Below are 71,608 nucleotides of genomic sequence, written 5' to 3'. Positions count from 1 at the left end.
AAACATCTCAGGCAATTCATAATAGCATGATATGGTATAGCCCTTTCTGACGGAGAAGTATTTCATTTCTTCGTCTTCGGCATTCGCGTCGGTGTTCACCTTCGCGAAGATTGCCACCACCTTGTCGATGCACCAGATAATATTGCTATCTCTATAGCTAACAAAATAATGCATTACAACAAGGTTAACACGCAGGTCATTAAAGTGCAATCATATGGCTCCAGCCATCATGCCGAATCATGACACACAGGTCATGTTAATCAAATTACATCATATAGTCATCTCATACATAATCGAATTAGTATGAGCACTGCTATACCACATCACATGCACATCCCGCAAAACCAAGTTAGACGCCTTTAATAGGTTTATGCAAAATTTTATTTTACGTGGCTTGTAAGGTTTTGACTTAAACCGCAGCTACCAACATTTTATCATCAAGTATGATTATTCAAGTTGCTACATTAACATCTCGGGGTGTATGAAACACGAGATAAATCTCGAGCCCCATACTAAACTTCGTCATACGCATGACCCCCGTGCAGATAATATCTGCAATGCCCTTTCATCTGCGAATTTCATCTTTCTTTTGACTACGGCAGAACCCAAAGAACTGATAGCACTTCCATGATCAATCAGGATCACGGATTGCCAGAACTTTGTCAAATTCCACCATGCTGTCTCGAGATTGAGCAAACGCAAATTCTAGGGAAGCAACAAGAACGTCGGGTAACAGATTTCATCTGTCACCCGCATAAATAATTTTCAGCAATAGATCTCATCTACTACCTAATTATATTATGCAATACACATACATCTCCATGTATTCTAGATCGAAACCTGCATCTACGCATAGCACGACTCCTGATGCCACTGAAGGGGAACGCAGCAGAAAACAAAAAATTTCCGACCTACGCACCAGCCCAGGACCACTATGGAGACTGCATACATGGTTTGATCTTTTTCGTTACCGAATCGTAGCGCAGGCAATAATAAAGTTATTATTTATTTCCTTATTTCATGATAAATGTTTCTTATTCATGCTAGAATTGTATTAACCGGAAACTTAGTACATGTGTGAATACATAGACAAACAGAGTGTCACTAGTATGCCTCTACTTGACTAGCTCGTTGAATCAAAGATGGTTAAGTTTCCTAGCCATAGACATGATTTGTCATTTGATTAACGGGATCACATCATTAGAGAATGATGTGATTGACTTGACCCATTTCGTTAGCTTAGCACTTGGTCGTTTAGTATGTTGCTATTGCTTTCTTCATGACTTATACATGTTCCTATGACTATCAGATTGTGCAACTCCCGAATACCGGAGGAGCACTTTGTGTGCTACCAAACGTCACAACGTAACTGGGTGATTAGAAAGGTGCTCTACAGGTGTCTCCGATGGTACTTGTTGAGTTGGCGTAGATCAAGATTAGGATTTGTCACTTCGATTGTCGGAGTGGTATCTCTGGGCCCTCTCAGTAATGCACATCACTATAAGCCTTGCAAGCAATGTAACTAATGAGTTAGTTGCGGGATGATGCATTACGAAACGAGTAAAGAGACTTGCCGGTAACGAGATTGAACTAGGTATTGAGATATCGACGATCGAATCTCGGGCAAGTAACATACCGATGACAAAGGGAACAACGTGTATTGTTATGCGGTTTGACCGATAAAGATCTTCGTAGAATATGTAGGAACCAATGTGAGCATCCGGGTTCCGCTATTGGTTATTGACCGGAAACATGTCTCGGTCATGTCTGCATAGTTCTCGAACCCGTAGGGTCTGCACGCTTAAAGTTCTGTGACGATCGGTATTACGAGTTTTTGTGTTTTGATGTACCGAAGGTAGTTCGGAGTCCCGGATATGATCACGGACATGACCAGGAGTCTCTAAATGGTCGAGACGTAAAGATCGATATATTGGACGACTATGTTTGGACACCGGAAGTGTTTCGGACATTTACCGGAGTACCGGGGGGTTACCAAAACCCCCCGGGAAGTGTAATGGGCCTATTGGGCCTTAGTGGAGAAGAGGAGGGGTGGCCAGGGCAGGCCGCGCGCCCCCTCCCCCTCTAGTCCGAATTGGACAAGGAGGGGGGGCGGCGCCCCCCCTTTCCTTCCCCTCTCTCTCCTCCTTCCCCCTTCTCCTACTCCTACTAGGAAAGGAGGAGTCCTACTCCCGGTGGGAGTAGGACTCCCCCCCTTGGCACGCCCTCCTCCTTGGCTGGCTGCCTCCCCCTTAGCTCCTTTATATACGGGGGCAGGGGGGCACCTCAAGACACACAAGTTGATCATTGATCTCTCTTAGCCGTGTGCGGTGCCCCCTCCACCATAATCCACCTCGGTCATATCGTAGCGGTGCTTAGGCGAAGCCCTGCGTCGGTAGCTTCATCAACACCGTCACCACGCCGTCGTGCTGACGGAACTCTCCCGTAAAGCTCTACTGGATCGTGAGTTCGTGGGACGTCACCGAGCTGAACGTGTGCAGTCCGCGGAGGTGCCGTAACTTCGGTGCTGGGATTGGTCGATCGTGAAGACGTACGACTACATCAACCGCGTTGTCATAATGCTTCCGCTTACGGTACGAGGGTACGTAGACGACATTCTCCCCTCTCGTTGCTATGCATCACCATGATCTTGCGTGTGCGTAGGAATTATTTTGAAATTACTACGTTCCCCAACACCGGGGTCGGGGCCGGGGCCGGATCCGGCGCCGGGGTCGGTCGGGGTCGGGGTCGGGGGCGAGCGCAGAGGCGCGGCGAGGGCAGGGCTCCGGCGGCGCGACGGGGGAAGAGAGAGTGTGGGGATTTGGGCGAAAAGAGGCGGGATGAAGGGAGGAGTGGGGATTTTGGGGGTTAAGTGGGCATAGCAGTAGCGCGTTTAGGAAAAACGCGCTATAGCTACTCCAGGTAGCTATAGCGGTTTCGTGTAGAAACCGCTACTGCTATCTTGACTAGCTGTAGCTCTTTTCTCACAAAAGCGTTGCTGCTATAACCAGTACCTATATAACAGTTTTCCTGTTTGTTTCCTTCTATTTTCTTTTCCTTTATTTTCTCTCACTTTTCTTTTCTTTTTTTCCGAGAGCAGTGAACGAAGGGAAGGCGATATATATTGCATCATTTAACGGTTAAATATGTATACAAAATAGGAACATATATATTACATCATTGGACCCATGCATAATAATGGCTAAGTGTGTATACAAAATAGGAATATATATATTACATCACTTGACCGATAACATACGGTTCCTCAGCGTTGACATTTTCGTTTTTGAGTCAGCTACTTGCCCTTCTTGTTCGTTGAAGAATAATTGAGCCCCTCATTGTGACTTTGCCTTTTCCATGGAGTACGATTTTTCTTACGTAATGTAGTATTGATTCTTCTTTTGACGTATACTTCATCATCATCGTCATCTTCCCTCATTGGGTTGCCGTACTGATCGTAGTCTTCCTCGTTGGCGATCGACTCCATCCATTCCAATGATGTTCCTTTTGCCTCTCCTCATGACAACACGGCTAGGATTGCGCGGGTCGGTTATGAAGAAGCATTGTGTCACGTGCTTAGCGTGTACCCATGGCTCATTTTTTGCGATAGCGTTCACGGTAGCGCTCTTGGCGTCGGGTATAGTCATGGTAGTGAAATTCCGGTTTTCTCTTTCGGCATTCTTAGCCCATCTGACATGGAACAGTGTCGTGTTGTGCAGTCCAGAGTAGTCAAGCTCCTAGATCTCCTCGACCCTTCCGTAAAATCTTTCAGTTGGGCCGTTGTCGCTGCCGGTCATGCATTCCATCGTCACCCCTGAGTTCTGATCATCACTGTCCATATCTTTGGCCTCCATGTAGAACGTGTATCCATTGATATCGTATGCCTGATAGGTTACGAGGTTGGGCGAGGGGCCATGTGCTAAGGCGTATATGAGCAATCCGTCCTTAGAGCCCTCCTCCGGGGGATTAGCAATAATATGCTCTTTGAACCAATGCAGGAAAGTGGAGTTGTGCTCTCTAGTAACTTCGGCGTCCGTCCTGCATACCCCCTGGTCATGATACTTCTTTGCAATAATTTCTTTGTGCAGTGCCACGAAAGGATCTACCTCGTCTAGGTGTTGTAGCACTACCAAGTTTGCTCTGTCAAAGTCGCTGCATCGATCTGAGTATGCCACGTGCAATTCCCTGCGACCGTTGGAGTGACCTTCTCCTTCGAGCCTCCCATCGTGCTTGTTAACGGGCAAACGACCACTAACACCAGGCGGCTGGTCTGCGCCATACAGAAAATTCTCGCAGAAAGAGATGCACTCTTGTGTCAGATAGCCCTGGACGATGCTTCCATCCGGACGGGACATGTTACGAACGAATCCTTTGATGATCCCATTCATCCTCTCAAACGGCATCATGTTGTGCAGAAATGACGGCTCTAGGTCTATTATGTCGTCCACAATATGGACACACAGATGCACCATCACGTCAAAGAACGCGGGCGGGAAGTACATCTCAAGCTCATTCAGTATCACAACGATCTCTTCCTGTAGCCTTCGGAGCTGCTTCACACTGATCGACTTTCGAGAGATGACGTCGAAAAAGTTGCAGAGACCAATAAGTGTGTCACGGACGTGCTTGTCCATTATCCCTCTAAGGGCAACAGGTAGTATCTGCGTCATCATCACATGACAGTCATGGGACTTCATCCCGCTGAACCTTTTCTTGTCCGTGTCTAGATATCTGCTTATCTTGCCACAGTAACCGGAACTAACTTTGACTCCGGTAAGGCACTTAAAGAATTGATCGATCTCAGCCTGACTTAAGGTGAAGCAAGAAGGGGGCAATAATCCCATTTCTTTATTTTCTTACCCTTCTTCTCCCGCGCCTCTGTCTCCGTCTCTGTCTCGTCTGACTTTTTACGGGGCGGCATGTGCAGATCTTCCCTGATATTCAAATCTTGCAAGTCTTTTCTTGCCTTTGGCCCATCCTTGGTCTTATCCGGCATGTTCATCAGTGTCGCGAGCAAGCTCTCAAGGACATTCTTACAGATATGCATTTGATCAAGGCAATGAGGTGTATCGAGTTTGTGCCAGTACTCCAAGTCCCAAAACACAGACCTCGTCTTCCATACCTTCAGCAGCGGCTCCGGCGCCTTTTTCATCGTCTTTCGGGCGCGGGGCACTCCTTCCAGTTTTTCAACAGCTCATCGATTTTGGCACCGCTCCGCTTACGTGGAGGTCCTCGATGCTCAGCATGACCATTGAATAGATCTCCACGGTTTCTCCACGTGTCCTCCTGTTCGAGCCATCTTCGATGCCCCATGTACACGATTTTCCCAGACCCGCCATCTTTCCTTAACGTTAGCTGCTGAGACGTCGTATCATCCATGCACCGCGTGCATCCGCAATATCCATGGCACACCTGGCCTACGACATATCCGTAACCGAGATAGTCGTGCCCCGTCGTGATCAGCGCGGCTATCATGTAGAAATACTCGCCTTTGCTGGCGTCCCATGTCTTGGCCGGTGTTTTCCATAACGTGTCTAAATCCTCTTGAAGTAGCCCCAGATACAAATTAATATTATTTCCTGGTTGTTTCGGCCCTTGAATAAGCATGCTGATGTGAATGTACTTCGACTTCATGCACAACCAGGGGGGAGGTTGTACATCCATACAAACATGGGCCATGTGCTATGGTTGGTGTTCTGGTTGCCAAACGGATTCATGCCATCGGTACACGCGCCGAGCACGATGTTCCTTGCATCACATTTGAAATACCGATAGAAGTTGTTCAACGCTCTCCACTGGCTTCCATCCTTGACGTGTCTCAGCTTCGGATCATCTCCATCGTCGGGCTTCTTCCTCTCCGCGGGCCAGCGCATTAGCTTTGCTTCCTTGGGATCTACGAAATACCGCTGGAGACGGGTAGTGATCGGTAAGTACCATACAACTTTCTGGGGACATTTCTTCCCGGCCTTCTTGTATCGAGAAGCATTGCACACCGGACAGCTTGTTTTTTCCGCGTGCTCCTTCCGATAAATTATGCAATCGTTGATGCATGCATGGTATCTAACGTGCGGTAGATCAAGAGGGCACACGATCTTCTTGGCCTCATCAACACTAGTAGGACATAGATTCCCTGCGGGAAGAACATCCTTTAGGTACTTGAGATGCTCATTGAGGCTAGTGTCGGTCCATTTGTTTTTAGCCTTCGTCTTCAGGAGTTGGAGCGTGAAATTCAAGCGGGTCACCTCAGGATTGCAACCATCATACAATGGAGTGTTCGAGTCTACCACCAGTTGCTCCAGCTTAGCCTCCTCTCTAGAAGCAGCTCTCTCAGTACTCGTCTCCTTGCGAAGCAGTGCTTGAACATGAGGGTCCCGCACGATTGAACTTAGTACCGACGAACTCTGCTGCGTGGAGTCCACGCTCTCTCCGCCGCCATGTCCGGCCCCTTCTCCTCCGCCATGTCCGGCCCCTTCTCCGCCGCCATATCCGGCCTCTTCCCCGCCGCCATTATCGATCATCTCTTCGTCTTGCCCCGTGTCGTCATTGCCTGCCCCGTCGGCGTCCTCAACATCGTCATCCTCATCTTCAATTATCCACCGAGTATAGCCATCCATGAAACCAATCATGAGCAGGTGCGCTTCGACACGACTATCGTCATAGGGGTCGAGCCAAACTATTCCTTTGCATTTTTGACACGGACATAAAACCTTTGTTTGGTTATTTTCTTTCATGTCCTGCACCGCCGACCGCAACCACCTGTCCACCATCGTTCCACTGACCATCATGAACGTCTGCACGGTAATAATAAACAAATTGATTATAAAATGCGTGCATGCATCAAAGTCATACAAAAATTCGGCATGACCTTCCCTAAAAATAGGACATATAGATCTAGAGTTTGCCCGGAATTCGCCGAAACGGAAATAAATCGACATTTCGGCAAAACATAGGCAACTCAAAAGCACAATTTGGCGTCAACTCATGCCACACACACAATTTCCATCATATTGCCCAATTATCATATCACACACACATACACATATTTCCATTTTGCAAAAGCATGAAATTTTAATCACCTCTATCTCGAGATCGAGCACACGGTGGAGATGATGATGTAGGGAGATCAAAAATGCACAAAGCTCTTCTTGACAAAGATAGATCTAGTTAGGGGGCAAATATGTCACTTAACTAAATGCTACATCTACCTAGCTAGCTAATTTGGGAGGAGACAACTTCAACTAGTGGAGGGGGAAGGAAAAAGAGAAAGGAGATGCATTAATGAAGGTGGTGTAGTTAGCTAGGAGTAATGAAGAGAGAGAAAGGTAGGTAGAAGAGGGAGAGTAATGGGGGGAGAAGTATTGAGGAAGAAGAAGAGTGAGAGAGGGAGGATGTGGGAGGTAGGGGAAAGGGAGGAGAGGAGATGGGGGAGGGGAGGACGGGTGGAAAAAGGTGGTGGGGTGCTGCGTCTTAGCAGTAGCGCGGGAGGAAAAACGCGCTACTGATAAGAGCGTAGCAGCAGCACGCTTTTCTCACACGCGCTACTGCTAAACGGGGCCAACCGTGTGGAAAATTTCAAAAATAGCAGCAGCGACGTGAGTAAAAAGCGTGCTACTACTATTGCATTAGTAGTAGCGCGCATCATGACACCGCGCTGCTGCTGAACTTAGATTGTTGGTTACTGTCGGTCGATTTTTGTAGCAGCGCGGTTTAGCCCTCACGCGCTACTGCTAAATTTGCATCAGTAGCGTGTTTTTCTTAACCACGCTACTGCTAATTAGCAGTAGCGCTTCTTTTTGTGCCGCGCTGCTGCTAAGATTCTGTGTATAAGGTTTTCCCTAGTAGTGCGCTCTGCTCTACCCCGACCCGCCGGGCTGCCCCGCTCCGTCACGCTCTGCCCCGACACCACCAGGCCACACCGGCTCCGCCCCGACCCCTCCCCGACCCCGTCGCCTCATCCCCGACTCCGGCTGCCGCCCCTACCCTGCCCCAACCGCTCTAGCTCCGCCTCGACACCGCCTCGATCCCGCCATCTCCGCCTCGACTCGGCCGCCGCCACTCGACCCCGCCTCTCTCCGGCCGCCGCCCCGACCACGGCCCGCCCTCAGTTTTTTTGCCATGACGTCGAAGAAGACCACGAGGAGCAAGACGGGGTTCTTCGGCATGAGGGCAAAGTTCGGAGTCGAGTTCTCTGACGCTGGTGCCGCTTTTGGCTCGGCATGTACCCCACCGTCCACGAGGCCGCACGTGCCTATGACGTGGTGGTGTGGCGTGCCGGAAGGCCGAGGACGGATTTGAACTCCCCGGAGATCGAGACCCAGGCGGCTGCGGAGATGGTCATGCCGCAGGGCATCTGGATGGAGGAGATTCCAGCGAAGAAGGCGAAGAAGAAGCTGGCGGTTGTCGTCGGTCCCGGTGAGAGCGATGAGGCGGTGATGGCGAGGTTTGCACGGGAGCATCCGGAGTACGTCCAGGCCGAGCAGGAGTACTTCTGGAAGCGTGACGTCGAGGAGTAGAAGAAGAAGGAGGTGAAGATGGAGGACGAGGCCGGCCCCTCGACGGTGATCCCCATCGAGTCGTCGTCGGAGGACTGGGGTGAGTCGGAGGAGGAGAACGAGGGGTGCGATGACCCGGACACGGACGAGTTCAGGGCGCAGTTCCGCAGCTCGGACGATGATGAGTAGTTTCATCTAGTAGTAGTTGAATTATGTATGAAAATTTATGTTTGAACTATGTTGAAATGAGGTTGTAGTAGGAAGTTTTCAGCATTTTACATCTCTACTTTGCATCTTCTGTTGCAGTTGTTTTTTTACATATCCAATTTGCATCTTCTGTTGCAGTTGACACTTTTTTGGAGATGTAAAATTTTACATCTCTTGTATACATCTTCAAAATTTGCATCATCTGTTGGAGATGCTCTAACCACCTACATAATCCCTTCTAATCCTATTATAATCCCTGCTTTTCCTAACCACCAAGGCAATACTAGTTTGGCATGTGGCGCAGTTGCTCATGCCCCTTTGTAAAGGCACCCCTGGGGCATCCCTGTAATGATGTATAAGACATCATCATCAATAAAGCTACCCAAATGTTAAGTGCCACATGTGTGGCACGAATTACTTCGGTTTTAATGTTTTTTATAACTAAAGTTGTCATCTGGAAAAAAAACAAAAATAGATGAAACTTGCCAACCGAAAAGAAGTTGTCAATTGCCATCCTCGCGTCACTAAACTTTTCATGTTTGGAGTTGCCACGTGTTCGTGCCACACGTGACACTTATCAGGGTCCTAAAGATAACACACAATACACATTTACATCTCTGTCAATTGTCTCTCTACATTGCCATGAGGAGTTGCGGTCGAGCACCTAAGAGCCCGCCGCCATCTTCTCGTGGGGGGCCACGCCGGAGAGTGATGCCGCCTCCAGGGTTTGGGGATTGGCCAGGCCACATAGGAGTGGCTGGGGAGCGCCGGCCGAGGGTCACAGACTATGGCCGAGGAGCGCGTGTGTCGCCGTGCATCGTTCGACATCTGGTCCAGGCTCGCGGTGCTGGCCACTTGGGATCGGTCCTCGAGAGCGGTCGTTGGTCGGGGCTGCGTCCGGCTCGTGAGTAGCCCGTGAGCACCTTGACAAAATGCCTCCAGATCGACGAGTCCAAAGCCTCAATATTTTTGTTCCACCAGTCCTCAAGTGTACAAAAAACTGGGGCCAAGCTTGCCATGATCAAGGAGCAGCCAGCAACGATACCCCAAAGGCTCAAACGCCCTGGACAAAACGGCAGCCCCGAGAGAGATTTAAAAAAAAAAGATATTCAGTGAGAGATGCTCGTTTGTTTCAAATTCAGCATGGCACGATCCGTGGTTAGTGCTTTGGGATATAGGAGAACTGAAGCAAAACAAACAACTTGTACTTCTGCTCAACTTTGGCCTCCCAAAGCTTGTGCTTCTCGAAAAAGGCTGGACACACCTTCAAATTGCGCCTTATATGCTATAGAATCGATTTTCTACAAGATATAACATGGAGGCTGGAGCTGAGCCTGCAGCCTGCAACTCATTGGTTCAAAACTGAGGGTTGATGCTTGACCAGAATCGGTTTTCTCCTCCACCGAGAATTACTCTTTTCTATAGATATGGCCAAAACATTTTAGAATTATTTTCTTGCTTGTACATGCCAAAGAATTAGGCAACAATCACTAGTAGAAAACAGAGCTTTGGTCACAGCTTAATGTACACATTAGTCCCGGTTGCATTACGAACCGGGACTAATGTGAGCATTAGTCCCGGTTCGAGCGGCTAGAGCGTCGGGAAGGCATTATTCCCCGTTCAAATGGGACCTTTAGTCCTGGTTTGAGACACGAACCGTAGGACGTTTTGCAAATTTTTGGAATCCTCAAATTATAAAAGGAAAAAAGTTATGCTCAAATTTCAGTTTTTTTGAATTTTGGTTAAATCTGGTCAAACTGTGGTCAAACTACTTATTCAAGAAGTATTAGTGTTACTAAATAATTATTCAAGAATATTAGTGTTACTAAATAATTATTTCAGTTTTTTTGAATTTTGATCAAATCTGGTCAAATTATGGTCAAACTATAGTCAAACTATGGTCAAACTACTTATTCAAGAAATATTAGTGTTACTAAATAATTATTGTTTTTTAGAATAATAGTTTCAAACTCAAACACTGAAACGTGTGACTTCATGCACAAGCTAAACTCCTGAGGGTTAAAAGGATTGACATCTTACTATTGTGAGGAAAACAACAAGTGCAGACTTGGAAACTAGGCGGAATAGAACTCGGAAGTTAAGCGTGCTCAGGCTGGAGTAGTGACAGGAGGATGGGTGACTGGTCGAGAAGTTAGACGATTCGGAATGATGAGGGGTGATTAGAGAATAGAGATTATAGCTTAAATTGAGCAGTGATGAGGGGTGATTAAAGATTAAATTGTAAAATAATTCAGAAAATTGAAAATCGGGAAAAAAAATTAAAAAAATTCAAAAAAATTCCTGTTACCAACCGGGACTAAAGGTGGAGCTCCAGACAGCGGCCACGTGGAGGGCCTTTAGTCCCGGTTCGTAACAGAACCGGGACTAAGGGGGGGGGGGGGGGGCTTTAGTCCCTCTGGAACCGGGACTAAAGGCCCGTTTTCTACTGGCGAATGCCTTATTAAAGAATCATGAACATCTACGCGTGATGCAGAAATTAACTTGGCAATTTTAATGTTAATCATAGCTATACATGAGTAATTCTTGATTCATAGGTTCCTGTGATATGTGTTTGAAAAGGAGGTAAAAACCCTAACCTCTGCATCAGGTGATACACATACCCCGTTATTCAATTATTCAAGTTTGATTACAAGAATTTGCTACTACACCAAACAAAAGAAAAAATAGAAAGACACTACAGAGAAATAGTCGCTTCACGCTTCCTCCTCAATGTTGTTTTAGGTTGCGGTTGAGCACAAGACGGAACATGGTAACTGAACTTGGTATAAGGGGGTATCCTTGATTCCCATATCACTAATACAAAGTCACCCTTGGGAAGAATCGAGGGATCATCAATGATGTCTCTAATCCTAATCTTGGGTAGTCTCCTTTCGGAAACCTCAGCTTCAGTCAGAGGAGGCATAACATATAGCGGAGCAGCGGGAGAAGGAAAAAGCTGGTGAAGTCGACTGGATAATGTCTTTCGAAACGGTTTGAGATATGCTCACCAAACATGAACAAGTTGTTCTTCATCACATTCTTGTATCTGTTAAACATACAAATCCAGTATTGAGGGCTTAGATTCGTCCTCAACCCATTGGTGACTGAATATGCTGCCACAAATGACCCGTCCAACAGTTTGATGAACTCTCCTGCCAACAGCATCAACTTTGGGTGGTCCTCACTCCGTGAACTTCCAAATGCTAGTGTCTTGAAGAGGTAAATGTACTCCTCATCTGGTAATCTACTTAGGTGGATTGGCTTCACAGTACCATATCTCTTCAAGCTTTCCATCCTACTTATGATTATAACCTTACTTCCTATGCTCATGGATGTCATTGCCTGGTAAAAGGGTTTCCACTTCTCATCATCAACATCTGAATGAAATTCGACAATAACCAGTGTTCTTCCTGATGTGCACCTTTCATTGTCTATCCTACAGAAATTGTCTTCATTAAAGTGCAAAATTGAAGAGAAGTTCTACGGACGTTCTCATCATTGCATACATGAGCGACGAGAGTTTTCTTCCCGACTTGAAAGCCGCCGATGATGGCAAGCACAGGCGGAGAACCAAGATGGAAGCATTGTAACAAGAAGTTTATAACTTGTTGCTTCTCGGTCCAGCGACCGAACATGAAGTTGTTGATGTAAAGGTATGTATCATAGGGTCTGCGAAACATGGGTTGGCACCCACCCAAAAGTATAACAAACTCTGTGATATTAGAAACGGCAATCTCTAAATTCAACAAGGCATCTTCTAGGTCGCACTTGTTATAAACTTTGTGACTTGATACATCAGTGTTTGTGCGGAAGCGCTTCAGGGCAGTGCCAAGATATGATCCAAATGAGCCAGTATCCATCACTTCCTTGGAGCCCTCTTTGTTTATGAGTTGGTTGCACTTGAAAGTGTCTAGCGCATAATAACCGTGGTACATAGCCCTAGCTAGCATCTTCAGTTGTAGAAGCATACCAGAGTTGGTGATATACCGCGCATCTGCCTCCTCAACAACCATTTGAGCTCTTAACAAGAGTTGTTGCAACCTCTCCACATCCACATGCGTCTCCCCTGAGCATGTGAGAGCCGAGTATTTGCTTATCAGAAAGGAGAAAAATCTGCTAACGAGGTCACCTGTAACCGCAGAAAGAACCGCTTCCATCTCAAAAACTCTAGGTTGAGACTAAAGGGGATGAACCAAGAAAGTATTTTGGTTCTGAGCTTGTAGAGGAAATTGTTTTGGTTTTCAGCTTGTAGAGATCAGGTTCTGAGCTATTGTCTTCCTTTAAATGGATGACATGGTATTGCCGTGTAGCGTGAAATACCAATTGGGTGCGGTCTTGGTGATCAATCCACGTCAAGGTGGAACTAATCACAAGCATAATTAATGTAGAGGCAGTTCTCACCACGGATGCATCTTGATATTTGAAAAAGTCTAAAGTCATTGTGGAATTGTGAGCGCATTGTTCAACTTTTTGTGACAGGCCTACACTAATCTGCTGTCCAATTAGTAGTTGGGTCTAAGTATTGGCGTGTAATTAGATTAGGAAAGCAACACGTGTAAGTCTAAGTCAAATCATCATAGCCAGATTCCCGTAATTTTTTTTATCATAGGCCTCCTTTGGTTTGTAGGAATTCTATAGAATATGAATTTCAAAGAAAAAATTTCTTTGGACCGCTTTGATTTGTAAGAATGGATTCCTATTTGTATGCAGTATACGGACCAATCCTTGACATTAAAAAAACATTAGCCTAAACTCAATAATTTTTTTCTATTTTTTATGTAGAGAAAAGATGGGCTATGATTTATACTTCAACACTATGCATTAAATGGCATCTCTTTTCCTATAAAAATTAGAATACATGTCATTTCATTTTCTTTGATTTTTCTGTTCCTTTGATATTCTTAACCTATGAACTAAAGTAGACCATTGTAGCCAGAACCAGGGAACAACGCCACGTCCCTTGACCTGGGATCGCCGACTAGATCGTGGGTAGATGTGGGATGACATGAAACTACGCCTTCAAGGTCTGCTGGTCTGCGGTTGACTTCAGGACGTCGACATGGACGAAGCGGATGGAAACAACATTCTCAAAAAAAAAAAACATGAAAAAAAAATCCCCATGGAAGAATATCTATTTGCAGTCACAGTAACCCACTTCTCCACGCCTATCTAGTAGTTATGTGACTCTAGATTTATTTTTCTCGAAAAATATGAATTTTATAGTAGTTAAAAATGAAGCATCAAGAGAATACAAACACTACAAGCACACACCCGGCATCTGAAAACTAGGATGCACACAACTAACATCAACATACCCAAAAAAAAAAGAAGGTCGGCAACTAGCAAAGTCATATAAAATCAAATCTATGCATAGGCGACGAAAAAAGGTTTAGATTTGCGAGCGGCAAACTGTAGCAATGACCGTACCGCACCAACCATTTCATGAGACCACACGGACAGTAAAGTTTTTTAACAGCAACACCTTCAGAAAGAAAATGGCACATGTCGTCACCGCATTCTAGTGCCAAAATCGATGCCTACATGGCTGTGCCAAATGAGCCTGGGAGGAGCATGAGGCCATCCGCACGGTCGATGACTTCCTCTACAAGCCCGCCCACCTGGAGTCGTCAGAGCTTCATGCGGAGGCAAATTTGACAAATTTGACCTGTGGACGAAATCAAACCACAGAATGAACTGCTCGTGAAACTATTTCACGCGGTTGACCTTTTTGTGTGACGCCCGACACGAAGGCGCCACAGTACACTGTGCAACCCTAAACCCTAAACCCCCATCCCTCCTCCAAAACTTTGATTTGGCTTTGTGGTCTGCTAGCGCCGCCACTGCTCTCAATTTGGTTGGCTTGTCGGTGTGGCTTCGTCTCCATGCGGGTAACGATGCGGCTGGCCGCGATCCGTTGTTGTCGGATGCATGGCCGAGCTCGTTTTGTGGCCTGGCTATAGATGCGGCACGGCTCTCCTGCTGCTCTTGCTTTAGCGCTAACGCGACTTGAGTGACGGCGCGTTCAACCGACTTGCCGTCTGTGGGTGCGGTGTATGTCCACTCCGTAACCTGGCTGTTACTAATGCGGCGGACAGATGGAGAAATGTGAGGTGCCATCGGTATTGGTCCTTGTTGACTAGTCCGGACTGTGGCGGCGGTCTGGCTGCAAATTGTGGGGGTCACCAAATGGTCTTTGTGAGGATTTCAATCCGTCAATTGGTTGAGCGTCACTTTCTTCATGAAGGCGTGTTGTTGAAGAATCTTGTTGTACGTGTGATTTTATGAGGTGGTTGGTGCGGCTATGATAATTCTTGTAGTTTGTCGATTGCAAAACCCGATTGTTTCCCCCCCCCCCCCCACATACACATAACTTTGGTATTATCAGATTTTACTAATAGTGTTGGTTGTGTGCATTCTAATTCAGCCGAGACTGGATGTGTGTTCTTTATGTTTGTATCCGGGAGCTTTGCAACGATCAGCGCCACTTGGCGCGCTCTCAGCCATTCGTCACGTGTCGCGCTCTGGACGCTCCCTCCAGATTTTATTTTTTTATTTTTCCGCACGCGTTTTCGGCTTTTTAAACGGTTTTTTCCCGGGTTTTTTCGACGTTTTGGTTTTTCCCCCGGTCTTCCTTAACTTTTCGAGCAAAAAAAAATGTTCAAAATTTTTTTTACATGAAAAAACACGTTTTCTTTTTTTTTCTTTTGCGAAAAGTCACGGTTTTTCTTCCGTGAGAGGCACGGTTGTGCTTTAGCGAGAGTCACGGCCGTGCCTTTTGGAAACAAAAAAAGCGTTTTATGGTTTTTTTCTTTCTTGAGAGTCACGGTTTTGCTTTCGCGAGAGGCACGGTTGTGCTTTCGCGAGAGTCACGGCCGTGCCTCTCGGAAAGGAAAAAACAAAACGCGTTTTCTGTTTTTTTCTTTCGCGAGAGTCACGGTTTTGCTTCCGTGAGAGGCACAGTTGTGCTTTCGTGAGTCACGGCCGTGCCTCTCAGAAAGGGAAAAAAATACGCGTTTTCTGTTTTTTCTTTCGAAAAAGTCACGGTTTTGCTTTCGCCAGAGGCACGGTTGTGCTTTCGCGAGAGCCACGGGTGTGCCTCTTACGGAAAGGGAAAAAACGCGTTTTCTGTTTTTTTCCTTCCACGAGAGTCACGGTTGTGATTTTGCGAAAGGCACGGGCGTGCCTTTTTCAGAAAGGAAAAAAAGAAACGTGCTCCTGGTTTGGTTTTTTCGTCCGGTTTTTTTGGTCCATTTTTTTTCATAAAAAAAAGTTCGTCAGAACCTATCAACATGGGATCTAGTTTTGAAGATCTCGACACGAGGAATCCAATGGTGAAAACAGTTTGGGATTTGGACGCACGGTTTAAGAGATAAAACGTTTTGAATAAACGGATCTACGAAAAAAGGGAAAACTACCAGGTTGCGACAAGTGACGCGCTGCATGTGCGCCACTTGTTGTGACCTGGGAAGGTGGAGTGTTCTTTGCAACGAGTACTCCTTAATTAGTGATTTCGTCTTAATGCTCCCCATTCCATTTTTAAATCAATAAAATCAACCCTTTTAATTTTTTAGGGAGCCCATTCTAGGCGTGGGGCTCTCGTCTTTCGGCCGTCATGAGCCCTGAAGCCCACGTAGAAGAAGGCCCAGTTAACTACAGGTGAGCTTCGTTTTGTTCTTTTCTTCGCTCCGGCCTTTGATTATAGTAGTCACAAAATCTGGCCATGGAAATCCCCCACGCCACGCACCACCACCAACTCTCGCCCGCGTCGCCGCTCCGCCACCAATGGCCGCCGCCGCCGCCGCGGCCACGAGGAAGGACGGCGCCGACGCCCGCCCGCCCCCGCATCGCCTGAGGTCGCCCTCCAGGGTGGCGGCGGACTTCGCCATGGGCGGCGCCGCGGCGGTGATGGCCAAGACGGGGGCGGCGCCGGTGGAGCGCGTCAAGCTGCTGCTGCAGAACCAGGCCGAGATGCTGCGCCGGGGCGCCCTCACGCGGCCCTACCGCGGGATCGCCGACGCCTTCGCCCGCGTCCTCCGCGAGGAGGGCGCCGCCGCGCTCTGGCGCGGCAACCAGGCCAACGTCATCCGATACTTCCCCACCCAGGTCCCACTTCCTCCCTTCACTCCTTCCTTGATCCATCCACATTCTCGACTGGCAATCCACCCGTCTGATTAACGGACCGTATGAATCGTGATGCGTGCCATGCCTGCATCAGGCAGGCTCCAGCAGCAGAATTAACAAGCAAAAGAATCCTATTTATGCATCCAAAATCTTATTTTTAGTCAGTTGATTTAGTGTTTAAATCTGCTGATGCAGTGATCGGGTGAGGCTTATTTGTGTAATTCGCTTCACCCACACGTATTTTCTGTGGCCCTCAAACTTGCTCGCGGCTCTGAGATAGTGAGGTGCTGTCTGACTGGCTGGTAGCTCCCAACTTTTTCTCACCACAGAATACATAGTGTCTCTCCCTTTCACAAGGCTAGTTGTAAATTTATATCTGGCAGAGGGAAAGCAGGAATGGCTCAGAATCTGATCGGTCATGTGTGAAGAGCACTGCCAGATTTATCACAAAAGACAGAGGCCTCGTCGCGTCTTCAAAATGGAACAAAATTGTTCCACTGGGCGCAATATGAAAAATCAAGGCTCCACATACACACCACAAAGGCACACACTGGTGTCATAATGGTTATGCAGCTGAATTGTACTTGGCGGACTACTGTTATCTCTTTTCTGTATAACCAGTCGCTAAAAATATCTATAGCATATTCTTGGTCATGGATTCTGATGGGTGCTTTATATGGTGGAATTAGGAAGATAACCAGTGTCTATCACAGAATAAACTTATGCTTCCACTGTTACAATTATTTTCTGCAGGTTTTGTGAAATACAGTAGCTAAGAGTGAGAACTCCGTTCCCTTTCATGCTGAACCATCAAACATGACCCTGAGCAGCATGTTTATACCCTCGGCACGTGTACCAACCAGGGATTCTGATGGGTGCTGTACATAGTGGAATTAGAAAAATAGCTAGTGTGCGGATAGTTTACTATTGCAGAAAAAACTTATGCTCCTGCTGTCACAATTATTTCTGCGGGTTTTGTGTAATAGCTAAGAGTGAGGACCACATCCCATTTCATGTTGAACTATCAAACATGACTCAGAGTACATGTATATACCCTTAACTTGTTGATGTGAGGAAACACTCTGCTGTCATGAAAAACTTTCCTGTTAAAAAATGGAATGAAACCTGACCTGTGCACCTTCTGTGCAGGCCTGCAACTTTGCATTCAAAGGCTACTTCAAGAGCTTCTTTGGCTATGACAAGGAGAAAGACGGGAAATGGAAATGGCTAGCTGGAAATGTAGCATGTGGCAGTGCTGCAGGAGCCACAACATCATCCCTGCTATACCATCTGGATTATGCACGGACGCGGCTAGCCACTGACGCGATTGAATCCCGAGCTAACAAACGTCAGTTCAGGGGGTTGCTAGATGTCTACAAGAAGACACTTGCAACTGATGGTATTCGTGGATTATACCGAGGCTTCAGTGTGTCTATTGTGGGTATCACTCTATATCGGGGTCTTTATTTTGGCATCTACGACACCATGAAACCTATTGTACTAGTAGGGCCATTGGAGGTAACGTCATTCTTGTGTCATCTGCATCTCACAATTGAGGTTCCCACGAAGACCAGTTTGACACATTATTTATTGGATGCTTTTGCAGGGAAATTTCCTGGCCAGTTTTGCCTTGGGATGGACAATAACTACATTCTCCGGGGCCTGCGCCTACCCATTTGATACACTCCGACGAAGAATGATGTTAACTTCAGGGCAGCCATTCAAATACAGGAGCGCCTTCCATGCCGTAAAACAGATAGTTTCCACTGAAGGGTTCTTCACTCTATTCAGAGGGGTCGGTGCAAATATCCTCTCGGGAATGGCAGGAGCTGGAGTTCTTGCTGGGTATGACCAGCTCCAACGGTTTGCAGGCCAGCATGATTACAAAATTGAGAACAAGATGAAAGGGGCATTGAAATGATGTGCATGTGATGGATCTGCATGTGCCTGGGCAGATTCTTGGGTTTTCAGGTTGCGCGCTGGCCAGATGGGATGTGTTGTGAGCTACAATTACCGAGCTCACAGATCAGAACTTGAAATGCGTGCAAGAGTTAATGGGAATGAATTGATCAACACAACAACATTTCCTGGAGGTGAATCTTCACAGGATAGGAGATGGCATCATGGTGCAATAGATGATTCGTTTCTATACGAAGTTTTGAATACCATAACGACTAGACCTTATTCTTGAAGTGTAAATTAATATGGTTTCGAAAGCTGATGTCCCCATGTACACTATTAATGTAAACTGTAAATAGTACTGTAAAGAATAAAGAGTTTAGGGCCTCTTTGGTTCAAAGGAATTTCGTACCTTGTTAGGTTTGATCCATTTATCCATACCTGGAACATTAGTTTGCTGCCACACTTTTGTTGCATTTGCTGTATTGCTAAGACTGACATAAGCCATTGTTGTCGTTGTTGTGGATTTTTAGGGTACATTGTGGTATTTTTTGATTGATCAGGCGTCAAGACTCTCCTCTTCCGGCCTTGTTGATCGTTTAGAAGGCCCAACTAATGATGATTTGTAGGCTTCCGCTGAGACTGGAATAAATCTGAGGTGAGCTTCATTTTGCATTGTCCTTTGTTTTGGCCTTTGATCATACCACAAACTAGATCATGGAATTGTCGTTTTCAGTGTAAAACTCTCTATGTGGCTTGCTTGTTTTGAACAAGTATGTAGCGCCATGCTGAACAAGGCTTTTCACCACATATTAGTAGGTTACAAGTCGTTCTGAACTTTCAGTTCAGCTGGTGTAGCATTTCACTGCTGCACCACTGATTCTTCAGGATCTATCACAATTCTCAACTGAAACAAGTGGCAAGTTATCTGGTGTGAACTGCAATCTACTCTAGAAAATTAAGTTTGATTGGAATTTAGTGTTTTTAACCCCCACTGACCATGACTTTACTTTGATAAATTAGACTGTAATTTTGTCAAATTGTTTCCCCTGCATATATCCAAAGAACTAGGCAGTTTAAGCTTCTTAAAGAATTGCAAACATGTATGCAACACACACTTTAACTTTACAATCGTAATCAGTACTTATAGCGATAATACATCGAGTAGTTCTTGATTCACAACTGTAAGAAGTAAAACATAAAACAAACTCCACAAGTTTGGCTATAATATGAAAGAAAAGAACACTAGAGAGAAATAATAGCTTCACGCTTCCTCCGCAAGGTTGTTTTAGGCTGCTGTTGAGCACAATACGGGACATGGTAACTGAACTCGGTATAAGGAGGTATCTGTGATTCCCATGTCACTAATACAAAGTCACCCTTAGGACGAAGGGAGGGATTCTCAATGATCTCTCGAATCCTTATCTTAGGTAGTTTCCTGGCTTCAGTTCGAGGAGGTATAAGGTGTAGTGGAGCAGCAGGAGAGGGAAGAAAGTTGGTGAAGTCTACTGCACATCGTTTTTTGAAACGGTCTGATGGATGCTCACCAAACATTGACAAGTTGTTCTTTGTCACATTCTTGTATCTCTTCAACATGGAGAGCCAGAACTGAAGGCTTAGATTTGTCCTCAACCCATTGGTAAGTGAATATGCTGCCACAAATGACCCGTCCAACAATTTGATGAACTCTCCTGCTAACAGTGTCAGCTTTGGGTGGTCCTCGGTGTGGGCACTTCCAAATGCTAGTGCCTTAAAGAGGTAGCTGTACTCCTCATCTGGTAATCTACTTAGGTGAATTGGCTTCACAGTACCATATCTAGTCAAACTTTCCATCCTACTAATGATTATAACCTTACTTTCTGTGCTTATGGATGTCACTGCCCGGTAAAATGATTTCCAGTCCTCATCATTGACCTCTGAAACAAATTTAACAACCACCAATGCCCTCCCTGTGCACCTTTCTGTTTCTACCATATGGAAGTTGTCTCCATTGAAGTGCAAAATTGAAGAGAAGTAACTACGGACCTTTTCATCATTGCATACATGTGCTACCAGAGTTTTCTTCCCGACTAGATAGCCACCGATGATTGGAAGTACAGATGGAGAAGCACGAGGGTTGCGCTGCAACAAGAAGTTGATAACTTGTTGCTTCTCAGTCCAACGACCGAACATACAGTTGTCGACATAAAGATATGTGTCATAGGGTCTGCGAAACATGGGTTCACACCCACCCAAAAGTATGACAAACTCTGTGATATTAGAAACAACGGTCTCTAAATTTAACAAGGCATCTTGTAGGTCACTGTTGTTATCAACTTGGTGATTCGATACACCAGCATTTGCACGGAAGCGCTTCAAGGGAGTGGCAAGATATGAGGCAAATGAGCCAGAACTCATCACTTCCTTAGTGCCCTCTCTGACTAGTTGGTTGCACTTGAAGGTGTCTAGTGCATGATAACCATGGTACATAGCCCTAGCTAGCATCTTCAGTTGCAGAAGCATACCAGAGTTGGTGATGTACCGGCCATCCGCCTCCTCGACAACTGTCTGAGCTCTTAGCAGGAGTTGCTGCAACCTCTCGGCATGCTTCTCCTTCGAGCATGACACTTCTGAATACCTCCCGATCAAAAAGGAGAAGAATCTGTTAATAAGGTCACCTGCAGCCGCAGACAGAACAACTTCCATCCTGAGAACTTTGGGCTGAGTGATTACTGAACTGAAGGGGAATGCTGATGTTGAACTAGAAGCTTGTTTTGGTTTTCACCTTGTAGACTTCAGGTTTCGATGTATATATAAGGTGTTGTTGAGATAGATGCATGCATTATTATTGCCGTGTACCGTGAAAGACCAGCTGGTGCGTCTCCGCTGGCCAGTGTAAAGTTGATGAGGAATCAATGGTTAGCATGAGGTGGAGGTAGTGCACACCACAAATCCATGGTGCCATCTTAGGAGGTCTAAATCGTTGTGGAGCTCTAAGCACATTGTGTGTTTTAGCTGCAAGTCTACAGTCTACATAGTACAATATGTTGCTTTTTTTGCAGATTCTCCCATCTTCGGTTGACTGAAGGTCTTCCCATTGGGGTTGCATGACTTTCTTTTGCAGAAGTGCTCTAGCTGCTGTGACCTGATGGTTGTCAGTGGCCAAGTGGAGCTAGCAGGATGCCACTATGAGGCAAAGTGGCAAACAGAATAGACTGGGTGAGTTGGGATGAGTTGCTGAATCAAAGAACATGGGTGGGTGACCTGTGCGTCAAAGACCTTGATAGATTCAGCGTCATGATGGTAGAATCGGTTTGTCGCCCTTGAGTTCTCATGGACAGTTACTGCTGGAATTCTAGTGTTCAGCAAGCTGAAGCAAAGTAAGGAATTTCATTGCCTGAAGAAGCATCCTGCATGAATCTGGTAGATGCGCGACCACCAAAAGGTACTCCAAATCACAAACTTTCTATTGAAAAAAAAATTCTCTGTACTCGAAATCACTCTACATGGCTTGCTTGTAGAACAAGCACGCACCATCATCCTGAACGGGGTTGCAACAGTCTCGTACAGTGTTTTCCTGGTAAATGTAGTAGCAATTATCAGAAAAGACTTCACTAGATCATATGCTCATTGCCTGCCAGGAACAAGTATTTCACACAGAACACGCAGTTCGTCCCTTGAAGCACCTAAAATTAATTAATTATTAGACGCATGCATCTCTACCACATACTAGTCAGTAACAAGTTGCTGTGAATTTTTAGCTGGTGTAGCATTCCACTGCTGCACAGACAATTCTTCAGACTAAGTCTCAACTAGCATGCATTAGTTGTAGCACTATATTTTTCTACATCAATAACCTAACAAGTAGTAGAGGGGCCTCGACTGAAAGTGATACAAAGCACTGATCATCTAACATGAACCACGGGATTCAAAGCACTGACGAAGCGTACTTTGTCTCATACGGATGGGCGTCAGCTGGATCTCGTTCCCACGCATGTCGCGCATTATCTTTGTGATACTGACAGTGATGCTCTCGGTGCTGGGGGCAACATATAGGGAACCGCCGTCCTCTGTCGGTGGCCACCCGTCGGAGAGGGTGGTGCTGCTGACCTGGAAACGCGAATATTGCTCCCAATCCATGTCGACGTTACTCGAGCCAAGTTGGCACCTGAACTTGCGCCCCTTCTCCGTGGTGGCGGCGGCATCAGGATCGACACGGAGGCTGCATTGCCATAAGGTGGCACTGGAGTGAACTTCACCAGGAAAAACGGGCCGCCGTCTCGGCTGTGGAGAACCTGCACCCCTTCTTTCACGTGCAGGGTGAGCTTAACATTGTACTCCAGCTCGGTGGATGACCATATGTGACCGCCAGTGAGATGATCCAACAGCTTGACGGTAGAGCCACCATTGAAACCGCAGCCCGGTTCCGGGCAGAAGCATGGCGCATGCGTGCATGACTTGTGGTGCTCCTCCACCTTGTGGTAGTGCGTCTTGGTGGTGCACCCATAGGCGGCATTGGCGCAAGGGACGTGGAATGACTCCAGGATTTTGTCAATTGCATGTGGGAGCACGTGTGGCACTTGTCCTTGTTGGGGAGGTTGCTGTGGCAGGATGAGCAGATCACATGCCCGACGGCGCACTGTGTGTCAAGAAGAAAATTTTATGTGAAAATGATGCTCATGCTAAAAACATAGGCCTTCAGTTTCAGTTCAGAAAGTTAGAGGGAAACAATGGTGGGGAGCCATGCAAAACTTGATTGATTAATTTGTTTCTTGGAAATGATGTTCAGGTGGTAACACACTCACAGTATAATCTCCTACCTCAGTTTTTTTATTGGCATTTTTGTAGCAAGGGAGGTGTTTTGCTACAAGTCTGTAAGAGAAAATGGGTGGCGTAAGGTGTTCAGATTGCTTATTACCCTCCAGTAGTTTCTTCAGATAGTTCAGTTTCACAGTAAAGGTTAAAACTTTCGTCTTTCTGGCGACTCAAGTATTCTGACAAAGCAAAATGTGATTTCAAGGTGGGGTAGAACTAGGAGCGTGAGAGTAACTGTTTTCATTTTCTTCCTTTTTCGTGTTTGTTGTGTGTTGACACTTATCAGAGTACCCAAGTGTGTATCAAAGAAGAGAATGCAGCTTGTGGAAAGGATACCACTGCTTTCTTCAGTTTCAGTTCAGAAGGTTGGTGTCTATCTGAATCTGTGTGTTTCTTTTGCAGGCTCCCAACGCAATGGTGGATCAGATGGGGCTAACAGTGGTGCCATCGGCATATGATACGTGCAGGGGAAAATGAGCAGGGATTTTGATAAACAAAGAGAAGTGAATTTGGGTGGAGGGGTGAGACCTGGAACACTGGAGGCCAGAGGGGGTCGAAGCAGATGGTGCAGTCGAGAACATCCGGGTCGATGATGCCGGTGATGCCCGCCGCTGCCATCCCGCTCATCTGCTCCGGCAGCTGCTGTCGCCGCCGATGGTGATCCCCTTTCCTCCTCTTCTTGCCGCTGCTGCTGCTGCAGCTCTCCTCCATTGACGGCACCACTGTTAGGCCCGTGGATTGATCCATACTCGTTCAAAAGTCACGCACTGCAGTGAGTGCAGGGTCTACTAGCCGTTGTTTTTATTGACGTGATGTGACGACGCAGCGTGGTGCTAGGCTACGAGCTACCTAGCTAACTAGCCGTTTTTCGTTTTTCAAATCCGTCTTCGACCCTGGAATTATGGTGGATACTACTTTTTTCTTGCCATTTCGGTTTTGGGTTTCTGAAACTTTCTTTCTCTCTCTGTGGAAGAGCATATGTGTATGCAGGTATCGGTTAAAATGGGCCATCTCAAGAAATATATTTAACCTTCACCAATCAAGGTAGTGTTGCCAGCGTTACATGCTTGCAAAATTGTGGCAACATTTGTTTTTTCTTGCAGTAAGTTAAAACATGTAGTACGCTTCATGTAGCCTATAATGTTAGCCCTCCAAATAGCATTAACACGTTATTTTAGACGTGGCTTAATGGAGTGGAGCCAAGTACTGCGGACATATTTGAATAGGAGTATGCGTATTACTCTGGGTTATATGAAACTACAGAAATGACATGATTTTTAAGAGACAAACTCTTATAATTCTTCTGCAGGTTACATACAGAGCCACTGCTTGGATCCGTATGTGGTCGTTACTCAGTCATGCGGTAGCCAAGGAGATTATGGCTATTGGGTGCAACCGTTGAGAGACGGTAGCACGGGATACTTACAACCGATTTGGATGGCGGTCCAATACACTAGTAGAAAACATGCCTTTCATCCAGAGCATTAGTCCCGGCCAGGTTTGGGCCTGGGACTAATGTGATCATTAGTCCCGGTTCCAATGGCTAGGAGCGGACGGGGGCACGGCCACCTTTAGTCCCGGTTCAAATGGGACCTCTAGTCCCGGTTGGTGATACCAACCGGGACTAAAGGGGTGGCGGCAGGCTGGCGGCCGGCTAGAGGTGGACCTTTAGTCCCGATTTGTATCACCAACCGGGACTAATGATATCCCTATATAAACTGCTTCGTCCAGCTTGAGTCCAAGCTTTCTCCTTTCTGTTTCCTTCCCCTAGCTCGAGCTCATCCTCCATTTTTGCCAAGATTTGTCAAGATTTGAGGCCCTCCATCTATCCAAGGGTTCTAAAAGGTTAGCAACTTCATCCTTTCATCTCACATTGCTAGTTTAGTTCGTTTCATACTCTATAAGTACAGTCATTTGTGGGTTTTAGTTTGACAGTAATTATGTGGGAGCTTATTTGATTTATATGCAATTTGAGTTCAAATTAACTTCTTAGTTTGCATATATGTAGGTGTGGTTTACTTAGTGCCTTCCCGTCCTCGTCTTCACCGCCGTCGATCACCCGCGCGCTCCCGTCGCCGGCACCACCTTGGTGAGGCTCTTGTTCTTATCCTTTTTGTAAAAAAAGTCTTAGTTGTATGATTTATATAGTGTCATGGTTTTGATATCCGTCCCAATCGGCCCTCGTTCGGTTTATGACTCGGATGTGGTATATTATCTTTTATAACTATTTGTTTCATTTCGTGTCTATGACAAGCCCATCAAGTTGACATAGATATTTTTATCTAGGAGGTATGTGAACTGAAAATTGCAACCGACATTCTTGTCGAGAACTTAAATTTAGTTGACAAAGAAAACGATTATTTGAAAGAAAAATTGAAAAGAATTGAAGAAGAGAAGATGAAATTGGAGTTGTATGTTGCCGATGTCGTCGATGATCACAAGATCAAGATGGATGCAATGCGCTTGAAGATTAGAAAATATGCCGTTAATAAAGAGGCTTGGTATCATTATGCTGTTGGATCAATTATTACCTTAGTTGCTGCATTTAAATGCTTTAGCTAGATAGTTCTATGTTGTTTTATGAGAAGTATGTATGAACTGACGACAAAACGCACTGCACGACCAACGCGCTTCACGACCAACACACACTCCGACCTATGCCCCCCCTCCCCTTCAAGATGTTTATGAAAAAATAATTGAGCCGAAGGCGAGCAAGAGCGGCCTCGCGTCCACGACCAACACACACTCCGACCTATGCCCCCCCCCCCCGGTCGAAATGTTTATGAGCAGGAGTGGCCTCGCGTCGGAGCGCCGCATGACCGCTGGTCTAAGTCTACAAGCTCATACAACTTATGCCTCTCTTTGTACTATACACCCGTGGCTCTCCAGAATTCGTAGCCATTGCTCGAGAAACGCACGTCCGTGCCTGTAACAGAGGCTTCATTCACATTGGTGTGTCTTGACCCTCGACGCTCATGCCTCTAGACTCTTCACGACCGTGCCTCAACATGATTCCCGCACGAGTGTCTTTTTGATAAAGTTTATTATTGCTTACTTGAAAGGTGACATTTGATAGTGATGGAAGCCCCCACCTGTAATTACCCCATAAATCTCCATTTTCCGAAAATATAATGGGAAAAAGGGAAACAAAAAGGAAACAGGGAACCAACGAATGCAACCGGTACGCAAGCGGTAGGCAACGACGCAGTTGCCTGGTATTTTTTCTGTAAAGTACTTGGAGGGTTAAATTGCAAAATGCATGTAACCAGAAATCGGAAAGGGAAAACAGGGAACCTACTGAATTGAATGGTTTTCCCTCACGAGAGTGTCGCGCGTGGAGCGCTCCCGAACCGTTCGTTCGGGAGTGCTCCGAAAGAGCGCTCGTTAACTAGTTGCTTTCGAAAACTGGCAAAACAAACTAAGCCTTGCGTGTAATTCCTGTGTCTGGCTGCCCAATAATCTCAACCATTAATTTGCATCAAAATCTATATAAGAATTTAGGGGGTGTACCAAAGCAAAATTTTGTTTTGTCATTGTCAAAGAGTGCCAAAACGGGCCTCGCCGGCATTGTTTTCAGCATTTCATGTTAGATAATCCGCTAGCATTTGACGCCCCGGAGTGGTTAGTTGACTGGCTATGGAATCTATGGATGACCGTATCAGGCGAAAACTGCAGGCCATCCGTGAGAAAGTCCGCATCCTCTTTCTGAGACGCCTGCTTCTTCATGCTCTTAACGTGACAGTCTCTGTTTCTGACGCAAGTCAGGATCTCCACCACCTCCTTGATCGACGGCCTCAGATCCCTATCCATCTGCAGGCATTGGAAGGCCACCTCGGCGACGCAATCGATCGTCCTCTTTGTTTCGGGGTCGGTGTCGTAGCCGAGCTCCGGATCAACCAGCTGAACAACTTCATGGTTCTGAATCCTGTTGAGGGCCATGTTGGCCAGGTTGATCTCACTGTGGCTCCTGCTCATGTCCACAGCAGGTTTCGATGATATCAGCTCCACCAACACGACGCCAAAGCTGTAGACATCGCTCTTGTCGGTCAGCTTGTAGCACTGGTGGTACACCGGGTCGACGTAGCCCGGTGTGCCCTGTGGAACGGTCGAGACATGGGTGACCTCAAGAGGGAACAGCCGCGACAACCCAAAGTCTGCAACTTTAACATGGAAGCTGTTGTCAAGTAATATGTTTGTTGTCTTCACATCCCGGTGTATGATCTCGACGGCATGGAGGTAGGCCAGTGCTTCAGCCGTTTCTATAGCAATGTTTAGCCTTAGAGGCCATGTGAGGCCTCGTTCCGCTGAGCGAGATCCGTGAAGATGGTCTGCGACCGTCCCGTTTGCGATGAACTCGTACACCAGGAGAAGGTCACGGCTCATGCGCGACGTGCAACCATATAGGATGACAAGGTTCTGGTGGAGCAGGCGGGACAGGATGTCAACCTCATTCAGAAATTGCTGAACCCGTCTGTAGTTGTTCTTGTAAAGGCGTTTCACTGCAACTACTCTCCCATCCTTGAGTTTTCCTGAATGAAAAAATGTTCAAAGTTGTAATTTATCAAAGCGTACAGTTCAAATGTTCAAAGTTGTAATTTAATGCAATTTGACGTGTTAAGATTCACAAGCAAACAGGTTCGGCAAACATGTGTTTTACCTTTGTAGACAGTTCCAAAACCACCATCACCAAGCTCCCTTGAAGCACTAAATCCATCAGTAGCTACTTCAAGTTCCTCGAAAGTGAATATATGAGGAGAACCATCCAACTCGAGGTCTTTACTGTATGACGTCATTGAAGATCCACTTCGCATGAACTCATTTGAAGCTATAGCTTGTTTCCTCTTCTTGTGTTTGTACCAAACAAAATAGACGAGACATGCCACGACCAAGAATAATACAGCACCGACACCGCCTAATGCTCGAGCTGTCCACCACAACAATGTAGCACATTAGCAATATGAAGCAACCAAAAGAAATGACTAATTCTGCATCATAACAAGAGCAGAGGAAATAAGAACCGATGGAATAATGGGTCAGGCAACTCACCTATAGTCTTCAATCTTGCTGCTTTATTGTTCCCTGCATAAGAAGACACTGTAAATATATTTACCATTTATGAAATAATAAAAGTATGGTAGTCGCTAGACAAATGAGAAGAATATATTTGTTCTGAATTGGTATATGCTGTCATGATAACTCTGTCAGCTTCTACAGTATAGTCCAGCACCCTTTTGTGACTGGTTAATGAGGAAAATCCAGCAAAAGCTAAATTTCAGAATTGATGGTGGCAATATATCCTAAAGTACATTTCATAATAGTCATAATCTTACTCAAATCTCCACATTTAGATCATAAAAAGGGACGCAGGAATTAGCGGATCCATACATTTGTAGTTTTCTGAAAAGCAAGTCAAAATCTAACAGCAATGTAACTGTTACTACATCATAGTTTTCATGAAAACCAACTGAGTTGATAAGATAGTTTTGCCGACACTATTTGATCTCTTTTGTCCCTTTTTCCCGCGAAAAAAGTCGAAATTCAACCGGAGATACCGGTAGGATAACGTCACTCTTCAGCACTGCTTAAGCAGTGCAACACCCAATTACCAAGTGCATCAGCACCTCTAAGTACCCACTGAAACTAACTACAGTGTTCAATTCATCTCTACACCCCTATATAACTAATTCAACAACAAACATTTGCAATATATTGACTTCCACATGTTTGAATTTCGAAACACGGACCAGGGCATAGCTAGAGAAGTACTAAGCGCATTGATCGGCGATTCCTTCCGGGAGTAGTTCACTTGGTTCGCCATCTTTGTTGAATAGCAATGCTGACTAATTCAACAAATGTATTTTGACTAGGAATCGATAGGCTCAATAAGTGGACTGACTTCACTAACTACCAAAACCAAAACGATAATCTGCAGGAGCTCCAAGAAACCAAGCAAGCACCCAAGAGCTGAATATCCGTGCCCAATCAGCGTTCTAATTCCTCCTAGCAACAGCGACGTAAAACACAGTAAATCTGTTGTTGACAACGATTCTATGTCAGATGCAGTATCAAAGTTGCTACCTACTACGTTGGCACTTGTGAATTCACTCGAATCAATCACTTTCTGAATACCAGCATTAGCTACCTACGTTTTGGAGTCACTGAATCGGTCATTGGAACTTGAAATTTTAAGGGGATTATCTTGATCAAAGAACTAGTGATTGACTAGGCAAAATCATGGTGGCGCTGTCAGTTAATTTTCGTCAACTCACCGCACTTCTCGGGGTGGGCGACGCCGGAGCAGTTGCAGGAAAACCCGGTGCCGTCGCTGGCGTACCTGCACTGCCCGCCGCTTGCCTCGCACTTGGGGCACCGTCCACTCGAGCAGGAACCCTTGCCTCATGCTCTGGAGATAGCCGTTGTCGCCGTCCGGAAAACCGAGAACCGGCACGACGGAGAGGTTGCAGGCGGGGGGCAGATCAGCCAGCCCGCGGTGGCTGCCGTACTCCCCTCCCCGCCAAGGCGGTAGAAGGACCCGTCGGGGCAACGCGTGCGGCGACGCCACCTGCTGCTGCTTGGTGCAGTTGTAGAGGACGAGAACCTCCCTGTTCTTCTTGCTGATGGTGTAGGGCCCCAGCCCGAGACCCAGCGAGATGTTGAACCACCACGGCGGGCAGCCGGCGCGGGGCGGGACGAGGAGGTTGTGGTTAACGGCGACGAGGGAGGAGTTCTCGGCGAAGACCCGGGCGACCTGGTATTTCCCGAGCATGGAGCGGCTGAGGAACGCGTGGCTGCCGTTGCACTTGAGCTGGAAGGACGGGGACCCGCACGGCGGCCGGCCGGCGCCCTCCTCCAGCCAGAACGGGTAGGTGATGTTCAGCTCGCCGCATGTCTTGGGCGAGCAGGCCGCGCCGGCAGCCGGAGAACAGCAGGAGGAGGAGGGGCTGGAGCGGCGGCATGGATTGGAATATCTGGGTATGGAAAGCGGAGCGGCTGGCTGACCGCAGCGGGCGAGGAGGACTGAGTTAACGAGAGCGGTAGGCGGGATAGATGTGCGACTTTGAAGATGAAGGACGGTGGCCATGGCGGCTTGACCGGTCTGAGTCAACGCGCTATTTTGGTTCCCATGTCCGTTTTTATTTATTTTGGCATGTCGCTTTGAATTCTGGGATGCCGTTTCCCAGCGGGCAATGCCGCGGCGGCGGCGCTGGGGACGGCGATGGCGATGGCTTGCCAACACGCCATTAATTCCGCATGGCCCATAGATAAGAAAGCTGAGGCCAGATTGTGAACTCGATAGGATAGACAGTGATTAGTTTGGCGGGCGAGCGAGCTTACCAGGCGGCAGCTGCATGTCAGGAGGAAGCCATCCCTGATGAGCTCCTCGTAGTCGCTGGCATTCACCTCGCCGGACGCCCTGAGCACCGGCACGGCGGTGGCGGTGCAGCCCTCCAAAGCGTAGCTGCCGTTGATCCCGCCCGTCTCGTTGTACCACCCTCCCGCGCGGACAAGCGTGTTGTTCCGGCACGCCGTCTCCACCAGGTCCGCTCGGCGCGTCGTCCCCGGCCTCATGCAGTTGTAGAAGATGAGGTTCTTGTTGAGAGGGCTGATGGAGAACGGATGCGCAACTTTGGTGGCGGTGTTGGCCGTGGGGACATGGCAGCTGGAATTGTTGGAGAAGTCGCCGAGCTTGTGGACGTCGGAGACGAGCAGGGAGCCGTTGCTGTAGAAGATATCCAGGATCTGGAGCCCGAACCCGGGCTCCAGATCCCTCGCTCGCCGGAGCTCTCTGTACTTCTCTCTCTCACAGAGACTGAAGAAGAAAGGAGGAAGAAGAAGCTGCAGTGGACACGGTGGTGGTTTCTCGGCGCTCGAACGCCCGCCACACGAACTGCAAATTTTTCTCCTGCAGCACGAACTGCACCCACAACTGAACCAGTACACAGGAGGGAGTCTTATACGCGTACGCGCACGTACGACGCCGCGCTCCACTCTCCAATGGCCACGATCCGCAAGCTCGGCCCATGACGCGCACGAACGCGTCCTACGCGGCCGGCTGCAACCCCATCACTACGCAACCTCCCGCTACTCTAGTCAACACTCACGCACGCACGCACACTTGCCACGGACTGCGCGCGGCCACGGACTCGCGTCCAGCACACTCACCGCACACGCACGCACTCATACACTAGCCGGACTAAGCCTAGACACTAGTCAGACTAACCCTAGACACTAGTCAGACTATGCCCAGTACATGGCCGTGGCTTATTTGCCCAACACATGCGAGACGGTCACGCTCCGGCTCGCGAGCGTCCGCACCGGGATGATCGCCGAGACGATGAGGACGGCGGCGGCCCAGAGGAGGAGGCAAGGCCCGGGCCATCGGGACATACGAAAGAAAATATTCCGACCGACCATGGACCCATGGGTGAGTTCTGAGTTGGTTGGGTACTTGTGTGACTGGTAACAGTAGTCGTAGTAATGTTAAAAAAAAAAAGTAGTCGTAGTACACTACACACGTAAACCGGTAAACCTTTCTGCTGGTCAGTGCATGTATGTACACCTATGACTCTATCTCTCTTCTTTCTCTAATAATAAAGCACGGATTGACTTTGTCGGATTCACCGTCACAATACGCTTCTTCCCGTGAATTTACGTTTTCAGTTTCGAAAAAAACCCATATTCAAGGTGGTACTAATTTTTTGCTTAGGAAATTTTCGGTTTCATCTGATCCTACGTCTACATTGCCCCGGACGTCCTAATTGTTCAGCCTACAAACGAAGCAGCCCGTATCAGTTTACGCTAAAGTTTTGTACATCGCGCGGAACTGCGGAAGCTGCTGGATGCGATGTGCGTGCACCGATTATATATTTTTCCGGCTGAACACCCATTATGTGCGTGCATCGATTATATATATATTCGGGCCCGATTATGTAGCATCCGGTATTTGCTATTGTTTGTTGTTATTGTCATCATTTAATTTTCATATGTATCACAACTTACGAATATATTATCAGATATGCTATTAATTAAATTAAATGAAATGTTGGAAAGAAATACTATTTTTTAAGGGAGAAAATATTTGGGGCTCACCATTACTTCCTGACCATCAAGATATTCCTCAACTCTGGATGTCATCGATGTCTTGGTGATATAGGGAGAAGAGAGGGAGGGACAAAGAGTAGATAAAGTGTGGACAACGGTGCATCCTGCTCGCCCATGTTTCGCCCTGCATAGCAACTGGGTTGGGGGATCTGTAGCTCTATGTACCCTAATCTTGATCCCCATCGAGGTCCGATGATATAATGTCCAGGGTAGTGGTCATGTTGCCGTGGAGGGTGTAAATGTCGGATGTGCGCTATAGAAGAAATATGAAGAGAGAGTCCTAATAAAGAGGGATGTATATGCCCATAGTTTGACACTAAAAAAATGTTGTTTATGTACTTTTAAAAAAACTTCACGTCTTTAATAAATATGCATGTGGATTTCTTTTAAGAGTTGCAACACAATATCTGCACGTAAAAAATAAACGTGATAGAGGAAGCATAAAGAATTTTATAGCGATGTTTCATGTCAGAGGGAAACGAGGACGAGCTCGGCGCGGCGGTGCGAGGATAAGCTTGAGGTCGTGGAGCGAAGCCAAGAGCTGGAATGATGGTTAACATGCCCTAAGTTGGTTACGCATAACCGCCCATGATGCATGTATGTCTCCGTAGTGTGCAAATGTATGATGTTTGTTTTTATTGTTTTCCTTTACCCATAACAACACCCCATTCCACGCACGTCATGAATAAATCTAAGAACAACTTTGTTTCGGCTGCAACTACATATTCTCAAACTCTAAACCACCATTTATAGACTATAAGAGCGTGTGACATTTTTTCTCCCATTGCAACGCACGGGCCCTTTTGCTAGTTAGGCTATCACAAAACTATCTAGTGTGTTTTATTAACCTTAAATGTAATAATATACTCCTCTATTGACACCAAATGGCAATAAAACTGATGCTATGTTCAGACGTTTGTCCATACAGTATAGGGTACCAAGCGCGTGGTCGTTAGTTCGTTACAACCTGGTAAGTACTCACCAGGTTGGTTGTCACTATATATTCAATCAGTAGCAACCATGCAGTTTTGGGTAGTGTAAAAAATGTTTTTATATTATGAGACGGATGGAGTACCTTCCTTCCCACTTGTGTTGACGAACATCTACTAGTCCAAACACGTACCCACTTGGAGTAGTTTAGTTTTCAGGCCACATCAAACCACTGGTGTAGTAATATTAGTTGCCGGCGAGAGAACTCTTTGTTTACGGAAAAGGGCACAAAATAAGCACCCGGGCTCTGCCACTAGTGTAGCACAGGTAAAAAGCTATAGCCCGAGTTTTCCTTGGCGAAAACCACGCGTCACATTTAGGTAAACAACCAAAAGTTAACATTCAGTTACCGGGTCCAAACGGGGTAGAAAGATAGACAGGCACTGCCACCCAACCAAAAGTTAACGTTCAGATAGTGAACGCTCTTATATTTGTTTACGGAGGGAGTAGTACGTAAAACAGAGGCGAGAGTACTCTGCCTTGGTTGGAAGCCAAGAGGGAAGGGAGACAGACGACGGTACAAAGGGTTAGGTCAGCACCATAATCCACTCGCTAACCAGTACCGCCGTAACTCAACACAACCATGCAAATGTATGCATCTAGCCGATGAAGAGCCATAGATAAGGAGAAAAACCGAAGGTAAATTTTCTTAGGGGACCTATGGAAGATGGAAAAGATCACACTAACCAGCGCAAGGCCAATTGCATGATACCAACGAACCAAAGATAGATCCAGTGAACCGGAGAAAATCTAGCTAAAACGAGGATATGCGAGCGGAGTCCATATGTGAGCACGTGTCAAGTTATCTGGTACTGCAGGCTATGGTCAAGTGGGCGCAGCAGGAAGGTGGAGGTGCCGCGCTGGCCGGGCTGCGGCCAACGTTGATCCGCCATAGCTAGGCACGACTGCGGGTCTACGGCCTTATCCTCGATAACTGAGTGGAACGATTGATTGCTTGATCGGATAAGGAAAATCAAAGCAAAGAAAAGTGCGGCCTCCTATGGTAGCAGTACTACGAATTGGATTAAGAGATAATTTTGGTGGGTGAAGTTTTTTTTTCGAAACGGAGGCAAAAGATTTGCCTCATCCATTAAATAAGAGGAGAATAGAGTTTAGAGTTTTTACAAACGACCTTGCAAAACGGCATGGCAATTACTCTCGTACAACAATACGCCCTAGTTTCTTAGCACCTGCCGTAACCCATAGTTTTGCCTCGAGTACGATATTTTGAAGCAGGATAGGCGGCGGCGCACTCTTGTTGCGAAACACCCGCGCGTTTCTCTCGTTCCAAATAGTCCAAGAGACGAGCATGGTGAGGGAGGCCATCGCTCGTCTATTGGGGTTTCACATGTCGGTCCTTCTATCCCACCATTGCATGAGGGAATCCTCAAGGTGCCAATTGGAGGTGTCCATGTGCACAAGACCAAACTTGTCGATGACCGATCGCCAGAGCCTAATGGAGAAGCGGCACTTGACGATGAGGTGGATGCCCGATTCTTGCTCATGTTTGCAAAGCGGGCAAAGCCCACAATTATCCCAACCACGCCGCTCCAACCGGTCGGCGGTCCAGTTCCGGTCTTGCAAGGTCAACCATGCGAAGAATTTAACCTTAGGGGGGCCCAAGCTCTCCAAACAATGTGGTGAATGGGCGAGTGCGTCAGGCCAAGGAATTGCGTCTATATGCTGTGGCCGCCGAGTACTGCCCATCATCAGCATGTTTCCAAACAATGTCGTCCTCAACGTGATCGTCAAGACGGAAGTCATGCACAAGAGCCCAAAGCGAGAAAAGTTCCCGGATGTGTGCGACGGAGACAATAGTGTCATGCTTGATGTGGGTCATCCAAGCGTTCCCTCGAAGGGCCTGACGAAGCGTCGATCTCTTCCTTTTTGAGGCTTGAAAAATAAGAGGGGCAATATCCTTGGGCTTGCGACCAAGCAACGATCCCATGTCAACTTACGTGTAGGCAGAGGGGGCTGAAGGGGACGACGATCCCATGTCAAGAGGAAGCCATCTTTGATGAGCCGCTCGTAGTCGCTGGCGTTCGCCTTGCCCGACGGCGAGCCCCGCACAGGCATGACGGCAGCGTCGCAGCCCTCGTAGCGGTCGTAGCCGCTCGTCCCGTTGTAAATAAGCCCACCCGCGCGGGCATACACCTGGCTCCGGTTACCGCACCTCATCCTCGTCTGAACCAGCTCTCCCCGCGGACGTGCCTCTGCTCCGGCCTCCTCCGTGCAGTTGTACAAGACAAGGTTCAGGTTGACAGGATCGATCCTAAACTGGACGCCCAGTTTGGCGTAGGTGTTCCAGATCGGTATTCGGCAGCTATTGAAGCCTTTCCATAGTAGCATCAGCTTGCCTACATCAACGACTCGCAAGCTGCGTTGCTCGTAGTTGATATCACCAACGATTGCAAAGCCAAAGCCGACGGGCATAGAGCTGCGTAGAACAGGAACACTCTTGTTGTAGCAGTTGACCTCGAAATCCGATAAGCCACATGCTCGTTCCGCCTCGTTATCCCTCAGCCAGAATGGGCGGGAGATGTGCCTGTGTTTTGATTTTCGGCCGAAAAAAGTGGATTTCGGCCATCTCGGCCTGGGGCGAAAAGTATATTTAGGCCAAAATTTCTTAAATTTGGTCAAATTTAAGTCAAATTGCAGTCAAAATTTGGTCAAATTTCAGCCGAAATTTTTGAAAATGGCCGAAATTCGGCCATCTCGGCCAAGGGCGAAAAAAAGCTCAAACCGAAAATCAAAACACAGGTCCCAGCAGCCTGCTTGCAACTGTTCATCGGCTGCCGCGGCAACGAGCAGTAGTGATAGCCACAGCGCCCAGAAGAACCAGCAGCTCGGAGCCATATGAGTGGAAGATTTGGAAATATTGCAGTGAACAGCAAAGGGGGTCCGTGGCTGGAAAGGTGGGCATAGACTACAGGTATATACGAGAGAATACGGTGGTCTAAGCTCGCACGATATATAATGGGGGCGGACAGCAGTGAGTGGTTCAAATTTGACTGGAAAACTGGGGCAAAACGATCACCGTCCACGAATTCCCCGAGTGACCCCTTTGACTGGTAAGCCATGACTTGTAAAATTTCAAGGTTCCCCTTTGACGGGGTAAGCCATGCATGACTATGACTTTCATGGCCTCATGATGTGACTGAAACCAAGATGCTTAGCCTAATCAATTCTTTTCCGGCATCTTTGCGCTCTTGTCTTCTATCTAGCTAGACTCTATTTTCGCTACAACATTGACACTTGGCAGGTTACTGGTTAATTACTGTATCCTACAGAAAAGAAGGTTCTATGGCATGATCGGTCACTGCCTTGCATTTTTTTAGAAATTGTGTAAATGTTTTTCTTTGCAAGGGAGAATTTGAGTTCACCTATTTATTCAGATTTTTCGGGGGAACTAATTTTATTCAGATATATACACTGTTTAGATTTCGTAAATGTTTATCATACTTTAAACTTCGAGTTCACATATTTATTCACACACATTGGAACTTTGACCATGGTCAAGGCTAAGAATCGAAATCCGGATAGCGGGATACACAGACCGGACACCACCATTGCGGAAAATTCGTATTTACCACACTTTCGAACAGATTGCATTTTCAAGTCATTGTATTTTTTTTCCTAATTATTATCATTGGTTTTCTTCCAAAAAAAATCTTTCCTTTTCATTTTTATTTGTGTTTGTTGCTTTTCATTCTCTGATTTTTTTCTAATACATGAACATTCTTAAACTCATGGAGGTTTAAAATATGATAAGCATTTTTAAAATCCATGATTTAAGAAAACTATGAGCATTTCTATGATTTAATAAACTGTTTTAACAAAATCATGAGAGCTTCTAAATTATGAACATTTTTTCAATTTTGTGAGTATTTTTAAAAATATTAAATTTTGGGAACATATTTTAGAAATAATAAATGATTTAAAAACCAAAGGTTACTCAATAACCGGTTTTCTACAGAGGGGGGAGTAGCTACGAGCGCACCGGTTTTTCTTCTGAAGGGACGGGCCCTCACATGGCAGCTCTACATGGGCCGAGCCCTTGCGCATTATACAGACTATCCATCCATAGCACCCACCATTGTGGGCCAACCCGGTGAAATTCGGTCTAAAGTCCCGAAAAATAAACATTAGCCCACAACTATAATTGTCTGAAAGTCTACTTCTGAATGGGCTCTCACTGGATTATATATATTCCTGAGCAAATGAACGAAGCCAATTTTGGCCATATAGACTTCAAAAGTTCAGGGTTCAGACTAACCATGCAGAAGCCACTCATTACCAACTCCGAATACTCTGGCCTGAGAAGGAGAAAGGAGACGACGGCACACACCATACTGCCAAGATATACTAAGTAGTATAAGTGATCCGGATACATCTAGCTTAAACGAAGCATATGTCACAACTTGACTAGTAGGCAAGCCGCCCCACGATCAACTCAACCTTTCCCTCGTTTGGTGACTAACATGATTGATTGATTGCTTGGTTCGATATGGGAAATCCAAGCAAAGGCACTGCGGGTAGCTAGCTAGCTAGGAAGGAAGTGGATTAAGGACATGATTTGACTGGTGAACTTACGTGGAGGGGGGAGCTCCCATGTCAAGATGAACCCATCGTTGATGAGCTGCCCCTAGTCGCTCGCGTTCACCTTGCCTGCCGGCGAGCCCCGCACAGGCATGACGGCAGCGTTGCAGCCCTCATAGCCGCCGTAGCCGCTCGTCCCGTTGTAACGCCCTCCCGCGCCGGCGTACACCATGCTCCGGTTCCCACACCTCATGGTCGTCGGAACCAGCTCTGCGTCCCGACGGGCCAGAGCCGCTGCTCCGGCCTCCTCCGTGCAATTGTACAGTACGAGGTTCAGGCTGACGGGGGCGATCCTGAACTGGAGCCCCAGTTTGACGGTGGTGTTCCAGACCGGTAGTGAGCAGCTGTTGGGGGCATGCAGTAGTTTCAGCTTGCCTACATCAACTACGTGCAGCCTGTCTTCATCGTAAGAGATGTGGATGATTTCAAAGCCATAGCTGACGGCTACAGAGCTCAATAGGATTGGAGTACTACTGTCAGAGCAAAAGACCTCGAAGTCCGGCGAGCCACATGATTTTCCAGTCTCCCGGTCACTGAGCCAGAACGGGTGGGAGATGGTGAGGTTGCCGCACTCCTTGGCCGAGCCCGAGCAGGCTTCCACTTGTTCCTCGGCCGCAGCCACCGTGAGCATAAGTGGTAGCCACAGGGCCCCGAAGAACCAACATCCCGGAGCCATACGAGCAGAAGACTTGAAAAGATTGCAGTGAAACAGCAAAGCGGGATTGGCTACAGGTATATATGAGAGAATACGGCTGGTCTGAGCACGAACGATATATGGGACGGACGGACGGCAGAGTGAGCGGTTCAAATTTGAATAGAAAACTGGCCGTCCACAAATTCCCCGAGTGATCCCATTGACTGGCAAGCCATGACTTGCAAAATTTCAGGGTTCCCCTTTGACCGGGTAAGGCATGACAAAGGCCATCATGGCCCCGTGATGTGACCGAAACCAAGATGCTTAGCCTGGTCGTTTTGGTTCCGGCATCTTTGTGCTCTTGTCTTCTATCTGGCTACTCCCTCCGTGTAAGAGCGTTTTTAACAAAAAAAAAACACTCTTATATTATGGACGGAGGGAGTAGATTCTAATCTCGATGCAATTCACACTTGGCAGGTTACTTCTTACTATATCCCATGGAAAAGAAGGTTCTAAGGCATGATCAGTCACTGGGTTGCGTATTTTTAAGAATTTGCGTTTAGAAGGGATGATTCGAGTTAGAACGTGGAGTTCACATGTTTTATTCAGATTTTTTTGGGGAACAAATTTTATTCAGATGGATATGCAGTCTAGATTGGCCAGTTTATGGAAAATTATTTCTATTCAGAGGCATTGGAAGGCAACGGGCAAGGGCTAAGGTTCAAAACCCGGACAGCGGGCTACACTGGCGGGACTCCACCATTGTAAGAAATTCTAATTCACCACTCATTGCAACAGATTGTTCGCTAAATCGCGTGGGAGTGAGCGTGATGGGCCAGCCCCAACTTCTACACGAGTTGCTTGTGGTTCTTGCTGGTTTTTTCAAGTTTTATGATTAACATTGGTTTCCTTCCATTTTTTTTATTTGTGTTTGTCGCTTTTCATTCTTTGGTTTTTTTTCTTTTTTCTAATACATGCACATTCTAAAATTCATGAATGTCTGAAATATCATAAACATTTTTAAAAATCCATGATTTTGAAAACACATGAGCATTTCAGCGATTCAATAAACTTTAAAAAATCATGTGAGTTTCTAAATCCATGATTTTTTTGTAAATTTTGTGAGTATTTTTAAAATTTTAAAATATAATATAAATTTTGGGAACGTTTTTAGAAATAATAAATAAACAATTCGAGTTTTAAAACCAAAAGATACTCAATAATCAGTTTTCTACAGAGGGAGAAAGCTCGCCGGTTTTTCTTCTGATGGGACGGGCCCTCACATGGGCTGAGCACGTTACGGATTATCCATTGCATAAAGCGATGAATAATAGCACCCACCATTGTGGGCAAAACGCGGTGCAATTCGGCCGTAAGTTTCGAGAAATAAACATTAGCCCACCACTCTATATGTCTGAAAGTCTACTTCTGACTGGGCTCTCACTGGATTATACTCTTGAGGAAGTGAATTCTTCTAAAGACTAAAACCTCTAACCTTCTGTTGCACATTATACCAAAATTACTATGCGTACGATACTTAGTGGTATGAAAATTGTATGTTGATGAATTCATTTCTACACTTAGGATTTACACCCTTTTTTTTTTGCTTGTAATAACATTAGCATTTGAAAAGCAACTTCTCAACCAACTTAGAGCCCGTTCGAAATCTCTCCACTCAACCTAATCCGCTCCAGCTTTTTTGACTCCGCAGAGCCCGTGGAGTTCGGTTTTAACCACTCCGTGAAAAATGAACTGCATGCCGTTTTGCTCTGCTCTTTTGACTCCGCAGAGACCGTGCAGTTCGGTGCCGCTCCGTCCACTCCGGGAGCGCACTTGAGGAGCGGAGAGGATCAAATCCATAGATTGGATGGGTTTTCTATTCAAATGAATTACAACATATTTTGTAGGGATTTAGTCATTATAATTCTTTCTACATAGCATGTTTGAGTCTAAAGACTTTATTCCTTAAAAAAAACATATGTCAATCACCTTGTATCCAATTCCAAAGCAAAATTCTCCTTGAGTCAACTTTATTTATTTATTTTTCCATTTGAAAAGAGGTTAAACCATCTCCAGGCATTGTATCAATTGATCCATCCTAATAAAGAACCCTAGATTTGTATGATTTTAACTAAACATTTTTTATCACTTATCCATGTGTTTCGTTGTAGTAAACAATATTCCATGTCACATATTGTTTAAGCGGATACGTTCCAAGAGCCCCTGAAACATAAAGACCTTTGGCGACGCACGGCCCAGGCTTGAAACCCAGGTCACGGACTACGCCTTACGGTGGATTCCCTTTGCTACAACTCGGAAACCCATGTTGCACTATTGCTCCATAGACCTAAAATACATGGAAATCTTAGTTTCTCTTCGAATGGGAGTTAAGGGATGCCCTGCTAGAATAGAGGATACACTCGGGCGCTCAATTGTTGGGTTGTTATATCTTATTTAATTCACTTTTGTGTTTTTTTTATTATTTTCCTTTTCATCAATTTTTTGTTTGACCTTTTCCTTTAGATTTTTTTTGTTATTTAATTTGATTTCTGTGGTTTTTTACTTTAACTTTATGTTTCTCCGTAAATCACTACCACCTTATTTTTTGAACTCTAGTTATGTAATTTACTGACGTTTTACTTTACTTTTGGGGTAAATAAATGATCATTATTTTCTAATGTACATGCACACTTCTTTTTAAAGAAATAACCATGTGTATTCAAATACATGATTTTTTTTTTATGAAATGCATAAACATCCCTTTTGAGGTACATGAACATTTGTCTATTGTCATGACCATTCTTTTAAAAAACCTATTAACACATTTAACTTTGTAGTACCAAAATAGGTTTACTTCCGATATACTCCATATTTTTATGCGGATTATAACTTTCTTGACATATTAACTTGAATTTTTATATACCAACCACTAAATAACTAGAGTTCATGATTGGGAACGACAACCGAAAAGTTAGCACTGACGGCAATCAAAAGAACACTCATTGGGTCCAAAGAATCCCCCCCAAAATTGAATATAGGCCCATAAGGCGGGATTTCGAAAAGTTGCAACTGGGCTGTCAGTGGATCAGTAAACAAGTTCATGCCTCCTATTTGGCCGTAATGCAGGCTTGGGAAGTTCAGAGTTCATCCGCTCAAAAAAACAGAGGAAAAAACAAGAGAAATTCAGAGTTCAGACTAGGCAAAAGTACAGAGTACCTACTAGGCAGAGTTGAGCAGCTGATCAGAGTTCAGACCAGAATCGATCTTCGCCCTAGAAGCCACTTGTTGTTCAGTACCACACCCCACTTCAACTTGTTAACGAGCTTCTAATGATGCACATGGCTACGTTGGTCCTTACTGAGAACACTAGTTTACATGCTTGCCACAACCGAAGTTTCTGGGACGTCATACGTAGGACTACGCAATAGGCACTGATCGTAGCTAGTACTACAAACCTGAATGATAGATGATTTGACGGGTGAACTTACATGTACGTGCAGGCGCATGGAGAGGTGCAGGTGCAGGGAGAGGGAGAGGTTCCGGCGGATCCCATGTCAAGAGGAAGCCATCGCTGATGAGCTGCTCGTAGTTGCTCATGTTGGCCTCGCCCGACGAGCCCATCACCGGCACGACGACAGCTTCACAGCCCTTCAAAGCGTAGCCGCCGTAGTTCCCGGTCGTGTAAGGTACTCCCGTGTGGACAAGCACGTTGCTCTCGTTCCGGCATCTGACTCCGGTCTTTACCAAGTCTCTGTCCCGACGTGCCACAGTCGCCGCGGCGGCTGCGCTCTCCTCCGTGCAGTTGTACAAGATGAGGCTCAGGCCGACGGGGTTGATCCTAAACGGTTGGGCCAGCTTGACGGAGGTGTTCAATATCGTTCCATGGCAGCTGTTGGAGGCTTGCAGTATTTCCAGATTGCCTTGATCGACGACGCGCAAACTGTTTTCCTTGTAAGAGATGTCGATGATTGCAAAGCCGAGGTTCGAGGCCGAGGGTATAGAGCTCCGTAGACCTGGAAAATTCTTGTTATGGCAAGCGACCTCGAAGTCCTGGGGGCCATACGATCTTTGCGCCTCACTGTTAGAGAGCCAGAATGGGTGGGAGATGGTGAAGCTGCCGCACCTCCTGGCCGAGCTCGAGCAGCCTTCCCCTTGCTGCTCCTCGGCCCCGGCGAGCATCGCTCGCATACACCAAACCGAGGCGAAGGCTAACAACCAGCAGTAGCTCCTACTCCCTCCGTTCGGAATTACTTGTCTCGGAAAACGATGTATCTAGAACTAAAATACGTCTAGATACATTCATTTCTGCGACAAGTAATTTTGAACGCAGGGAGTAGGCATCGGAGAATAAGATTTGGAGATGTTGCGGTGAATGGAGAAGAATGTGGCTGGATCGGTGATCTTGGGGATGAGAATGTAGAGTACCACGTAAGAGAGAATAAGCACGAACCATAACATATAAGGGGACGCCGGCAAGCGAGCCGGCCGAGTACTGTTGACCGTAGCATTTGACTGGAAATTTGGGCCAAGCGCCCATCCACCACAAACTAGTAAGCAATGACTTGTAAAAGTTTCCGGGGTAAACCACTTTGACGGTGTATGGAGTGGTCAGGAGAAAACGCAACCAAAACAAAGCCTGTCAGCACGTGTCAATTTGACTTGTAAAAGTTTCCGGGGTAAACCACTTTGACTAGTATTGGGAACTGCAGCTAACATCGGCCACACGATAAACTTCAGGCCTATCCATGGTTACTATTGATTGATTACCTGATTGAGTGAAGGGATGCCTTGCTAGAATAGAGGATACACTCGGGAGCTCAATTGATGGGTTGTTTTATCTTATGTTAATTATTTTCTGTGTTTTCCTTTTCGTTCATTTTTTGTTTGGTCTTTTCCTTTATTAGACTTTCAATTCTTTGGTTTTTATTTATTATTACATTTCCTTTTTTCTTTGTAAAGCACTACCGCCTTATTTATCCAAACTATAGTTCGCCATTTTACTTCGAACAACCCTGGCAAACGCCTTCCTGACCGTTGCATGGTCGGCACAAAGCTAACGCCACATAGATTTGCTGGAGTCGTTCCCTGTGAGGCGTTTCCTAGTGAACACTCACTTTTTTTTTCTCGCAATAAATTTTTGCCCAAGGTCTGTTATTTGCGAAACTCAAACTCAAGACCTGCCATGGGAGGCGCATATGCTATACCAGTTGGTCTTAAGCAGGTTTTGTGCATACATATACTAAACTTTTTTTATGTATTTGAAGCTAAATTCTTTTCTAATTCATTTTTTCATAAATTTTTTTTGAAGATCCAGATTTTTTTCCATTTTTGAAGAACAAAAAATCCCTACCTTTTATCCATCCGTCCCATAATATAAGAGCGTTTTTGACACTACTAATATAAGATCGCTTTTGACACTTGGGACGGAGGAAGTAGTTGGAATTTTTTCTAAACTTGCCATGTGCATTTTTATTATAGGTACCATGGCATTTTCTAGAGTTTCTTGTAATGCCCTCCATGTGGGTTTTTTGTAATGCCCTCCATGTCAAGCTTTTGGGAAAAAAAATTCACTTATTCATGGTAATTTTGAAATTTTTATTTTACTTTTAGCATGAAAGTTTTATTACTAAGAGCATGGCATTTTAATAACCAATAACATGGCATTTTTATTACTAAGAGCATAGCAATTTAATAACTACTAACATGTCGTTTTTATTATCAAGAAGATGACAGTTTTATGATTAATAGCATGACAATTTTACTATTAACAAGATGGCATTTTTTATTAGGAGGATGGCAGTTTATGATTAACATGATGACAATTTTATTATTGAGATCTGGGATCATTATTATTATTATTATTGGCATGGCACTTTTATTATTAACAGGATGACAGTTTTAGTACTCCCTCCGTCCGAAAATACTTGTCATCAAAATGAATAAAAAGGGATGTATCTAGAACTAAAATACATCTAGATACATTCCCTTTTATTCATTTTGATGACAAGTATTTCCGGACGGAGGGAGTATTATTTAAGAAGATGATGGCAATTTTATTTTTGATATGTCACACATGCTCAATAATGCTAAACGTTCAAAGGGTTACAGGCAATTAGATGCTGACTAGAAGGATTCTAGCCGTTTGTCAATGGACAAAGTACAACAATGTTGCCCCCCTTTTGTTCCCGGTGAGAGTACTCTGCCTAGTGCCTTGGAAGGGAGAACGGAATCCACCGCACACGTTTACCTGAAGTCGCCCCGCAACTTGGGCAAGCAGAAGCATGAACATCCAAACAAATCGCACCGCGGGTACGTCCTAGCTAGCTAGCAAGGAACCAGATGAAAAGATGATTTGGTTTGCGGGTGAACTTACGTGGAGAAGGGAGCTCCCGTGTCAAGAGGAAGCCATCGCTGATGAGCCGCTCGTAGTCGCTCGCGTTCGACTCGCCCGACGAGTTCATCACCGGCACGACGATGGCATCGCAGCCCTCCAAGGCGTAGCCCGCCGTAGTTCCCCGTCTCATCGAAATGCACTCCCGCACGAGCAAACATGTTGCTCGTGTTCCCGTCTCACCTCCGCCAGCGCCCCGTCCTGATGCGCCGGCGGCTTTGTGCAGTTGTAGAAGATGAGATTCAGATTGGTAAGAAGGTCGTCGGCGGAAATATGGGCCAGCCTCAAGGCGCGCTTCGTCGGTGCGGACCGCGGGTGCGCGGCGCGGCTCGGCACGCTCCGGGGGGAGTTCGAGCTCCTGCGTATGGCGAGCGACGAGTCGCTGGACGCGTTCGCGGGGAAGATCAGCGGCATGGCGGCGCGCTACGCCGGGCTGGGGTCGACGCTGGAGGACTCGGCGATGGTGAAGAAGCTCCTGGACTCGGTCCCGGATCGTCTGTACGCCGCCGTCGCTGGAATGGAGCAGTTTTGCGACCTGAACACGCTGCTCTTCGAGGACGCGCTCGGGCGCCTGAAGGCATTCGACGAACGACTACGTCGGCGCGGGCAGGCGGGCGGCGAGCGCACGGAAGGGCAGCTGCTGTACACCGTGGCACAATGGCGGGCGCGCGAGCGGCGTCTGGGCGGTGTGCACGGAGAGGACGACGACGACGGGGCGCGCAGCGAGGCATCGGGTTTCGGTGGGAACCGGCGCGGCCGCTGCTACAAGTGCGGTGAACGCGGGCATTTCAAGCGCGAGTGCCCGCAGTGGAAGAAGGCGCCGGCGGCGGAGCATGCGCTGCTGGTCGACGGCGACGTCGAGGACGCCGGTCTGCTCTGAGCCGCGACTGAGGGCGCGAATGTTAGGCAATAAGTCGCGGCGAGGTGTCGAACGAGCCGGGCGCGTGTATGGGCGCGCACCGGGCACGTTGGACGCATCGGGTCCGCGACGTAGGTGTGCGTGCGTGCGTGTAGGAGATGCATGGGCGTGTCCATGCAGGTGTGGCATGTGTGTGTGATCGTTGGCGCAACGGGCGCGCGTGTAGACCACGTCAGGGCACGGGACCTGGTCGCGCGGATCGCGTGTGTGCGCGGCGGGAGCGCGGGCCGGGAGCGCAGGGACGTGGGGAGTGCGCGGAGGGGGGTGCGTCGGGGCGCGGTGTGGTGCGCCGATGGACGCGGGTATAAAACCCTCCCGCCCGTGTGTTTGTTGTTGACGGAGGTGATGAGTACGAGCTCGGGAACAGGCGTTGTTGCGACGGGAAAAACCTCACCGTGTCCACTGTGTGCTCCTTCTTCCTCCTTCCACCTCGTCGTCGCTGGTTCGAGCCACGGCCGGAGAGAGAGAGAGATCAGTGCGAGGGAGGAGAGGGCTAGAGCTAGGGCTAGTCGGAACCTACAATTGGCGTGGCTGACCTTGAACGGCCGTGCCAGTTTGACGGAGGTGTTCCATCCCGGGAAGTGGCAGCTGCTGTTGGAGACGTTGAAGTCTTGCACTTTATGTGCATCAACGACGCGCAAACTGCGTTCCTCGTACGAGATGCCCTTGATGGCGAAGCCAATGAATGCAGAGCTCTTGAGAATTGGAATACTGTCTTCCCAGCAATCGACCGCAAAATCCAAGGGACCACACGACCTTCCCGCCTCACTCTCAGCGAGCCAGAATGGGTCGGAGATGGTGAGGTTGCCGCAACTCTTGGCCGAGCAGCCTTCCGGTTGCCGCTGCTCCTCATGCCCGGCGAGCATCAGCGGCAACCACCATACTATCCAGACGAACACCAAGAACCAGCAGCTTGTAGTAGCCATTGGAACAAAGAGAATTGGCCGTGGCGAGGTGGGGGAGACGTAGGCGACTATGAGAGGATACCGTGGCCCAAGCTCGAAGAATGATATATGTGGACGGGCGAGTGAGCGGAGTACTTACTATGGTCGGAACATTTGACTGGAAAAATCGGGGCAAAGCTATCATCGTCCCCACTCCTTTGGACAGGTAAGGTAAGGCGTTGCTTTTGAAGAATTTCTAACCCCATTGACAGGTAAGCCATCAACGCGACCTCTGTGGCTCTGTGCCCGTGATGTGACAGCAAACATGCTGCGTTATGCTGGTTCTTGTATCTGCTACTACATGCTCTTGTCGGTTATCCAGAATCTAGATTCTAATCTTTGGACTAAATTCGGATTTGGCAGGTAACAACATTATTGAGGTTGCGCATTTTAGAATTTGGGTGCAAATATCTTTCTTCTCAGGGGACAAGTCCATTTTCACGGGTCCTCGTTGGTTCTACTCGCAGTACTCGTTTTCCGTAGGTAGGCGCTCAGGCTCCACTTTACGGAGCGGAAGGGCATGGGGTCCTCTTTGGCGGCAACTTGGCTTGAGTGGCGAAACAAGGTCTGGCCATTTCTCTTCACGGTGAGTCTCCTTCCTTGTCGGTAGTCTAGGTTGCTCTATGGTAGGGCGTGGACGCTCCTGCATCCTTATTCTTGTATTTTTCTTGATCTGCTTTGTAAGAGGATCTACTCATCATCATGTATCGGTTTGATTGTGTTGCTTTATATTATACATAAAGCAGGGTAAAAGCCCTTCTTGGTAATTTCAATATTTTGTAGTGTTAGCTTTTGTAATGTGCGATTTGGTTGAGTTAGAAATAACGAAATTCTTCAAGGACTTAGGAGCATAAAATACATACAATGATTAGTGTCTTTCATGGATTAATCTTTTTTATTCAACGGATTTTTAATTTGAGACTAAATGGGGCGAAAATTTGTATTAAAACCCTGAAATTCAGTAATTGAACTTTTTCTATAACTTTACGCTATCTCCAGGGGACAAGACCATTGACTTATCATCATGGGCTAACACACCATAATTCAACCTAAATGGGCTAACATACCGTAATGTAAAAAATAATACTCCCTCTGTCCTATAATGAGTACATTGGGTGTAATAAGATCTTATATTATGAGACGGAAGGAGTAGATGATATAAGATTTGGGTGTGTTTAGGGCACATCTAGATGTGCTCTAGTTATTGCACATCTAAGTGGGTGAATCAAGTATAAAGAGAAAAAAGAAAAAGAAAAAAAAATATCCACACGAATCTCAACGTAAGATTAATGATATAAGACTTAGATATGCAATACTTACGGCACATCTAGATGTGCTTTAGCAAAACTGATAAGATTTCATAGAGCGAAAAGAAGTGCTAATCTGAGAAGCAAGCTTACCAGTCTGCCATGTGAGGAGGAATCCACCACTGATGAGCTGCTCGTAGTCGCTCGCGTTCGCCATGCCATGAACGCCCAGCACCGGCACGACGGTGGCTTCGCAGCCCTCCATATGGTATCTGTCATAGTCGTCGGTGGCATCATAACGCCCTCCTGCGCGGACAAATGCGTTGCTCTTGTTGCCACATCTTATCTGCACCAGCGCACTCTCCCGACGTGCCACCGCCGCCGCCACCTTGGTGCAATTGTACAGGACGAGGTTCAGGTTTACTGGGTCCACCCTAAACAGGCGGCCCAGTTGGTCGGAGGCGTTCCAGCTCGGGACATGGCAGCTGTTGGTGTTGTTGTGCAAGTGATTCCTCTTGTATAGATCGACGACGCGCAAACTCCCTTCCTCGTAGGAGATGCGGGTTATTTCAAAACCGTCATCCCCAAAGCTCCAGAGAAGTGGAGTGCGGTTGCTATGGCAAGTGACCGCAAAATCCAAGGGACCACATGATCTTCCCGTCTTGTCGTCAACGAGCCAGAATGGGCGGGAGATGGTGTGGTTGCCGCACCTCTTGGCCGAGCAGCTACCGCCCTTCTGGTCCTCGGCCGCGGCCATCATCAGTGGCAGCCACCAAACGTAGGCCAAGAACCAGCGACGGCGAGGAGGCATCGGAGAATAAGATTTCGAAAGGGCTCTGGGGGCTGGGGACTGCCGTGAAGTGTGAATGATATATGTGCACGAGCGAACAGCCGTGCTGTGGCGGGCATGTTTGACAGGGAAATGGAGGCAAGCTATCATCGTCCACAAATCCCCCGAATGACCACTTGCACTTGGACGGGTAAGCCATGACGTGTGAATTTGTAACCCCATTGACCACAACCATGAGCCCATGATGTGACAGGGATCATGATGCTTAATCAGATTCTTTCGGTTCTGGCTACTCTGTGCTCTTGTCGTCTATCTAGCTAGACTCTTGTCTCAGTTGTGCTTTCGCGAGAGTCATGGCCGTGCCTCTCGGAAAGGAAAAACAAAACGCGTTTTCTGTTTTTTTTTTCTTTCGCGAGAGTCATGGTTTTGCTTCCGCGAGAGGCACGGTTGTGCTTTCGCGAGAGTCACGGCCGTGCCTCTCGGAAAGGAAAAACAAAACGCGTTTTCTGTTTTTTTCTTTCACGAGAGTCACGGTTTTGCTTCCGCGAGAGGCACGGTTGTGCTTTCGCGAGAGTCACGGCCGTGCCTCTCGGAAAGGGAAAAAAATACGCGTTTTCTGTTTTTTTTTCTTTCGCCAGAGGCACGGTTGTGCTTTCGCGAGAGTCACGGGCGTGCCTCTTTTGAAAAGGAAAAAAAATGCATTTTCTGTTTTTTTCCTTCCACGAGAGTCACGGTTTTGCTTCCACGAGAGGCACGGTTGTGATTTCGCGAGACGCACGGGCGTGCCTCTTTCCGAAAAGGAAAAAACCGTGCTCCCGGTTTGGTTTTTTCGTCTGTTTTTTTTCCATGAAAAAAAAGTTCGTCAATACCTATCCATATGGGATCTAGTTTTGAGGATCTCGACGCGAGGAATCCAATGATGAAAACGGTTTGACATTTGGAAAATCACCTCCCCGGAGCCAAATAGGATTTCCGTAAGCAGAGGCCACTTGTTTACATGCTACCATAACCAAGCCTTCGGTCAAGTACTACACTTACCACTGCATTCTGTTTTCTTTTTTTGTTTTCTTTTTGTGGGGTGAAAAATATTTTATTCCTCTGAAATATATAGGGTTACAGTCAACTAATAAAAAACTAGAAACAGTGTCCGGAACATGGCGCAACCACAAGGTGGTGCTACCTCCAGAACAACAAATACTAGCTAGACTATAAGCAAGTCTATTTTTATGACGTTCTAATTTCTGTGGAATAAAATCCCTTGGTTCCACTCCATTCTATTTTCAGTGGACAAAGTACACCAACTAATGATGTCATCTATTCAGCAGGAACCCGGCCTTGAGGAGCCGGGTGTAGTTGGCCGCCGTCGAGGCCGACGCCTCCGCCCCGAGCACCGGCAAGTAGGTGTACGTGCAGTTCCCGGCGGGGATCTCCGGCGGCGTGTCACGTTCGTAGCTCCCGCCCAGGTGCGCGTAGATGGGCTTGTCACAGCTGCCCGTGGCGTACGTTCACGTAACCAGAACGGGTACTTGATGGTGAAGTTCCCGCACACCACCGGCTCGCACTCGGCGGCGTCCACCACATAGACACGGCGGAGGAGGAGGAACGAGGCCAGGATGACCATCACCGGAGGCATGAGATGCGCAGCCATCTAGCTGGGTCTCTTGGTTGCGATCGATGCGAAACAATGGAGTCTATGGGAGTCGATGATGTGTAGAAGCTAGTTTAGATGGCGGAGGAAATGGAAATGCATGCGAATGGTATGGCTTTGTCTGACTGCTCTTTTTCTATACGTTGGATTTTTCTTTTTATCAACACGAGTGGGAAACCGGTGCTGCCTCTTGACTTTTGTGGGTTGGGAGAGCAAAAGAAAGCTCTGCTTTGTGGTTCTAATTAATGATTTTTGAGGTGTGTATGTGGCTCTGAATTTGTGATTGTGATGTTTATGTTGCAGGTAGTTAAATTCTGGGGTCATGTCATATGTGCCGGCATGCCGCATATGTGGACAAATATCGATCATCTGACTATGTGAGATACTAGTAAAAGGTTGGTGATGTCTGTGATCAGGAGGGAGGCAGAAGAAAGTCATGCAAGGATCATTTTGTAGGTGGGAGATGGAACTACCTTGTACCAAAAGCATATGACAGCAGTAGAGATTTGGGGCCTCACAAGTCACAAGCTAGATACACTACTTTTAAACTGAAAGTGTTTTCTTGTGACAAAAATTATACTCCCTCCGTTTCTAAATATAAGTCTTTAAGAAATTTCAAGAAAGGACTACATACGGAGCAAAATGAGTGAATCTACACTCTAAAATGTGTCTATATACATCCATATGTGATAGTCCATTTGAAATCCTAAAAAAAAACATATATTTAGGAGCGGAGGGAGTAGTTAATATTTATTGATGTACCAAATGTCAAACGATTCACTTATGGGCTTTGCTAACTTCCGATCGTTCTGTTTTTATGAAACAGATACGAACAGCCAAGCGTACACGCATGCAAGCGAATAATTTTTTAGCCCGCCTATGCTAATTAGCTCCAATTGATTTAATTAACTATGCATGCATGCATGTGAGACAAAAATGCTGATGTCAGCAAAGATTTCAATAAAATTTAAAATGTTTCGTAGCTCAAACCATTGCTCCGATCAAGAAACTGTTTTCACGTAAAAGATTCGTTGCAACGAGAACTTCAAAACTAGATTCCATGTTGCTTTTTTTTGTTTCTTTGTTGGATCTCACAGGTTTTTTCTTTTTTCTCCGATTTTCTTGTTTTTCATTTCTTCTCTTTTTTTGTTTCTTTTTTCCATTTTCACTATGTTCCAAATACAAGATGCACATTTTTCAGTTTTGGATACATGATCAATATTTTCCAAATACATGATGAATATTTCAATGGGAATAAATATTTTTTCACACACGATGTACATTTTTTTGTATACATTAGGAACATTTTTATATACATGTGTAACATTTACTAAATGCACAACTGTATTTAAATACATGATGTACAATTTTTGTACACGCCAGGAACTTTTTTATACATGTATACCATTTTTTAAATACATGATCAATATTTTTTCATACGTATTGTACATTTATTTGATATATTTTTCGTATGCATGAGAAACATTTTTCTATAAAGATTTCACATTTTTTTAAATGCTTGATTAACATTTTCTAGATACATGATCAATTTTTTTAATACACATTGTATACATGATACACATTTTTTCTATACATGTTTAGCCAAAGAGGATTACTCACACATCGCAATTGAATCACAGATGAGAGACATTGTAGATGAGTTTACTTGAAGATGAACGATTAACCGTCTTATTATGTCGTTTATTGCAATGTGATCTTAATTATAAGTATTGATCTTATGAAGATGGAGATGGCGATTGTGGCGAAGATAGCCTTCTAGAAATCCTCCTTCTCCTTTATATAGTGTAGAATGGCGAAATAGGGAGTCGAGGACGCCTCATTGTGAATTGTACTTGGCCTAATACGAAAGGTTCATGTTCTGACGTCACCAAGGCGGTGGCACCTTATACTACTGTTGGGACACTCTTCTCTGTTAGCTTGTGGGCAATGCCCAGATGGTAGTTTTTTCATGTCTTATGCTAACTGTTATAAGAAAAATGTAAGAAATCATGTCTTATGGTGGTTACAATCATAAAATGTTCTCACACTGGGTAATCTCTGCATCTGCCTCACAAAACAAAACAAAAACAAAGATTCATCTGCCTCAGAAAAAAGAAAAAATTGTTCTTCTGCTAGAGGATCTGTTATGTTGTACAAAATCTAGTGAAAAGATGTCAAACAAATGCCACGCCTTGCAGAATCTACATAATCTAGTTACATATGTCAATCTTACAAAAAAAAGTACTACTTAATAATTTCCTTTAAAAAAACAAATATATTTCTTTTCAATTTCTCTTTGGCAAATCCGCTATTACTAGACCAACACTATTTAACCGTAGTTGCATTTTTATGCACACATGTAATTAATTATGGGGGTTCTATTTGCAAAGTTTAGGGAATTATGTGTGTGTGTGTTTTTTTCATTTCTTTCGGGTGCCCTTTTGTAGTAATTTGTATTGTCCCACCGCTTTGATAACGCGTCTTTCTCGGAGTAAAGTTGGTTTACAGATCGATCCAACACAACAATTTGTGATTGGGCGTTGGTCCGGGTACTCCCTCTGTCCGGTGAAAAGTGTACATATAGAAATTTTGGGACAAATTATGAAGTGGAGTAAAAAATGCATTGGAAAGATGCAAGCTACCATCTCTTTCCTTTTTAATTACCCAACCCCAATGAGCTAAGTGCATGTAGAAATTAAGGAGACCATGTGTAGAATATTATTGGTCTTAATTTCGTGTGATAGAAATTTTCTTTTCTACTTTAAAGTGCATTGGGAAGATAAAAGACACTTTTTTGTGGACAAATTTTAAGGCCAAATGTACACTATTCACCGAACGGAGGGGTATGATATTATCTAATGCAAAGTATCATAAGTTAGTTTGCCTTATTAATTATCATGCATGACACAAAGTAGTACAATATTTAATATGATGCAGTGTCATGATATGATACCACATCCACTCTATTCTTATTTAATTATGTGTCACATCATTAAAAAAATCTAGTTAACTCGCATGATATAAGCTTATAATCTGTACCTACTATTAAAGGAGGTGATATTCTTGGTTTGGTCCATCATGGTTTGGTCCGTCAACATATTTTTAAGTTTTTTTTTGTATGTCACAGATACTTTCTTTTATCCGAGGTGGTACTAAATTATTATGCATACGTAAATAAATAAATTATTCACCCAGAATTTCGTATGTGGGTTGCACAGCGTTGTGGCCCTGTGGCTGCTAAGTTGGTCCTTCGACTAATAATAATGCAGCAAAAAATATACGTTAACCTGGGATTCGAACCCCACACCTCGCAATCTTATATCTTATATATTTACTAATTGGAGGCACCTTTCGAGCCTTTACGTTAATCCACATCATCAAGATTAATTCAACCATTAGATTTAAAATTTAATGATCAAGATCTATTAAAAGTCCCGACTTAATTAAAAAAACAGTGTACATAAAGAATTGAACCAGCACATACAAAAAGGAGAGGCACCATATAGCTTTATAATAAAAAAAAGATCACAATCCTAAAAGAAGAAGAAGATCACGTAAAAGAAGATTCCTCATACTACAAGGAAAGGGCCATCGTGGTTCTCAAAAAGTCCATCAAACACGTCCAAGTTCCCAACTATCACGTACATGAAAAAGAAAACCTGCCTTATAATATATAAAAGAAATCATCAAGTGAAAAAAGAGTCCTGTCGCTACAAGGAAAGAGCCATCATGATTAAAAAAAATCCATCATCACACACATCCAAGTCCCAAAATATCATGTACCTTCTCCGTCTTCAAAAAATAAAGGAAAATTATACGTACAAATAAAGATGTGTGTTCCCCCTGTCTTCTTGAAATAAAAGGAAAAAGATCACAGTAATCCAGAACCAACACGTACAGAAAGAGAGACACTGCCTTATAATGTAAAATAAAATTATGAAGTAAAAAGAAATAATCCTCATGTTATAGAAAAGAGCAATCGTGTTTTTTAAAAACATGCCATCATCGTATATGTCCAAGTTCCAAAATATCAGGTGCCTGCTCTGTTTTGGAAAACGATGAAAAAGATACATATACAAATAATAACATGCCTTGCATGTTTTTTATTTGTGGGTTCATGTCACAAAATTATTTTCTACAAGCTTTGGTAACGTGTTTCTATTTTTTGATCGGATAGTAAGACTGATCCTTGCATAGTACCTATATTGATTTTTTAGATGCCCACTTCATATACATGGTCGTAAAGATGTTATAAATATATTTACCCAATATTATACGACTAGAACCAGTGAACATTTAATTATCATAATATACGACTAGAACCAGTGAACCACTAAATGTTTTTGAATGATATTAAGTAATTAGATTAAATAAGCATATTCAGTCTACTTCAAAACCTATGATTTATAGCTACATCTGTTAGAATATTTGTAGTTTGTACGCTAATAAAGACAAGAATATTTGTCTTGGTGCAAATCACTATATGTAATTCATACCCCTAGATCGCATACATGCTAACTGATGATGTTGATAAAATCAATTGAATTAATCAAACATATGTACATACCCTTTTGTCCCGCTCATAATAGTGCCAACTCTTACATGTTCCGCATACTAATATTTGGTATGTTTATCCATAAAATTTTCACTTTGCAATTTGTAAAAATATTATAAATTTATTTTTATAGGACGCCGATAAGTGCCACACGTGTAGGGCGTTAGAGGGTCTGCCCACACATTTTGTGTGGTGTATAAGAGAAACAGCCCACATACCTGCGTGTGGGCAAAAAAGTAATGCCCACACACCTTTTTTCCCCTCCCGATCCCTCTCACACGCGTGCGTGTGGGCGAAATAGATAACGTCCACACGCCCCGTACGTCAGGCCTCGTACCTCGTGGTCCCGCACGCCCGCGTGACAGTCACCGCGCGTCCCGCACTTGCCATGGTCCAGACCCTCGTCCATGTTCGTTTAACTGCAGTTGCCATGTCGCTGAACTTCGGTTGCCATGTCGGACAACTACAGTTGCCATGGTTGCTCAACTGCAGTTGCCATGTATGGTCTGATCTACTGCAGTTGCCATAATTTCAAAACTTTAGGAGTTGCCACCCACTAACACTAGTCAATTGCCATGTAGCACTAAAAAAGGCATGGCAAAAAAACATGTTCGGGTAAAAAAGAGAGTTGTCATGTGCTCACAAGCACGCTAGGGCAGTTGCCATGTAAAAGAAAGAGTTGCCATCTGCTTACGTGCACACTATGGCAGTTGCCATGTACCATGCAAAAACACATGGCAACTCGGGTAAAAGAAGAGTTGCCATCTGCTTACAAGCAAAGCTAGGTCAGTTGCCATGTACCTGCAGAAACATATGGCAACTGCGAGCTTTGGGTGTGGGCTAAGAGACGGACGTGTGGGCGAAGTGATAAACGCCCACACACCAGCCCCTTCTGCGTGCGTGAAACTAGTGTGTGGGCGAATCGCTAAACGCCCACACACCAGCCCCCCGTGTGGTGAAAAAAGGACGTGCGGGCGACGGAATGAATGCCCACACACCAGCTTAGTCCTACGTGGCACACAAAAACTGGTAGAACGCGCCAAGATTCGTGCAAAATTGGTTGGACGAGGATCTATGCGTGTGGGCGAGTTGCCAGACGCCCACACGTGTGGGCGTTAGACTTTTCGTTTTTATAATGAAAGTTCAAATCTGATTGTCAACGTAGCTAGCCCACGCAGATGCACGGGTTGTTGACTAGTACTACCTAATGCAAAGTATCATAAGTTAGTTTGCCTTATTGATCATCATGCATGACGAAAATAGTACTACAACATTTGATATGATACGGTATCACGATATGATACCATATCCTCTCTCTATTTATTTAATTGTGTGTCACATTATAAAAAAATCTAATTGACAGACATGATATCGCTTATGATACTTTTGTTACAAACAACCTAATTGCGTGTTGTTCTAGCATTTTTTCCGTCTTTCTAGACACTTCCCCTGCTAAAAAATAAAGATGCATTTTTGGCACACAAATCGTCAAACACCCAAATACATTTCGGCGCACAGAAATAGAATTTTATTCAGCTTAGGGGCCCGACATTATTCATGGCTCAACATTTTCTAAACAATGCAGATATAGTAATAGTACTGGTTCCGGGACAAAAGCATCTTAGTGGGGAATATTAGGCGGAAGCATATTACGCTTTTGCAGAGCACGCGCTTTACCCCGGGCGGCTCGATCGCCGGGCCGGCGCTCGCTGGCGTGGATCTCGGTCACCGCGTCCCCAGAGCTTGCCTGGCCAGGGACGTCCGGCACGCGGCGGCCGCAACGACGAGCGACCCGCCGGCCCCCGAGGAGCTGGCCACGCCGGGGTGGCCCGACTGCACGGTGCCGCCGATCTCCCGCCGCGGAGTTCCTGCTCCATGTCGAGCTTGGTGGGGCAGATCTCGAGGTGCTCGGAAAGCTGGCGGCGGTGGCAGAACTGCTTGGGGAGGTGCAGTCGGAGGCGGTCGTAAACGCGCCTCTGCCAGAGGGAGGCGATGCAGTTGCCGTCGTCGCGCTCTAGGCCGACGGAGGGCACGCCCTGCTCCCGGAGCATGTCGGCCACGACGATGCCCGCCGGCCCGGCGCTGAGGACGATGGGCCCGTTCACCCACCCGCACCGAGGGGAGGAGAGGCCGTCCGCTCGATCAAACTCGCCAGGGACGAGGAGCACCATCGCTGGTTTGGTAGCTAGCTATCTCTTGGGTCAGTTGAGCTTCCTGTTGGGTCGATCTTGTTCGTTCACGGGGTGGGCTTGGGAGCTGCCCGGGGTGGTTAAAATGGGGAGACGTGCGTGGGAGAGTGGAAGCCAAAACGGTCCCTAAACTCTGAAAGTGATCTAATACGGCCCCTAAAGCTGAAAATACGATGTCAGTAGGGTCCTGGAACTTGTGCGACCAGTCCTGGGTACGCATCACGCTAGGGCTTATTGAGGGTTCCTCAAAGTGAGCACTTGCCATGTTTGATAGTGCTCTCTTTTAGGTGAGCGGTTGACTTGCTTAATTAATTATGCTCTGTTTCAGGGAAAAGAAAGCCCCTTTTTCACTCGTGGGGAGTCTGCAAGGCAACAAGATTGGGACATACAGAATAACCAAGAGGACGCAGACTGTAGCAAGTAGTTCGAAGGCAGAGGAGGAAAGGTTATATTCATGCCAATTTCAGAGAAACAAGCCAATGAAAATAGGTGCATCTTCCAATCAGACCAGGCTAGGCTTCAAGAAATGGGTATCTTCATGACTTTTGTGTTTCTGCTTATGATCAGGTGCACAACTTGTAATGGCTAACTTCTGTTTATGATCATTGTGCTGATCATAAGACTACTAAATTTGTAAACCTGCTACGTAATGTTCAGGTTCAGCACTTATGCTTTTGAACTGGCCATATATATGTTCACTTTTTTTTTTGCGATGATATATGTTCACTTCATATATGTGTCCAAAGATGGTGGTAGCAAAAATAAAATCTGTCGTTCCAGCAAAAAAATGAGATGGTGGTAGCAAAAATTGATGCTGATTCCAGCAAAAAGCAAAGCCGATGTAGCAAAAAGAAGGGGGTGGTTCCCCGCACACGACAACTCCACCCCGTGGCCGGTGGCAGCAATTCTGTGGCGGTTTGTACCACACGCAGATGTGGGCTCCAGCAAAAAAATCTCGCACGCGCAGCCATCACCAGGGGAAAAGTGGAGGTGGCGGAAGGGAAGAAGGGGGGGGGGGGGGAGGGGGGGGGGGGGGCGGGGCGGGGCCGCAAGGGCAGAAAAGGGGGCCGAGGGTGGGCACCGGCCACGGCCACCACAGAGCAGAAGGGGAGGAGGTGAGCCTCATCGATGCTTCGATGTTGGCAGCCATGGCGGAGAAAGGTGTGGGGAAAAGAAACAGAGGAGGGAGATGATGGATGAGGCGTGGATGGATAAGGAGAAGGTTGGGCGGTGTGCGGGTCCCACAGGACGTACGAGAAGCAGGAATAGCGTTCCATCGTACGTGCCGCACGCGACCGGCTCAATCTTGGGCCGGCGCACCGGCCACAAACATTTACCTTTCTAAAGAGACCACATGATAGAAACAAACTATGGCAGCGCCACGCATTGGTTGTTCACCCTCAAAAGATCATTATCGCATGAAGATTTAACCTTAGTTATAGTGGGCAATCTGGATAGCACATCAGAAGGCAATCCAACTCATATGTTTGTGAAAAGTTTTGTTAGAGAACTTGATCAGTTAACGAAGATCGAGCAGAGAGTTACAATGGCAAGTCATAAAGTTGGGTGATGGACTGTTCCGGCTATGGGCTATGTGAAGTTAAATGTAGATGGTGCGGTGAGTAAAAACAAACATCGAGGAGCGGTGGCCGCAGTATGCCGAGATCATTTAGGTTATTCTTCCATCACCTGGAATCACAGATGTACCTTCCCTCCAGGTTATGGCATGCTGGGAAGCGCAGCTTTAGCTGCAGATATATTGGCAACCCGTATTGTCATCTCCTCTGACCGCAGCTCAGTTATCACGGACATTGAAGCGAATTCTGGAGGCATACATGCAACTGGATGGATCAGGGAGATTGAAGCTAGGAAACCTGAGTTTGAAGATTGCGTGTTCATCTATGAATCTCGTCGTAGAAATTTTGAAGCTAATAGTTTAGCAAATTTTAGTTTATCTCTTGGTTCTGGTAGACATGTGTGGCTGCTTGATCCACATGATTCTTTAATAATTCCTCCGAACATTTTTGTTTGAATAAAGTGCGACGAGGTTTAAAAAAAATTATCCTTGATTACCATTGTCCAAATACTTGATTACCATTTTTCAAATGATTGATTAAGATTTTATAAATACACGATCAACTTTTTTTCATACACAATGTATATATTTTTTGTATACACAGGAAACATTTTTTCTATACACATTTAGCATTTTTCAAATGATTGATTAAGATTGTTCAAATACTTGATTAAATTTTTTAATTTACACGGTCAAATTGTTTCTTACACATTGTATATATTTTTTGTACATTTTTCGTATATATGAGATACTTTTTTCTATACACATTTAGCATCTTTTAAATTCTTGATTAATATGTTTCAAAACAATTATGATTTTTTTGTAATATATATAGAGAATATTTGTAAGTATAAATAGAAAAATAAATAAAGACGTGAAAAACAGAAAAAGAGGCTCCGGCCTCCCCTGTGCCTAGGCAGGTTCAGTCTGGTGCTCGCCTTCAGGCGAGTCTGCACTCTGTCTCGCACGCACCGCCGATGCAGAGTTCGAGGTGGAGAAGCACTGGGCGCAGCCCAAAGTCCTATGGCAAACGTGGCTCATCATGTTCCAGGAGCAACTAGTTAACGAGCGCTTTTTCGGCAGCCTCGCAACGATCAGCGCCACTTGGCGCGTTCTCAGCCATTCGCCACGTGTCGCGCTCTGGACGCTCCCTTCAGATTTTTTTTTAATTTTCCGCACGCGTTTTCGGCTTTTTAAACGGTTTTTTTCTCGGTTTTTTTCGACGTTTTGGTTTTTCCCCGGTCTTCCTTAGCGTTTCGACCAAAAAACAATTTTGAAAAAAAAAGTTTTTTACACGAAAAAACGCGTTTACTTTTTTTTCCTTTCGTGAAAAGTCACTTTTTTTTCATGAGAGGCACGGTTGTGCTTTAGCGAGAGTCACGGCCGTGCCTTCGGGAACGAAAAAAAACACGTTTTCTGTTATTTTTTCTTTCGCGAGAGTCACGGTTTTACTTCCGCGAGAGGCACGGTTGTGCTTTCGTGAGAGTCACGGCTGTGCCTCTCGGAAAGGGAAAAACAAAACGCGTTTTCTGTTTTTTTTTTTCGCGAGAGTCATGGTTTTGCTTCCGCAAGAGGCACGGTTGTGCTTTTGCGAGAGTCACGGCTGTGCCTCTCGGAAAGGGAAAAAATACGCGTTTTCTGTTTTTTTTTCGCGAGAGTCACGGTGTTGCTTTTGCCAGAGGCACGGTTGTGCTTTCGCGAGAGTCACGAGCGTGCCTCTTTCGAAAAGGGAAAAAACGCGTTTTCTCTTTTTTTTTCACGAGAGTCACGGTTTTGCTTCCACGAGAGGCACGGTTGTGATTTCGCGAGAGGCACGGGCGTGCCTCTTTCGGAAAGGGAAAAAACCGTGCTCCCGGTTTGGTTTTTTCGTCCGGTTTTTTTCGTGAAAAAAAAGTTCGTCAAAACCTATCAACATGGGGATCTAGTTTTGAAGATCTTGACGCGAGGAATCCAATGATGAAAACGGTTTGAGATTTGGACGCACGGTTTAAGAGATAAAACCTTTTGAATAAACGAATGTACGAAAAAAGGGAAAACTCCCAGGTTGCGACAAGTGGCGCGCTGCATGTGCGCCACTTGTCGTGACCTAGGAAGATGGAGTGTTCTTTGCAACGAGTACTCCTTAATTAGTGATTTCGTCATGTTCCATGTAGACAAATCCAAATCATGGCAATTGTGCAAGTAACATGCGAGACCTATTTCTCGCTCAACACGGGATGGAAGGATCTCTCGCGTTAAGTGTTTTTCGCTTTTTCTCTTATTTGGATCAACCCGATTTGTTTTTTTTTTCTTTTGTTCACACGCTTTTCTCGTTCGCTCGAATCGCTACAGTTCGTTTGTTTGGTCTGGTTTTCGGTTTTTTTCTTCTTTTCATTTTCTTATGTTTTTTCTTTCTGTTTATTTTTTTCATCACGGGTTTCTTACGCTTTTTCATTTCTCTTTGTTTTCTAATGGTTTTTGTCATTTTTTTCTCAGTTTTCACTATGTTTTCTGTTTTCTATTTTACTTATTCTTTGGTGTTCTTCATTTATTTATCAGTTTTCACCATTTTTTTTATTTTTTCCTTGATTTTTTTTGTTTCTTTCCCGTTTTTTTTGCTTTTGCTTCTTTTTTCTTCAGCTTTCTTTTATTTGTTTCTTAGTTTTCATCAGGTTTCTTTGTTTCTTTCTCAGGTTTCTCTATTTTCATTCTTTTGAATTGGTTTCTTGGGATTTTTTTATTTTCCATGTTTATTATGGTGTTTTGTTCATTTTATTTTTTTGTCATTTTGCATCGGTTTCTTTATTTAACACATGTTAACTTTTTTTGAGGTAGCATTCAACAATTTTTGTATACATCTGAAACATTTTTACATAGATGGTTAACATTTCTGACCTATAGGATTAACATTTTTTGAGAACTTGTATTTTTCTATATCTACATTTAACCGTACACATTGCACACTTTTGGAATATATCTAATATATTTTTTTATACATGTTCAAAATTATTCAAATACAAGATTAATATTTTTTTGAATACATGGTCAACATGTTTCTATGCGCATATAACATTTTTCAAATTCTTGATTTATATATTTCAAATACAACATTAACATTTTTTGAATACATGGTCAACATTTTCTCTATTCACATTTAACAATTTTCAAATGCTTGATTGAAAATTTTCAAATTCAAGATTACCATGTTTTGCATACAGGGTCAACATTTTTTAAGTACAGGATCAACTATTTTCACACACATTTTACATTTTTGCATATACATGAGAAACATTTTCTCTATGCACATTTAACATTTTTAAAATACTTTGGTAACGAAGTTTTTTTCAAATGTAAGTGTTTTTTTAATATATTTTATTTAGAATATTTGGAAGTATAAAAAAAGTAAAAACGAACGCAAAAAGTTTTTTTTTTTTGGAAAAAAAGAGGTTATGGCCTCTAGCGCACCGGGCACGGCCCATCTCGGACTCCGCTTAACGTGAGGCTTCCCTAGGTCTCGCTACAAGCATGATTTGATGCAAGACATGCATACAGATAGTGCTGCTCCGGTTGAGTTTAAGGTGCAATCGTCTTCATCTCCAATCTTTATACGACTCTCAGATTGATTCTTTCATCCTTTTACTATAAGGGTTTGGCGCACTTTGCTGTGCCGAGTGTGTTGTTGGGTTTTCATAATAAAAAATTACTCTATCTGTTTCAAAATATAAGGTGTATTAGTTTTTAGAAAAGTTAAATCTTTTTAAGTTTGACCAAATTGGTAGTGTAGAAATAAATGAATATTCATAATATCAAATCAACATCATTAGATACATCATGAAATGAGTTTTTATCTTCTATTTAATTAGTATTGTGGGTGTCGATATTTTTAAAAAATAACTTTAAAAAATGCACCTTGTATTTTGGAACAGAGAGAGTATTTAGTTTGCCGAGTGAGGGAGACGATGGAGTGTGTCTTCTTTTTATTTATAATATGGGGTTCTCGTTGCCTTTTTGTAGTGTGATTCTGTGTTATCTGCTAATCAACCCATACTTATGTCAGGAAAATTTCTTCTGCGGTTGCTACATGTACTATTGGTGCTAGTCTGCTACAATACCACATATTGACGCTTTTTTCTAGGTGGTGATAGAGTGCAAGGAATTGATATTCATAGATTTTACAACGTATCACATGTTGGCGCTTTTTTCTGTAGGCCAGCTGGGATCTCACGCGTTATTCGTTGTAACGGATCTTGGTTGGCCGCCTGAGGTGAAGTCGGGGTCGCTTACTCGGGGTAATGATGATGATTCCTGGGGTAAATGACTGTTTGCCGTGACTCAACGGTGTATCTCTGTTCGGCCTTGTGTGTGGCTTTACCGAAAATGGGTCCCCCCGCTTTGTATTCCAAAACAACCAGCCAACATAGATACAACTCAACGCTGGGGTGAGTAGCACAACAAGCCCAAAGTCAAAGAAGAAGAAGAAACATAATGCCAACAATGGCAGCTCGACAAAGCGCGGAAGGCACGCCACCGCTGCGCCCTCCAGAAACACCCCACCACAACCCAAGGCTTCGAGTGCCGCATACCAAGCAGCACCTCCAAGAAGGTATGCGACGCCGACGACGCTGCTGCCCGTACAAGTCCTAGAGGTTTCCTCCAGTATGCGGAGGAAAGTAGGGGATGGCTACCACCGACGCCCTTCAAGAAGGATTGGTGGCACCCGCCGGTGTCACCGCATCGGCGCCGGACGAACCGGCAAGGATTTCTCCCGCTCACCAAACACCACTGCCCATCCGGAGCCAACCATCCAAACAACCACCCAATGCGCCACCGCGGTTGCGCCGTCGCCCATGCCGTCTCACTACGAGCACCACCGCGGTTGTGTGTGGCTTTTTGTTGACGGACAGCTTTGCCAGGTATCTTGTTTGGTGGGTGTGCTATGACTGTTTTTGTCCAGGTTTCCGATCATCCACAGGGTAATTCTCTTATTCTTCTTAATTGATGGATTGAGCCCAAAAGCTTTCGGTATAAGAAAAACTATCTACAAGCCCAAAAGCTTTTTTCTATTCACAGGGTATAAGCTGAATTTGTAGGGAGCTCCTAACCCGAAATCACTAATTAAGAAGTACTCGTTGCAAAGACACTCCACCTTCCCAGGTCGCGACAAGTGGCACACATGCAGCGCGCCACTTGTCGCAACCGGGAGTTTTCCTTTTTCGTAGATCCGATTATTCAAAACGTTTTATTTTTTAAACCGTGCGTCCAAATCTTGAACCGTTTTCACCATTGGATTCCTCGCGTCGAGATCTTCAAAACTAGATCCCATGTTGATAGGTTTAGATGAACTTTTTTTTCATGAAAAAAACTAGATGAAAAAAACAGGACAAAGAAAACAGGATGAAAAAACCGAATCGAGAGCATGGCTTTTTTTTTCTTTCCGAAAGAGGCACGCCCGTGCCTCTCGCGAAATCACAAACGTGCCTCCCGTGGAAGCAAAACCGTGACTCTCGTGGAAGGAAAAATATAGAAAACAATTTTTTTTCCGTTTCCGAGAGGCACGGTCGTGACTCTCGCAAAAGCACAACTGTGCCTCTCGCGAAAGCAAAACCGTGACTTTCGCAAAAAAAAGAAAACGCGTATTTTTTCTCTTTCCGAGAGGCACGGCCGTGACTCTCGTGAAAGCACAACCATGGCTCTCGCGGAAGCAAAACCGCGACTCTCACGAAAAAAAATAGAAAACGCGTATTTTTTTCCCTTTCCGAGAGGCACGGCCGTGACTCTCGCGAAAGCACAACCATGCCTCTCGCGGAAGCAAAACCGTGACTCTCACGAAAGAAAACAGAAAACGCGTTTTTTTTTCATTTCCGAAAGGCACGGCCGTGACTCTCAGTAAAGCACAACCGTGCCTCTTGCGAAAGAAAAATCGTGTCTTTCGTGAAAGAATAAATAAACGCGTTTTTTCGTGCAAATTTCTTTTTTATCGAAAAGCTAAGGAAGACCGGGGGAAACCAAAACGTAAAAAATTAAAAAAAAACTGTTTAAAAAGCCGAAAACGCGTGCGAAAAAAAAAATCCAGAGGAAACGTCCAGAACGTGACACGTGGGTGAATGGCTGAGAGCGCACCAAGTGGTGCTGATCGTTGCGAGGCTCCCGAAGAAGCGCTCGTTAACTAGTTGCTCTACTCCTAACCGGCACCTTCAGTGCCGGTTGGGGTTTCAGGTATCCACGAGCCTCCTCCTATGGGCCGGCCCATCATGAGGCAGAGCTAAAACGCTCGCCAACACACACCTTCCTCGCATTCATTCAACAGTTGATCGGATGAGGTTGACCGGTCAACAGTTTACTTTAGAAAAAGTATGTAAAAAAATTCGCCAAAACATTTGAGAAAACGAAAAAGTTCGTGAGTTGAAAAATATTCATAGATTTGAAAAAAGTTCATTAATTTAAAAAATCAAGATTTTTTTTAAAACCATCGGTTGGAAAAAGTTCATCGATTTTGCAAAAAATTCATCAAATTTGGAAAAAAATCTCATCAATTTTGAAAAATTTCGTTAATTTTTTTAAATATTATCATATTTGGAAAAAGTTCATTGACTTTAAAGGAAAGTCTATCAAATTTGAAAAAGGTTTGTAAAAATGAAAAAACCAGCAATTTTGAAAAAACTCATCAAGTTTGAAAAAAGTTTATGAATTTGAAAAAGAGAATAAATAAACGGGTTATTTGAAGTAGTGTAAATTAAAGTAACTTTTTTTATGGGGTGTAAAAGAAAGTAACTAGCACAACGTGAAAGATGTCCAGTTGGTTATCGCGGTGGTTCGATCTCCAATGGGAAAACACAGGTGTAGAGTTTGAAACTCCATAGTTACCCATTTTCCTAAATGGTTCACATAAAAAAAATTAAGATGGGCCGGCCCAGCACGGAGGGGGTAGTGTGCGCCGGTTTGCACAAATCGAATAGTGAAGGCGCCGTTTAGGAAATGCAGAATTTGTGGGCTAAGTTGGCTGTCATCTCACCTCCATGTCGTTTGATTAGCCTAAACAAATTAGTTTTTTTTTGCGGGTGAATAACTCGTATTACTCAACTCATAGAATTACAATCATCAACAGCTAGCTGGACAGTTTCCTCAGGACCAAAACCCAACCAAGTCATGGTTCTACCTTTGGTACGAGCAAAATTAGCTAGACTGTCACTAACCCTATTTTGTGTAGGGGAACGTAGCAATAATTCAAAATTTTCTACGCATCACCAAGATCAATCTATGGAGTCATCTAGCAACGAGAGAGAGGAGTGCATCTACATACCCTTGTAGATCGCGAGCGGAAGCGTTCAAGAGAACGGGGTTGATGGAGTCGTACTCGTCGTGATCCAAATCACCGATGATCCTAGCGCCGAACGGACGGCACCTCCGCGTTCAACACACGTACGGAGCAGCGACGTCTCCTCCTTCTTGATCCAGCAAGGGGGGAGGAGAGGTTGATGAAGATCCAGCAACACGACGACGTGGTGGTGGAAGTAGCGGGATCCCGGCAGGGCTTCGCCAAGCGCAAGCGGGGAGGAAGAGGTGTCACGGGAGGGAGAGGGAGGCACCAGGGCTTAGCTATTGCTGCCCTCCCTCCCCCCACTATATATAGGGCCAAGGGAGAGGGGGGGGCGCAGCCTTGGCCCTTCCTCCAAGGAAGGGTGCGCCCAGGGAGGAGTCCATCCTCCCCAAGGCACCTCGGAGGTGCCTTCCCCCTTTAGGACTCTCCCTTTCCCTTATCTCTTGGCGCATGGGCCTCTTGGAGCTGGTGCCCTTGGCCCATATAGGCCAAGGCGCACACCCCTACAACCCATGTGGCCCCCCGGGGCTGGTGGACCCCCTTGGTGGACCCCCGGACCCTTTTCGGCACTCCCGGTATAATACCGATAAAGTGCGAAACTTTTCCGGCGACCAAAATAAGACTTCCCATATATAAATCTTTACCTCGGGACCATTCCGGAATTCCTCGTGACGTCCGGGATCTCATCCGGGACTCCGAACAACTTTCGGGTTACCGCATACTAATATCTCTATAACCCTAGCGTCACCGAACCTTAAGTGTGTAGACCCTATGGGTTCGGGAGACATGCAGACATGACCGAGACGACTCTCCGGTCAATAACCAACAGCGGGATCTGGATACCCATGTTGGTTCCCACATGCTCCTCGATGATCTCATCGGATGAACCACGATGTCGAGGATTCAATCAATCCCGTATACAATTCCCTTTGTCTATCGGTATGTTACTTGCCCGAGATTCGATCGTCGGTATCCCGATACCTTGTTCAATCTCGTTACCGGCAAATCTCTTTACTCGTTCCGTAACATGTCATCCCGTGATCAACTCCTTGGTCACATTGTGCACATTATGATGATGTCCTACCGAGTGGGCCCAGAGATACCTCTCCGTTTACACGGAGTGACAAATCCCAGTCTCGATTCGTGCCAACCCAACAGACACTTTCGGAGATACCTGTAGTGCACCTTTATAGGCACCCAGTTACGTTGTGACGTTTGGTACACCCAAAGCATTCCTACGGTATCCGGGAGTTGCACAATCTCATGGTCTAAGGAAATGATACTTGACATTAGAAAAGCACTTAGCAAACGAACTACACGATCTTGTGCTAGGCTTAGGATTGGGTCTTGTCCATCACATCATTCTCCTAATGATGTGATCCCGTTATCAACGACATCCAATGTCCATGGTCAGGAAACCGTAACCATCTATTGATCAACGAGCTAGTCAACTAGAGGCTTACTAGGGACATGGTGTTGTCTATGTATCCACACATGTATCTGAGTTTCCTATCAATACAATTTTAGCATGGATAATAAACGATTATCATGAACAAGGAAATATAATAATAACCAATTTATTATTGCCTCTAGGGCATATTTCCAACAGTCTCCCACTTGCACTAGAGTCAATAATCTAGTTCACATCACCATGTGATTAACACTCACAGGTCACATCACCATGTGACTAACATCCAAAGAGTTTACTAGAGTCAACAATCTAGTTCACATCACTATGTGATTAACACTCAATGAGTTCTGGTTTGATCATGTTATGCTTGTGAGAGAGGTTGTAGTCAACGGGTCTGAACCTTTCAGATCCGTGTGTGCTTTACGAATATCTATGTCATCTTGTGGATGCTACCACACGCTACTTGGAGCCATTTCAAATAACTGCTCTACTATACGAATCCGGTTTACTACTCAGAGTCATCTGGATTAGTGTCAAAGTTCGCATCGACGTAACCCTTTACGACGAACTCCTTTTCACCTCCATAATCAAGAAAATTCCTTAGTCCACTAGATACTAAGGATAAGTTCGACCGCTGTCATGTGATCCATTCCCGGATCACTATTGTACCCCTTGACCAACTCATGGCAAGGCACACTTCATGTGCGGTACACAACATAGCATACTGTAGAGCCTACGTCTAAAGCATAAGGGACGACCTTCGTCCTTTCTCTCTCTTCTGCTGTGGTCAGGTCTTGAGTCTTACTTAATACTCACACCTTGTAACACAGCCAAGAACTCCTTCTTTGCTGATCTATTTTGAACTCTTTCAAAATCATGTCAAGGTGTGCGTTCTTTGAAAGTATCATCAGGCGTCTTGATCTATCTCTATAGATCTTGATGCCCAATATGTAAGCAGCTTTATCCAGGTCTTCCTTTAAAAAAACTCCTTTCAAACAACCCTGGATGCTTTCCAGAAATCATTTCTGATCAAAAATATGTTAACAACATATACTCATCAAAAATTCTATAGTGCTCCCACTCACTTCTTTGGAAATACAAGTTTCTCACAAACTTTGTATAAACCCAAAATCTTTGATCATCTCATCAAAGCGTACATTCCAACTCCGAGATGCTTACTCCAGTCCTTAGGAGGATTGCTGGAGCTTTGCATACTTGTTAGCATCTTTCAGGATCGACAAAACCTTCTGGTTGTATCACATACAACCTTTCCTCAAGAAAATCGTCGAGGAAACAATGTTTTGACATCCTATCTGCAAGATTTCATAAATAATGCAGTAACTTCTAATATAATTCCAACAGACTCTTTAGCATCGCTACGAGTGAGAAAGTCTCATCGCAGTCAACTCCTTGAACTTGTCGGAAAACATCTTAACGACAAGTCGAGCTTTCTTAATGGTGACACTTACCATCATTGTCTGTCTTCCTTTTAAAATCCATCTGCACCCAATAGCCTTACGACCATCAAGTATTTCTTCCAAAGTCTATACTTTGCTTTTATACATGGATCCTCTCTCGGATTTCATGGCCTCGAGCCATTCGTCGGAATCCGGGCCCACCATCGCTTCCCCATAGCTCGTAGGTTCATTGTTGTCTAGCAACATGACTTTCAAGACAGGATTATGTACCACTCTGAAGTAGTACGCATCCTTATCGACCTATGAGGTTTGGTAGTGACTTGATCCGAAGTTTCATGATCACTATCATAAGATTCCACTTCAATTGGTGCAGGTGCCACAGGAACAACTTCCTGTGCCCTGCTAGACACTAGTTGAAGTTGTGGTTCAATAACCTCATCAAGTCTCCACCATCCTCCCACTCAATTCTTTCGAGAGAAACTTTTCCTCGAGAAAGGACCTGTTAACTTCCAGATCTGAAACAGGAGGTATACCCAACTGTTTTGGGTATTCTATGAAGATGCATTTATCCGCTTTGGGTTCGAGCTTATCAGCCTGAAACTTTTTCACATAAGCATCGCAGCCCCAAACTTTTAAGAAACGACAACTTAGGTTTCTCTAAACGGCGTCGTCTCAACGGAATTGCGTGGTGCCCCTTTTAAAGTGAATGCGGTTGTCTCTAATGCCTAACCCATAAACGATAGTGTAATTCGATAAGACACATCATGGTATGCATCATATCCAATAGGGTGCAGTTATGATGTTCGGACACACCATCACACTATGGTGCTCCAAGCGGTATTAGTCGTGAAACAATTTCCACAATTTCTTAATTGTGTGCCAAACTCGTAACTCAGATATCTCTATGATCATATCATAGACATTTTATCCTCTTGTCACGACGATCTTCCACTTCACTCTGAAATTACTTGAACCTTTCAATAATTCAGACTTGTGTTTCATCAAGTAAATACACTCAGCATCTACTCAAATCATCTGTGAAGTAAGAACATATCGATATCCACTGCGTGCCTCAGCACTCATTGGACTGCACACATCAAATGTATTACTTCCGACAAGTTGCTCTCTTGTTCCATCTTACTGAAAACGAGGCCTTTCAGTCATCTTGCCCATGTGGTATGATTTGCATGTCTCAAGTGATTCAAAATCAAGTGAGTCCAAACGATCCATCTGCATGGAGTTTCTTCATGCATATATACCAATAGACATGGTTTGCATGTCTCAATCCTTTCAAAAACGAGTGAGTCCAAAGATCCATCTACATGGAGCTTCTTTATGCGTTCTATACCAATATGACTCAAACGGCAGTGCCACAAGTATGTGGTACTATCATCACTATTTTATATCTTTTGGCACGAACATGTGTATCACTGCGATCGAGATTCATTTTAGGTGCAAGACCATTGAAGGTATTATTCAAATAAACAGAGTAACCATTATTCTCCTTAAATGAATAATCGTATTGCGATAAACATAATCCAATCATGTTTATGCTCAACGCAAACACCAAATAACAATTATTTAGGTTTAACACCAATCTCGATTGTAGAGGGAGCATGCGATGCTTGATCACATCAACCTTGGAAACACTTCCAACACATATCGTCATCTCACCTTTAGCTAGTCTCCGTTTATTCCGCAGCTTTTATTTCGTGTTACTAACACTTAGCAACCGAACCGGTATCTAATACCCTGGTGCTACTAGGAGTACTAGTAAAGTACACATTCATATAATGTATATCCAATATACTTCTGTCGACCTTGCCTGCCTTCTCATCTACCAAGTATCTAGGGCAGTTCTGCTTCAGTGTCTGTTTCCCTCATTACAGAAGCACTTAGTCTCGGGTTTGGGTTCAACCTTGGGATTCTTCACTAGTGCAGCAAATGATTTGCCATTTCATGAAGTATCCCTTTTTGCCCTTGCCCTTCTTGAAACTAGTGGTTTTACTAACCATCAACAATTGATGCTCCTATTTGATTTCTACTTTTACGGTGTCAAACATCGCGAATAGCTCAAGGATCATCATATCTATCCCTGATATGTTATAGTTCATCACGAAGCTCTAATAGCTTGGTGGCAGTGACTATGGAGAACCATCACTATCTCATCTGGAAGATTAACTCCCACTCGATTCAAGCGATTGTGGTACTCAGACAATCTGAGCACATGCTCAATGATTGAGCTTTTCTCCCTTAGTCTGCAGGCTTAAGAAACTTGTCAGAGGTCTCATACCTCTTGACGTGGGCACTAGTCTGAAATCCCAATTTCAGTCTTCGGAACATCTCATATGTTCTGCGACGTTTCAAAAACGTCTTTGGTGCCACAAT

At 45.3% G+C, this 71,608-nt stretch overlaps 3 protein-coding genes and 2 pseudogenes across 4 annotated transcripts; 1 reads left to right on the top strand and 4 right to left on the bottom strand.

The window, feature by feature from the left end:
• Nucleotides 1–16,407: 16,407 nt before the first annotated feature.
• On the top strand, nt 16,408–24,538 carry LOC123076863 (ADP,ATP carrier protein ER-ANT1). Of its 2 annotated transcripts, XR_006436282.1 has the most exons (6): nt 16,408–16,799; nt 17,967–18,335; nt 18,424–18,910; nt 19,250–19,374; nt 21,820–22,140; nt 23,913–24,538. XR_006436282.1 is itself a non-coding variant. In XM_044499008.1 (3 exons), the coding sequence occupies exons 1-3, from the start codon at nt 16,479–16,481 to the stop codon at nt 18,736–18,738; spliced, it is 1,005 nt and encodes a 334-aa protein (XP_044354943.1). In that variant the 5' UTR covers nt 16,408–16,478; the 3' UTR covers nt 18,739–19,179. The 2 variants fall into 2 exon arrangements, 1 of the variants encoding a protein (XP_044354943.1); XM_044499008.1 differs by lacking the exons at nt 19,250–19,374; nt 21,820–22,140; nt 23,913–24,538 and having other exon boundaries at nt 18,424–19,179.
• On the bottom strand, nt 22,496–26,627 carry LOC123076038 (putative E3 ubiquitin-protein ligase SINA-like 6). Its single transcript, XM_044498495.1, has 3 exons — nt 26,566–26,627; nt 24,039–24,232; nt 22,496–23,334 (listed from the first exon to the last, which is right to left on the bottom strand). The coding sequence occupies exons 1-3, from the start codon at nt 26,625–26,627 to the stop codon at nt 22,700–22,702; spliced, it is 891 nt and encodes a 296-aa protein (XP_044354430.1). The 3' UTR covers nt 22,496–22,699.
• A 355-nt stretch (nt 26,628–26,982) lies between these two features.
• LOC123076862 (LEAF RUST 10 DISEASE-RESISTANCE LOCUS RECEPTOR-LIKE PROTEIN KINASE-like 1.2) lies at nt 26,983–30,583 on the bottom strand (annotated as a pseudogene).
• Nucleotides 30,584–42,282: 11,699 nt separating this feature from the next.
• On the bottom strand, nt 42,283–43,259 carry LOC123076037 (uncharacterized). The gene has a single exon (XM_044498494.1). It carries the CDS (start codon nt 43,021–43,023, stop codon nt 42,283–42,285), a length of 741 nt encoding a protein of 246 aa, XP_044354429.1. The 5' UTR covers nt 43,024–43,259.
• Nucleotides 43,260–45,155: 1,896 nt separating this feature from the next.
• On the bottom strand, nt 45,156–47,071 carry LOC123076036 (uncharacterized; annotated as a pseudogene).
• Between the last annotated feature and the right edge of the window lie 24,537 nt (nt 47,072–71,608).

The sequence above is a fragment of the Triticum aestivum genome, chromosome 3D, assembly GCF_018294505.1.
Source record: "Triticum aestivum cultivar Chinese Spring chromosome 3D, IWGSC CS RefSeq v2.1, whole genome shotgun sequence".
Lineage (NCBI taxonomy): Eukaryota > Viridiplantae > Streptophyta > Magnoliopsida > Poales > Poaceae > Triticum > Triticum aestivum.
This window is presented reverse-complemented; position numbering and strand designations above follow the sequence as displayed.

Coding starts and splice junctions, on each gene's coding strand:
- LOC123076038 (XM_044498495.1), bottom strand. CDS start 26,627: ATGGAGATTTATGGGGTAATTACAGGTGGGGGCTTCCATCACTATCAA. Junction 24,233..26,565: donor TATCAAATGTCACCTTTCAA/GTAAGCAATAAT, acceptor CGGGCCTAACAG/TGGTGCCGTCAATGGAGGAG. Junction 23,335..24,038: donor TCTGGCCTCCAGTGTTCCAG/GTCTCACCCCTC, acceptor CTTGACACACAG/TGCGCCGTCGGGCATGTGAT.
- LOC123076037 (XM_044498494.1), bottom strand. CDS start 43,023: ATGCGAGCGATGCTCGCCGGGGCCGAGGAGCAGCAAGGGGAAGGCTGC.
- LOC123076863 (XM_044499008.1), top strand. CDS start 16,479: ATGGCCGCCGCCGCCGCCGCGGCCACGAGGAAGGACGGCGCCGACGCC. Junction 16,800..17,966: donor TCCGATACTTCCCCACCCAG/GTCCCACTTCCT, acceptor CCTTCTGTGCAG/GCCTGCAACTTTGCATTCAA. Junction 18,336..18,423: donor TACTAGTAGGGCCATTGGAG/GTAACGTCATTC, acceptor ATGCTTTTGCAG/GGAAATTTCCTGGCCAGTTT.